The sequence below is a fragment of the Lemur catta genome, chromosome 19 (genome assembly GCF_020740605.2).
Source record: "Lemur catta isolate mLemCat1 chromosome 19, mLemCat1.pri, whole genome shotgun sequence".
Lineage (NCBI taxonomy): Eukaryota > Metazoa > Chordata > Mammalia > Primates > Lemuridae > Lemur > Lemur catta.
Window position 1 is genome coordinate 16,278,145 of NC_059146.1, and position 60,810 is coordinate 16,338,954.

At 39.7% G+C, this 60,810-nt stretch overlaps 3 protein-coding genes and 2 non-coding genes across 6 annotated transcripts; 2 read left to right on the forward strand and 3 right to left on the reverse strand.

Annotated features, from left to right (window-relative positions):
* Positions 1-3,810: 3,810 nt before the first annotated feature.
* Positions 3,811-22,706, reverse strand: RCHY1 (ring finger and CHY zinc finger domain containing 1). The gene is made up of 9 exons (XM_045532825.1): positions 22,218-22,706; positions 17,196-17,315; positions 16,831-16,946; positions 14,441-14,519; positions 7,629-7,673; positions 7,468-7,526; positions 7,348-7,374; positions 6,298-6,418; positions 3,811-4,491 (listed from the first exon to the last, which is right to left on the reverse strand). Exons 1-9 carry the CDS (start codon positions 22,305-22,307, stop codon positions 4,363-4,365), a joined length of 786 nt encoding a protein of 261 aa, XP_045388781.1. The 5' UTR covers positions 22,308-22,706; the 3' UTR covers positions 3,811-4,362.
* On the reverse strand, positions 18,630-18,731 carry LOC123624949. The gene has a single exon (XR_006730304.1). It is a non-coding gene; the product is annotated as a U6 spliceosomal RNA (small nuclear RNA).
* Positions 22,455-34,407, forward strand: THAP6 (THAP domain containing 6). 2 transcript variants are annotated; one of them, XM_045532827.1, is made up of 5 exons: positions 22,455-22,541; positions 23,401-23,503; positions 24,725-24,932; positions 28,314-28,439; positions 31,789-34,407. In XM_045532827.1, exons 2-5 carry the CDS (start codon positions 23,424-23,426, stop codon positions 32,041-32,043), a joined length of 669 nt encoding a protein of 222 aa, XP_045388783.1. In that variant the 5' UTR covers positions 22,455-22,541; positions 23,401-23,423; the 3' UTR covers positions 32,044-34,407. The 2 variants fall into 2 exon arrangements, with proteins under 2 accessions (XP_045388783.1, XP_045388782.1); XM_045532826.1 differs by lacking the exon at positions 22,455-22,541 and adding an exon at positions 22,766-22,963.
* A 4,675-nt stretch (positions 34,408-39,082) lies between these two features.
* LOC123624945 lies at positions 39,083-39,189 on the reverse strand. Its single transcript, XR_006730300.1, has one exon. It is a non-coding gene; the product is annotated as a U6 spliceosomal RNA (small nuclear RNA).
* A 6,985-nt stretch (positions 39,190-46,174) lies between these two features.
* ODAPH (odontogenesis associated phosphoprotein) lies at positions 46,175-52,437 on the forward strand. Its single transcript, XM_045532829.1, has 2 exons — positions 46,175-46,269; positions 51,858-52,437. Exons 1-2 carry the CDS (start codon positions 46,203-46,205, stop codon positions 52,187-52,189), a joined length of 399 nt encoding a protein of 132 aa, XP_045388785.1. The 5' UTR covers positions 46,175-46,202; the 3' UTR covers positions 52,190-52,437.
* Positions 52,438-60,810: the final 8,373 nt, after the last annotated feature.

A 60,810-nucleotide genomic window follows, 5' to 3' on the forward strand; every position in this document is an offset into this window, starting at 1 on the left:
ATAAACCCACACACCTATAGTTAATTGATTTTTGACAAAGGTGCCAAGAACACATGATGGAAAAAGGTCTCTTCAATAAATGGTGTTGGGAAAACCAGATATACACATGCAGAAGAATGAAATTGGCTCCTTATCTCACACCATATGCAAAACCAACTCAAATGGATTAAAGACTTAATTGCAAGACCTGAAACTGTAAAACTGCTAAAAGGAAATGGGAAATTCTCCATGACATGGGTCTGGGCAAAGATTTCTTGAATATGACTCCCAAAGCATAAGCGACAAAAAAATAAACAAATGGGATTCCTTCAAACTAAAAAGCTCTACACAAAAAAACGAAATAACAGAGTGAAGAGACAACACACGGGTTGGGAGAAAATAGCTGCAAACCATACATCTGATAGGGGGCTAGTATCCAAAATATATAAGGAACTCAACTCAACTGCAAGGAAAAGAACCCAATTAAAAATGGACAAAGGACATAAGTAGACATTTCTCAAAAGAAAATAAATACCCAACAAATTTAGAAAAAAATGCTCGTCATCACTAATCACCAGGAAAATGCAAATTAAATGCAATGAGATATCACTTCACACCTGTTAGAATGAGTATGATCAAAAAAATAGGCAAAGGTTGGTGGGAATGTAAATTAATTCAGCCATTACTGAAAATAGTATGGAGGCTCCTCAGAAAACTGAAAATAGAATTGCCATACAATCCAGCAATCCCACTTCTGGGTATATATCCAAAGGAATTGAAATCAGTATGTCAAAGAGATACCTGTACTACTATGTTCATTACTACATTATTCATGATAGCTGAGATATGAAAGTAACCTGTGTTCCATTCATCATGTGAATGGATAAAGAAAATGCAGTATTCAGTGAAATACTATTCAGCCTTTAAAAAGGAAATTTGTCATTTGCAATAAAACAGATGAACTTGGAAGACAATATGTTAAATGAAATAAGCCAGGCATGAAAACACAAATATAGCATTATCTCATTTATATGTGCAATCTAAATAAAGGTGAACTCACAGAAGTGGAGATTAGAATGGTGTTTATTAGGCTGGGGAAGGAGGGGTGGATGAGGAAAGATGTTGATCAAATGGTACAAAATTTCAGGTCGGAAGAATTTTAGTGATTTATTGCACAGAATGGTGACTATAATAAATAATGCATTTTGTATTTCAAAATTACCAAAAGAGTAGATTTTAAATGTTTTCACCAAAAAATAAATGTGCAGGACTTTATTTGCTTGATTAAATCATTCCAGAATGTAAACATATTTAAAACATCACACTCTACCCCATAAATATATAATATATACAATTATTTGTCATTTAAAATTTTTAAAAATAAAAAAGGAAAAAATAAAGTGGTATAATTTTGAACATTTACCATTTAAAATTAATTTCAAATTAATCTATTCAACTATTGAACACTTATTAAGTGCCAGGCAATAAAATAAGTTGGTTCCTTAGTACTTAGTAAATTTGTTTTGATTCATGACCAAAATAAAAGGAAAATTAAACCAATATACAATATGAAAATAGATTTTAGTGAAGAAATAAAAAATGAATTTGATTTTAAAGTCTATGACACCATAAACTACTACTTCAAACATAAGCTAAAGTTTAATTCATAGGAAGCTCCATGTACTGGTTAAGAAGACATGAGAAACAACAAAAAAAAATTTTTTAAACGAACAACTAACTTCTTTTCTTTTCTGATGCATACTTCTTTAATGATAAAAGAAGGCTGATGAGCTGCTATGCACCAAAACATTCATAAACACATGGAGTTACTGGTCTTTAAAATAATACAAGTAAACTACAGAAACAAATCCTGTGACAGGGCAACCCGACTTATTTTAGGGACAGCCAATTCTAACATACCTGATTTCAGGGACAGACAATTCTACTGTACTTAAGATATGGCTAAGCAGTTAACATTCCTGTAACCTTTTAAAAAGTCTCTATGAACTGGAAAAGAGTGAAGTTATCTGTAAAAATGTTGACTGTACTTATCTCTGGAAGATGGGATTGTTGAGAGTTCTTTACCTTTTCTTACCTCTTTCTCGTACCGGGTATGTTTAAATCAGAAAAAGAAAAAAATTAAGGATAAGACTATGTATTTAAGTATTACATACTGAATGAATGCTACGAGACTTAGATTTTATTCTGATTGTGAATGAAAATTGTTGAAGAATTTGAAGCACTGGATTGACATGTTATAGATAAATCCTTGAAGCAACCTGGGTACAAAAGTTTATAGCGTAAACAACTTGAGGGCATTTGAAAACTGCTTCAAGTACATGACTGAATAGCATAAACAGTGATTGCATACTTATTCTGCATTATTTTAGACAAATTTGAATCCTTAAGTGCAGACACAATCAGATTTTGAAATACAACATTTCTAACAAATGTTAGAAATGCAAGGTCAATCTATCAAATCATGAGCTCTTCAATTATAGATGACTAGCTATCAGGGGTATTTCAGCAAAATGGAAGTTTGGCTCAAAGGCAATGTGGTGAAGTGGGTTTGGAGTAATAGACTTGGATCTGATTCCCAACTCCAACATTTAGTAGCTGTTATTTACTCAAAGCATATGATTTTAACCTCTAAACCTCAGCTTTCTCATCTATAATATGAAGTAAACATCTACCCTGCAGAATTATTGTAATGATTAATGCAAATGCATGACCTGGCCTTGTTATTATCACATACTATTATTTGAAGACCCCAATGATTCTATGATTAAAAGTAATAACATGATTTAAATTAGTATAGCAGGGTAACAGAAATAGGAAGTATCACATCTGGAAAACTAGTCTTTCATTATCTGTATACAGACTGGTAATACCTGGCAACATGTCCTGCTCCTTCCCCAAATCAAGACCAGCACTGCTGCTCTGCCCCGGCCAAAGAAACAGAAAATAAGAAGAGTAGAACACAGAAGACAGTAGAAGGCAGAATAGAATGAACATCTGAGCCCCAAACTGGAAATCAACACTGCTGTGCCATTACTCAGGTAAAGAAATTTCAACAAGAGGAAATAAATGTGTCAGAACTGTTAGGATTTCTAGTTAAGACTATCATCCTTATGCACAGAAGATTCGACTAGTTCAAACTGGTGCTTAAGAAGTACTCATCAACTAATATGTATACATTTTACTTCCTAATCTAATGGTAAGCTGAATACTGAGATACTACTGTAAAAGTTGGCTGGATCATCAAACACGTTTGTTAACTCTGTTCCTGAATTAAGAGGTAAGTTTAATTCCATTATATGAGTATTATGAAATCAGAAATCTTGCCAGGAATATCCCATGCCCCTCCCACTCATCCATCCCCTACTTTCAAGCATTTAGGGAAGAAATAAACCATTCATTTACAACTACTCGCATAAAGAAAACAGTATGCTGATTAAATATGAGGAAGACTAGAATGTACCGCCACGAGGGCAGGGACTTTGGTCTTTATTGTTTACTGTTGTCTCTAGTCTACAGCATCTAGAACCATATCTGGCACACAGTAGTTGCTTAATAAGTACTTGCTGAAAGAATGAATGAATTATTCTTTGAAGAAATAATTTTGGGCAACCTAAACAAAATAATTTTCAACACTGAACTTTTTCTTAAGGTTTTGGAAGCGTCCTGTTATTTTAAATAACATTTTTCCCAGCTACTCTTATGGGAGAATATCTCAAAAGAAAAAAAAATTTCTTTTACATTATAAAATTGACTATAATGCCCTAATTGAGCCAAAAGTAGACAACCTTAGAAAAAACTTTCTATAAAATCCTGTTGCAATATAATTTTATTAGCAGTTATTACATCAAAATTCACATTTAGAGGATCCAAAGGACTGTCTTAGAAAATTCTAAAGCATACGTAATTAGATTTTAACAGTAAGGTGGAACCTATTCTCATCATAGCACAGCCCTTAAAAAGTTAATACTTAATTCCCTACTGAGAATTAAGTGCAGTTTTATCAAGAATTAAAAATGAACTCTGCGTGCAATGTCATTTAAAGCAAAGTTCCATGAAAATGTAACATACTTCTAATGAATGTGAGTATCAGTGGCAAACATCATTGGCTTCCAATCAACTGACAATAAAGGAATGTTCAGTCAAAATCGCAAGTGCAGTGGCTCTCATTCAATATAGAGCTATGATAATTCTATAAGAGACCCTGAATCCCTAAGTACTTATAACATGATTTTATGCTGTGACACCAGTACAAAACACATCAACTCAAATGCATAGACTGTAACGCATTATAACAACACGATACTAAGGAAAGCCTTTTTCTGAATCAGAAAATGCTGTTTTATCCAGTGCAATATAGGTTGGTCATTGCTGATCTGGTGAAATTCTACATCCTCCAGCTTGAGCAGTATTGTAGGAGTCACAAATCTTACACTTCATGCCTAATATATGGAACTGAACTGTGGACCGTCCATTACAGTCATTACAGTGAATCTGAAAAATGAAGTGATAAATTCAAATTAAGTATTTTAAACCTTATAGATATAAGCAGCATTATCTACTCATAACAATCCCTTCAAAATCATATTAAAGATGTGAAAATACGTATGTCTAAACATTTCCATAAATAGAAATATTTTTTATTTTTTCACTGAAAACTCGAAAGAGGCTATTAATGTTGGTTTTGAATTTAGAAAACAAAAATGCAGATTTGAGTAAAAAAGGCTTATTTTAAGCTATTAATAGTTCTCAAATGGTATAAATAGTACAAACAAGAAAATTAACCTAGGCATAATCAGATCAACATCTAATACTTAAAATTCAAAATAACATACATGATTTCATTATTTGTCATTAACACTTAAAAATTTTATCTTACTCAATAAAACTTAAATTTTTATATAAATAATATTTTTACGTATTTTTTAGGTTTAATATATACTAAGTTCACTGTCTCCTATGCCCAAGGAATGAATGAAAGTCCATAAAGAACAGTTCCTTAAATTGAATAAACAGAAAGAGAAGCTCTTGACTCATCCCTAAAATGATAGTAAGATGCCAGTTAAGAATTAATCTCTCCTAGTGCTGAGATCCTGAAAAATGAAAAATGAAAAAGTGTTAACCTGAAAACAAATCAATACATCACTATGCAAGAAAAGCATTAACTTTAGAACAGTCACCGCATCATAAGCAGAAAATTTCCAAATTTGCTCTAAATTATTATTTGGGAAATTATTCCTTTAAAAATATGATCTAAATGCAGAAAGATTAGTGATTGCCTAAGCCAGGGGTGGTGGTGGTGGGAAGTGACTGCTAATGGGAATGGGGTTTCCTTTTGGGGTGATGAACATATTCTAAAACTATGGTGATGTTTGCATAACTACGTGAATGTACTAAAAAGAACTGAATTATATACGTTTAAATGAATGAGTTGCACGTGAATTTTATCTTAATAAAGCTATTTTGTCAAAAAATTATCTACATGGAACATAGCACAACTCAGCTTCTAGTAAAACATCACGATTATCAGTATTACAAAAGTTATCTTTCATTGCCCTAACAATTATCCACATGAATTATGAAACACTCCAGTGTGAATAAAATGAAAAATAATTTTATTTGGCTCTGTTATATAGTTTTCATACTTGTATGTTGAAGTATTTGAAGATGTCCAGAAAATTATAGTATGTCCCAAAATTATTAAAAAGCACCAGAAAGCTAGCTTTCCCAATTCTGATCTATAACTCAATACTGTTTTGAGAAGAGACAGTTAACGTATCTCAATTAATCGAAAGAAGATAATCATTCCCTGTAAGACAAAAGGCATATACCTTAGGCTGTAGGCTAATTAAGACCAAACAAAGTCTAAGATAGAATAAAAAGGGTAATACACATTAAAAACCACAAAGCAATCTTCAAAAACCAGCAAACATGTTCTCTTGAAATAACATTTAAAATAATTAAAAATAAAACATAATTAAAACATGAGACTAGTGAGCCACCTCTAGTCAGTTTAACTATAGTTACTGACTGACTCTTCCTAGCGATGAGTAAATAATTCAGAATCAAGTTTTCGCCTGCCATCTAGTGTTGGGAAAAACTGCTAAGGTATCCTTAGGACCATTTTTTCTTGGTCTGAACTCAACTAAATTTAAACATCATTTTGTCCTTCCCATTAATCATTACATTGGCATCTATGTCAAAGTAGCATTTTTTTAGACAAAATCTGAGCAAAAGAGCAAAAATAAATAAGAATGTCAATAAGGAACCTGAAAAGTTTTAAGCATTGATTCCACTCACATCCACAGTCACGTTCTGATATTCTGATGGCATAGGAGTCTGTGCTACCTCATCATCCAGCTGTCGCCAGTACCTAGTCATATCTAAAGCAGAGTGCATACATAACGGACATCTGTAGCCTCTAGAAGAGACAGAAAGGTTATTTTCCAAACATTAAATGGAGAGTAAATCAACTCAGGTATACAAGAAGATGGCACATAAACCATCCAAGACACGGCATTATCCTTTATTTCAAGACAATCTCTTAGGAACCTGGGAACCTTTACACTATAAAAGTTTTAAAATGAATTCTATATCTTATGGTATTTTTCAAATCTAAGATTTCTTCCTCAGTTCTCCAAAATGGAGAGACATCAGTTCATATTCTTTGTAGAATATACTTCATACATTTTTAAAAACCGATTAAGCTACTCCTTATCTAAACAACCTTAATTTCTTAATACATTCATGTGAAGAAGAGACCGTATTCCCTAAAAATTATTCAGATCATATTATTTCCTTTCTAAACATTTGAAAAAAGTTCCCCTCTATCTGGCTTTCATATGAAATTATAATTTCTGCTCATCATTTTGCAGAACCAAAATACATTTATACAATCTCCTGTTTCCTATTCTCATCTCATTTTTAACAACCTTTCCCACAGTAAAGTCTCCACTTCAGACAATCTTTTTACCAACTTTCTTTGCAGTTCACTGTATTAGGCTAATATGACAACCTAACAAAATTTTGAGCAACATTACTGGGCACTTTTACAACACTGTAACTGCCTCTGGCTGAGACTGTGCTCCCTGGTAAGTATGGCCAGAAAACAAGAGATATCTAATTGTGGGAGGAAATAAGGCTTAATAGAAACACAGGGATAAATGTGTAGTTCTGTATCTACGATGCTTTGCCAATTTCTCACTACACCTACCCTACCCATTTCAGTACAAGTATCTGCCATGCCCAATACAGTGTAAGTAGCAATACTTGCCCACCTCCCCACCCCTACACACAAGAAAACCAGACATCTTACAATTGTAATTTTTTAAAATACCATCAAATACTCACTTTTTCAACATTTCTTCATAACACGTTCTGAAAGAAAATACAACATTATTTTAGTACAACAAAAACTATCTCCACTATTTTTAAACATCTTTGAGGAAAAAACAAAAAAAGTTACTTTACCTATGTAAAAGATGTCCGCATGGCAAGACATGAGCAACAACACGAGATGTGTGAATGTCCTGTAAAGAAAATAAATGTTAGTGCTTACATGAAGACAATAAAATATCCAAGTATTTTAGATTAGAGAGAGATTTCCAAAGTAAGAAATATTTTAAGCTTACCTCCAAACATATTGGACAATTCTGCCGGGAAACATTTTCAATACACTGGTTAAAAGAGAAACTCACATTAACAAAAGTTTAACTAGCTGAAAATGTCAGCTGTAACGGTAGTATTAGTAAAAACAATACAACCAACTTACTAAAAATAATAGTTAACATTAATACATGCTTCCTATACATCACAAAAGAGTTTATCAGTTTTTTAATTATCACAACTATTTCAGGCTTGGCACATTACCTGAAACAATGAAAATGCTCAAAAAACTTTAATTATTCAGATTACCTTCATTTTACGGGTAAGGAAAGTGACCTAGGGGGTCTTGGGATCGGGGACAAGATGGCAGACGAGAAAAACCGCCAGACAGAGTGCTTCTGAAAGAAAGACAGATTTTAGAAGAAAGTGAAAAAAAAATAAACAGGCAGACAAACAGATCAGACGAGGGTCAGAAGGAAGGTGCCTGAAACTACAGGAGACTCCACGGAAAGAGGTTGCAGAGGAGAACTGGAAGGAGAAAGGCCCCCGAGAGGCTTGGAGACCAGTGACAAGGGTAGGTGGAGTGGTTACATTTCCCCTCCCTTGCGTCTCGGACTGTGGGGGGGGGGGGGGGCTCCTGAGCTGCTGGAGAGACCTGCCCACACCAGCCCAGAGACAGCTGCCACCAGTGAGCGGTGAGCCTCTTGCGGACAGGGCACCAGGCTCCCAGCTCCCTCGGGGCACCTCCCGGCCCACAGACCCGAGCTGCTAGGCAGGTGCCATACTGCTTCATTCTCCCCTTTCCCTTCTGTACCCGTAGCTGCCAAGAGACAATTTAGCCACCACCCAGAGGCAATCTGCAGGGAACAGGACCTTTCCTGTTGGGGCCCTACAGCGGACTGAGGGGTACTCAGACTGTGAGCTCCCTACCCACCAGCCCTCCCAGGTGGCACTTGCCTGGACTCCAGGAGAGCAGGGCAAATCCCGACACAGAGAGACATTGATCCAGGCTGGGCACCCGGTCGGTGACTTGAGACCAGCACTCCTCTCCCTGGCAGGGTCAGGGATTGATCTCTGGGGCCCAGGGGACAGGCCTGCAGACCAGATCCTGTGCATTCAGGTCTCGATCGCATTGCCCGGGGGCACAGAAGGGATATTTGTGAGAGCCTACTGAGGTGTGTGTGCCTTCAGGGGCAGATCAGAGTGCTTGAGGGGCAACCCTCCTCCCACAGGAAGGCCGTGCGCCCAGCTCAGGTTGCGTCCTGGGCAGGGAACCTCCTGGCCCCCATCACAGCCAGGGGAGATGCACTGGCTCGAGGTCCTGCCTGCTGGCAGAGGGCCGGGAGAAACTGCGGAATAGAGGAGGGGGGAAAGAAGCGAGGCCCACTCCAGACTGCGGGTCTCAGACAGCCCCACCCCCCACGCGTAGACTTTTTGGCTAAGTGGGGCCATTTCAGTCCCTCCCTGGCAGCTTTGTCCAGAAACAGAGAAGAGACCTTTGACCCTGCTAACAGCATTTGTGGAGCTCGAGGGAAGGCTCACAGAGCCCAGCTCTGCTCTGCCAGAGCTACCTGCCCCTACTGAAGTGGAGAATAAGGACACACCTGGAAGTCCCAGGGCCCCACCCACCACCTGAGGCACTAGAGAGCCTCTCCACAGGAACAAGAGCTGGTTACAGGACCCAAAAACAACACTGCAGCCTGCTCCTCCCAGCAAACGCCACCTACTGACAGGGAGGTCATTCTGCACACCCTTTTACTGCATCTACTGACTCAGCATACAGGGTGTGGTCGAATCTCACCCACAAACACCACCTACTGGCTCAGGGACTAAACAGAGCATGTCATTATCCAGACATAAATCTAAAGGTTAAGAAGCAACAGGCTGATCCAGATGGGAAGGAATCAGTGAAAGAACTCTGGAAGTATGAAGAATCAAACGGAAAGCACACCCCCAAAGCGGAACACCAGCTCTCTAGCAATGGACATCAACCAAACTGAGAACACTAAAATGACAGAAGAATTTCAAAAATGGATTGTAAGAAAATTCAATGATATGCAAGAAAAAAATGGATAACCAACACAAAGAAACCACAAAAAAAATCCAGGACTTGGAAGAAAAATTCACTAAAGAAATTGAAATAATAAAGAAAAACCAAACAGAACTCTTGGAAATGAAGAATTTATTCAAGGAATTACAAAACACAATGGAAAGCCTTAAGAACAGGGTAGAACAAACAGAAGAAAGAATCTTGGGGATTAAAGATAACTCCTTTCAATTAAATCAGTCATAGAGATAGAGCAGAGAAAAAAGAGAAAAGAACAAAGCCTACAAGAAATGTGGGATTATGTGAAGAAGCCTAACGTGAGAATCATAGGCATCCCTGAGGGTGAAGAAGAAAATACACAAGGGTTTGGATAAGCTATTTGAGGATGCAAATGAGGAAAATTTCCCAGGCTTTGCTAAAAATCTAGATATCCAAGTATAAGAAGCTCTGATCTTTGTTATTTCTTTTCTTCTGCTGGGTTTGGGGTCGGTTTGCTCATCCTTTTCCAGTTCTTTGAGAAGATTCATTAGATTGCTTATTTGTGATCTTTCTGACTTTTGGATGTAGGCATTTGTAGATATAAATTTTCCTCTCAGGACTGCTTTAGCTGTGTCCCACAGATTTTGATAACTTGTGTCTCCTTTGTCATTTAGTTCAAAGAATCTTTTGATTTCCATCTTGATTTCCTCCTTAATGAAATAATCGTTCAGCAGAAGGTTGTTCACATACACCAACAACAGTAGAACTGAGAACCAAATCAAAGACTCAATACCCTTCACAATAGCAACAAAGAAAATAAGCTACTTAGGAATATATTTAACTAAGGAGGTAAAAGACCTCTATAGGGAGAACTATGAAACACTGAGCAAGGAAATAGAGGACATAAACAGGTGGAAAACCATACCATGCTCATGGGTCGGCAGAATCAACATTGTTAAAATGGCTATACTACCCAAAGGGATCCACAGATTCAATACAATTCCTATTAAAACACCAATATATTTTTCACAGATCTACAAAAAATAATTCTACACTTCATGTGGAACCAGAGAAGACCCTATATAGCAAAAGCAATCTTAAGCAAAAAGAACAAATTGGGAGGCATCAATTTACCAGGCTTCAAGCTATACTACAAGGCTATAGTAACTAAACAGCACGGTACTGGCACAAGAACAGAGACATAGACCAATGGCTCAGAACTGAGAACCCAGATATAAAACCATCCTCATATAGCCATCTAATCTTTGACAAAGCAGACAAAAACATACACTGGGGAAAAGAATCCTTATTCAATAAATGGTGCTGGGAAAACTGGATAGCCACATGTAGAAGACTGAAACAGGATCTGCACCTTTCACCTCTCACAAAAATCAACTTACAGCAGATAACAGACTTAAACCTAAGGCATGAAACTATAAGAATTCTAGTAGAAAATGTTGGAAAAACTCTTAGATATTGGTCTAGGCAAACAATTTATGAAGAAGACCCCAAAGACAATCACAGCAACAGCAAAAATAAATAAGCAGGACCTGATCAATTTAAAAACCTTCTGCACAGCCAAGGAAACTATCATGAGAGCAAACAGATAACCTACAGAATGAGAGAAAATAATCATGTAACACATCCAATAAAAGGCTGATAATTAGAATCTATATAGAACTCAGGAAAATCAGCAAGAAAAAAAATTAAACAACTTTATCAAAAGGTGGGCAAAGGACATGAACAGAAACTTTTTGAAAGAAGATAAACTAATGGCTAACAAACACATGAAAAAATGCTCAACATCTCTAATCATCAGGGAAATGCAAAGCAAAACCACAATGAGATGTCACTTATCTCCAGTGAGAATGGCCTTTATCAAAAAGTCCCAAAACAACAAATGTTGGCATGGTTGCAGAGAGATAGGAACATTCACACTGCTGGTGGAACTGCAAACTAGTACAACCTCTGTGGAAAGCAATATGGAGATACCGCAAAGAGACAGAAGTAGAACTACCATTTGATCCAGCAATCCCATTACTGGGCATCCACCCACAGGAACAAAAGACATTCTATAAAAAAGACACCTGCACTTGAATGTTTACAGCAGCACACTTCACAATTGCAAAGATGTAGAAACAAGCCAAGTGCCCATCAATACATGCATGAGTGGATTATAAAATGTGGTATATGAATACCATGGAGTTCTACTCGGCCACAAAAAACAATGGTGATATAACACCTCTTGTATTATCCTGGATAGAGCTAGAACCCATTCTACTAAGCGAAATATCACAAGAATGGAAAAACAAGCACCACATGTATTCACCATCAAATTTGTTTTAACTGATCAACACTTAAGTGCACATATAGTAATAACATTCATCGGGTGTCAGGCAGATGGGAGGGGGCGGAGGGGATGGGTATATACACACCTAATGGGTGCGGTGCACCATCTGGGGGATGGACATGCTTGAAGCTTTGACTTGGGTGGGGCAAGGGCAATGTACATAACCTAAACATTTGTACCCCCACAATATGCTGAAATAAAAAAGAAAAGTGACTTAGGGAGTCAAGACATTTACCCATGATTCAAAGATAATAAGATTTTGAACCTTTCTATCTTAAATGTTTTACTCCAAAGCCACTTCCCTAAATTAAGTAGACTAAGTTACTTAATAATAATATTGATGATAATAACAGCTCATATTATTGAGATTTACTACATGCCATGTTCGGTACTGATTAAGATCAATTTTTACAACCCTAGATAAAATAGGTTATGATTATTACCCCATTTTAAGTATTTGAGGCCTAGACAAGCTAAATAATTTCCAAAGTTACACACAGTAAGAGGCAGAATTAAATTTGAGCTCCAGCAGGCTGACTCCAGAGCTTGAGTTCTTAATTTGACAAAATTTAGTGTTTGACTCGATGTGGGGCGGGGTAAGGGAAAAAAACATCATGCCATGGGTGACTCCTAGGTTTTTAATGGAAGCACTTAATAGACAGCAGGGCCATTTACTAATATAGGCAATGAAAGATAACTGAGAAACAACAAAAATATCACAAGAAAAAATATACATATAGTTTAAGGATAACAGAATATAGTGGTGAGAAAAACCCTCAAAATAATAACTTTAATAATAAATTTAAAAATCTGGATTGTAATCTCAGCTCCATTTATTAACCCTTAAGATTCTGGGCAAGCCACCATTTCTTTAGTCTTATTTTCCTTATATATAAAATAAAATACACATTTCATTTGGTTCTAACATACTCTTCACACACACATTTTAACATCTCTCCAATCGTAACACATCTGATAATCAATGGTATCTTCAAGCTGATGAACTGCAAATGCTGAGGTGAGGACGCAATGAACTGGTGTGCAGGAGCCCAGGTGCACACACTACACATTTTCTGGAAACTAGAAAGTACCATAGAAATGGAATCTTTACGAGGCTATGGACTCATGGCCATCTCTACTACCATGTCTTGTCATCAACCCCAAATTCAAGTTTAAAAACCAGACTCAATCTTTTATCTCCAACAAATTCACAAACTACTAATCAAGTACCGTAAGCCAGAGCTGAAAATCTTGAGAGTCATCTTACATAGCCACATTCTTTTTTCATAATACCCTGTTACCAGATCCTGTATGTCCATTATTCATCTCATTTTCCTTACCACTTACTATTTAGGCAAAGTACTCTCTAATAATTTATTTCTTTAATAACTTATCTTTATTTTCTATTGAACCCACTATACTGCTAAGCAAATTATTTCCAACAATCTCTTTCCAATCAATGTCTGTCTTGGTCTCTCTCTCTCAACACTCACACACAATGTTTCTACTTACACTGTTTCTCTTTATCTGGAATTTCCTATACTTGTACAAATATCATTTACATTTCACTCTACACCAATCCCCCATTCTCTAAATTCTTATAGTAGAATCAGTACTATAAGTGTAATACTTTATTAAATTTTTTTTTCTTTTTTTTTTTGACAGAGTGTCACTCTGTTGCCCTGGCTAGAGTGAGTGCCATGGCATCAGCCTAGCTCATAGCAACCTCAAATTCCTGGTATTAAGCGATCCTACTGCCTCAGCCTTCCCAGTAGCTGGGACTACAGGCATGCGCCACCAGGCCCGGCTAATTTTTTCTATATATATATTTTAGTTGGCCAGATAATTTCTTTCTATTTTTTTTAGTAGAGACGGGGTCTCACTCAGGCTGGTCTCGAACTCCTGACCTCGAGCAATCCACCCACCTTGGCCTCCCAGAGTGCTAGGATTACAGGCATGAGCCAATTTTTTTTAAATAATGAAAAAAGAGCCTGGGATTGTGATGTAATTCCTACATTCGGATTAAAAATAATTTGTCTTAATCATGAAAGAAAATATGAAAATATTTTCTGAATTTTCTTGGAATGCAGTGCTAATAAGGTTACACTGCTCAGTTTTTGTTTTAAAGATATCTTAAAAGCAGTACCAGTGATATGAATCCATAAACCAACTTAGAAGTTGTCAACATTATGCTAATAACTGTAACACTATAGAGAAGAAAAGGAATTATATAGATCAGATATTCTGAGGCATACATTTTGGAATATCTACTTCTTAATAATGCTTTTCAAAAAAGCAATACATGGGAGTATAGCTCAGTGGTAGAGTATCTGACTAAAAAAGCAATATAGTTGTACTTGGTAATATCTAAAAATTAGCATGCTTCCAAAATATGTTAGAATTTAAGCCAGTTTTCAAAAACATTGTAATATTTTAAAAATTATGCAAACTGAATTACATACCTTGTGTCTTCCTTGAAGATTCATAGCTAGGCATAAGTTACATTTCAAACAGTGGAAAAAATCTTCCTTTGGACCAATCCTAACAAAACATATGAAAGCCAAAAGATTGCATTATTTTTTACTACAGTGATAATTTGCTCATTATATAAAGTATAATCTCACGATTAAAAAAAAAATACAAGCCACACTGAAGAATATGGGGTAAACCACCATCTCCCCAACATCCTTCTCTCTCCCTCTCCTCAGCCCTCACTATTCCCTAAGACACAAAAACACTGAAATTAAGCCAATTAATAGTCCTACAATGGCTTCTAAGTGTTCATGTGAAAGAAAGAGTTGCACATCTCTCACTTTCAATCAAAAGGAAGAAATGCAGAGTTTGAGGCCAGCCAGGGCAACATAGCAAAACCAGGTTTCTAAGAAAAAAATAAAGAAATAAAATTGAAAAAAAAAGAAGCACAAATATATCATAACTATATTAACAATAAATGGACTTAATACTCCAATAAAAAGACAGTCTTTATCCACCTGAATAAAAAAATAAAACTCACCTATATGTTGCCCACAAGACACATGCTTTAAATGTTAAGTATAATATACAAAATATCCAGAAATAAAAGAATAAGATATATATATATATAAACTCATCAAAAGAAAGTTGATATAGATACAATAGATCTTAAGGCAGGAAACATTACTAAAGACATTATATAATAATAATAAATAGGTAAATCATAGAGGAAAATATACCAACTCTAAGTATGTGAGCAGCTAATACATGGCCTTAAAATAAATAAAACACAAAAAAGCACGTGTTGCATGATTCCATTTATAAAAACTTCAGAAAGTCAGCACAGTGGTTACCTCTGGGGGAGTGTATTAACTTGGGGGAGCACAAGGGAGGCTACAAAGGTGCTAGGTCACAAGTGTGTTCACTTTGTTAAAATTCATAAAGTTATTTGGTTATGATGTCTGCATCTTTTGGTATGTTTGTTAGCCTTCCTTAAAAACAAACCATATAAAAGGAAAGCCTGAAAGTCATTTAAAATATTCAAGACGGTGATTATGTCCAGTGGGGGCGAGAAGAAAGGATTGAACATGGGACACCTTGAGCTTCAACAGTATTGTAATATTCATTTCTTACATTGGGTGGCTTGTGCATGTATTATTATACTTTGTAACACACATTACACATATGCTTTTGTATATATCAAATACTTCAGAATTTTTAGAAAGAAAAAAATTCCTTGTATATTGTTGAGGCTCAGGAACCAATGCCCAAAATACAATGCTTTGTATATACTAAATGAAAAAGGAACCTCAAGGTCTCTCTGACCCCTCTGCTACAACCCTGCACCATCTCTCCCAAAGCATGGGATACAGTTATTCTCTGAATTCCCTTTTTTGCCTAAAGTCTGGACCTAACAAAGACGAAAATAATTACCTATGATCCCCTTCCCTAAGTTTTCCTTAACTGAAACCATATCGCAGAAAGGAAGACTAAATTCTGTCAAAAAACCTGGACAGAGTTTTATCACAAACCACTGCCTCCTCTGCACGGCCAACAGATTTTGCCCCACACCACACTGTATGTTATCCAAGCCCACTGAATTCTCCCTCATAATCATTTATTGGCCCTCAACAGAATTCCTCTTCTCCCCTCTCCCATCCTGTTTTGCCAGGATCCAAGCCCCCATTCATTCTGTAACCTCAAGATGGCATATAAGCTTCCACATCCCACTTGAGGGGTTTGGTCTTCATTCTGAAGGCTCTCATGTATATACATGAAATAAATTTGTATGCCTGTTCTCCAATTAATCTGCCCTTTGCAAGTTGATTTTTCAGGAAATCTTCAAAGGGCCAAGGAGAACGTTTTGGCCCCTAGACCACCAACACGTCAACAGTAGTTTGTCAATGGATGGTCAGACTGTAGGTTATTTTATTTCTATTATTTCTACTTCCCTGTACGTTTCAATTTTTATAAAATCTGCCAGTATTTCTTGATAATTTTTTAAATACTTATTTTTAAAAAGGAAAAATGCTCCCTAATATTCTACCTTAGTTGCCTACAGAGCACTTCATATAAAATATATTTTATATACCAAAGGTAAAATTTAAAATAGCCACATAATAGTTGACTGGCAAATTAAACCATACTGCAAAAAGAGGTATGAAGACACTTTTTAGAATAATGGACATGTTCTACATCTTGACTGTGTTAATAGTATTAACAACATAGATATATGTATTTATCAAAACTCATTGAATGAGACACTTAAAATAAATGCATTTTATCAGATGTAAATAGATCCCAATAAAGTTGATTTTTAAAACTATTACTGCCCAGATACATTAGAAGTAATTAGAAAACAACATTTTACATACAGTACCTACAAATTCCACAGTTTTCACAATGATACTGCTTCTTATCCTTGTCAAACAGATGGCATATATTACAATAATATTCTCCAAACAATGTGCTACACTCTTCACAAGTCTGTTGGGCCTAAAATAGACACATAATTAAAAACTGGAATAAATTAACCATGACATTTTGAGTTACTATTTGAATATCTAGAATTTATGTTAAAGTATATGCAGTTTTATTTTTACAAGTTTTAAAACATCTAAATCAAAGACATTGCTTACTGTAAGAGTTAAGTCTTATTTGCAATACTTTTGATTAAATTTTTTCAAACCACCTTAATAAAGCTTTTAAAAAGAAAGAAAATAGAAGTATGTCATAAAATCTTACATGCTGAATTTTTTCACAGTTTACACACTGCACTTCCTTTACTTTAAAGCGATCTAGTTGATGATCTTCACTGTTATCGTGACACAAGCGGCAAGGATAAAGCTTGTCACAGCAAGGCGCCTAACACCCAGGAGAGAAAAAGAGATATGATAGGAAGTAAGAGGAGACAAGTTTGCAATGCAAAAAGAAAATTTCTTCTTCCCCCTCCTGGAACTCAATGATTACAGCCAATGGATCAGTTGCTAACCTGATCTTAAACATACATTTCACTGTTTCTTGGCATATTTTACGTTAACTCTTCCCTTCAACATCTATATGTCTGTATGAAGTTGAACACAACCTTAATACAAAAGAATTATGAAGGATGGAAATCCCTGAACTGAAAACTAATCCCACAACACCCTAATTTCATTCTACACAGCAGATAGGCAACCTCTACTTAGACATTTCCAGATAAGTTTATTTATATACTTCAATCCCTACACAAATATTATTATACTTTTATTTCACTAGTCTTTATTGATCAACTATACACCTAATATTACAGAGGTGCAACAAATCTAAGAAATAGCCCTTGTTTTCAAGAATGGCAAAGACTGCCACTTATCCACCAAAATCTAGTCTCTCCTTCCTGGGCACGTGATTGCCCAGCTATACCAGAGTTGGATCATGCAGATGCCCACATGCCCTAAAACATAACAAAATAATACAACAGAAAAAATCTGTCCCTGGAGTGACCACATGGAACAAAGCTTCATCACCAATCTGGATCACTCAACTTAGAACTGTTAAAGGGGAAGAAATAAACACTGTTTTCTTAAAACCACATTACTGCTGGGTCTTTTCATTATAGCAACTTTACCTTACCCTTACTCGTATATCAGAGATTTCCAGGCCAGTGACCTAACCCAGTACTTTCCAGTGCACTGTGACCTTGCAGATCCACTGATCTGTGAAGGTTTTCTGTGCCATGCCTTACCATAACACAGTTCATTCTTTAAAGACTTTAACACTTAAGTGGCTTCCTTTCTCTCCAACACTACTCTTATCCTAAATCTTAGTGATCTGTATACCCACAATGATAATCCTTCCAATAACCTGAACTCTCAGTTCCTTGACCTTCTCACTTCCAATGGCCTTGTCCTCCAATATTCCTCAGCCACATACTCACAGTCATACCACAGAACAGTGGTTCTGAAACAGTTTGGTCTCAAGACCCATTTACACTCTTCAAAATTACTGAGGATCCCAAAGAGTTTACATTTGTGTGGATTTTATCTATTGACATATACCACATCACAAATTAAAACTAATAGAATTTTTTTATAGGAGGAGTTAGAGATGAGGCTTGATGGCAGAAGAGCCCTCAACTGGGTAAGTCACTTCATTTATTGGAGCCTCAGTTTCTCCATCATGAACATTAGAAAAAGAAAACAAAATATCAAATGCTTCATGAATTTGCATGTCATCCTTGCCCAGGGGCCATGCTAATCTCTGTATTGTTTCAATTTTAGTATATACGTTGCCAAAGCAAGCACTAAAATGATAGGTTTTTCAAATATTACTTCTTTTTAAAATAAAAGTAACAAACCCATTACATGTTAACATGAACATATTTTAATGAAAAATAACTATATTTTCCCCAAAAATGGCTGGGTTCTCATTTGCTTCTGCATTCAATCAGTTGTGGTTGAAGTACATGAAGAAACTGGCCTCATACAAATATGTACAATAGAAAAAGGAGGAATATTTTAACAGCTTTTTCAGAGAATTATGGATGTTATTCTCTGAATAATCAATACTACACCAAAACTCAACTCTTCAAGGGTGATTGCAACATGGAATCTGAAATCACATCAATAAACTTTTCTTCCTCTGTTACGTAAAAATCCACTGATCTATCTTGTACTCCAAAAGGATCTTTTACCCACGCATTGGTCATGCGGAAAATATCAGTTTACTAAGTTACGTAGGTCTTCCAAATGTTCACACATTTGACATATAATATCAAAAAATCACATTTGTTAAAAGTTTTTAGGTATCACAGGAAGAAAATCTCATCCAAAAAGTCTTTGAAAAAGCTTCCAAGCTCACAAAAGCTAATAAAAATTTTCCAAAATTCCAATTTTGCATGAAATCTTGAATTTTATCACTGGCAACAAATATTGTCAGTTGTTTTCACTGTAATGAGTCTTGCTTTTCTCCTGTTTGAGAAAATGTCTGCCAAATACTCAAGTCTGAATAACCATCATTCTTTCAAGTAAAAAAGTGTTCCACGAAAAAGGTTTAACTGTGAATCCAACTGCACAAGAACTTTTCCTCAAAACAACCATCTAATCAGTTTGCAGAAGGGCTTAATGAAAACTTACTATTTCATCAGAGCATTAAAAAGACATGTATATATTCAAGGGTTGAGATTTGATAAAAATGATTTTACTGCTTTATCAATGACATTTTTAAATAAAACTGACTTTTAAAATTATAGGTATAGTATAGTTTAGTGCTATCTTGAAGGTGTTAGCAGTTTTAAATAGTGCTTTTCCAATATCAGTGCAAATGTCAACAGACTGAAAAAGACAAATAATATCTTAGTATTGGTAGAAAATAGTTTTGACCTTGCAGACCCCCTAAAAGGGCCTCAGGGATCCCCAAGAGTCCATTCACTACACACTGAGAACCACTGCTCCAGAACAAGAACTGCACCTTCTTTATATCTCAATTTCAAGCATGAAATTCTCTAACCACTACCTTCTCTCTTTTCAACTCATTCTAAACAAGTCTTCCCTTGCATACACCCTAATTCCCTCCACTCTTCCTCTACATACTCACCTATCAAAATCCCAACCGTGGTTAAATCCAACTCTCTCCTACTCAACCTGTATCAGGAGCAGCTGAATATGGCTAGATAAAAAGTACTGCCATACTGCCTGGCCTCACCTTTAAGTAATAACCACTCATAAAAAAGTGGGCTCTTACTACCATGTTTCCCTAATCAATTCTCTCATTCTTCTAGAATCTAAGACCTAAGGTCTAGATGATCACTTCATGTCTTCTCCTCTATAAAACTCTAACAGCTCTTCCTCCTCCTTTGTACTCTGCTGATGACCTTCTTATTTCACTACAAAAATGGAAGTAACCAAAAGAGAACATCCACCTACAAACTCTTTAACAACCTACTTGCAAATATACCTCATCCTCTACTTTCCTTTCTTTTACAAAGAATCTACAGTCAATGCTTCTATCTAACGTCAACTTCTCCACTTGTGCAATGGATCTCATCCCCTTTGGCTACTCAAGGACAATGCCCCTACGGTTTTCCCCCTCCCTCCTACATTATAAAATGATCTCTTTCTTTTGGATAATTTCCAAGAATATAAAAACATGCTGCAAAACCTCCTATCTTAGAAGGGGAAAAAATCTCACGATTCCACATCTCCCAGCAACCATGCTTCATTTTTTTGCTCTCCTTTACAGGAAAATTCCAAGAATTATGTATAAGTGCATTTCCACTTCCACTCCTCCCATACTCTCTTGAATCCATTCCAATTAGGCTTTATCACAATCTCCTGGAACTCCTCTTGTCAAGATCACCAGTGATCTCCTCCTTGTCAAATTCAAAGGTCCATTCTCAGTTCTTCTCTTACTCATTTGACCTAACTGATCACTTCCTCCTTGAAATACTTCACCTGGCCTCTGGTATTTAAGAAAGAGAGGGGAGGCAAAAAAGTGTTTGAAATTCAGGGCCAACTATCTCAGTGCTATGACCCATAGATCTAGTTGCATGGTTTCTTTGAGGATTAAACGTTAAATGCCATTTTAGACCTCAAGTTTCAAAGAATAATAGAACATCTCAGTAGGAATGGAATCATAACGATAGCATTCAATTTCATTACACAACACTAGTGAATGACCGACTTTGAAAGAGCTTCATCCAGCGCAGTGGAGCAACGTTCACCAAACCACAGCCTACAGAATGGGTTTAGGTTGTACTTACAAGCCTGAGACTACCACCTGATTCCAATGAATCTGGTTAGTGAGCAAGAAGGCTGACTGGTGAAGTGAGATAACAAAAAAAACCAGTGAGGATGATGATGGTGGTGGTAATGGTAGTCTACATTTCCTACTCATTAACTCCTAGAAATGTGCCCTGCTAAACACTATACATGCACTTTTGTATACAATCCTCATACTTTTTTATGAAGCTAGAACTTCTATCATCCCTATTTTACACACAAGACACTTAGAGAGAACCTTGCTCAAAATCACAGTGTTATTAAGCGGCAGAGCTAAGATTTGGAGATAGGGCTGTCAGAATCCAAAGCTTAATTTTTCTAAGCAAAATCGCTGTACTTTTTCTTGCAAGAAAAATCAGGAAACTTCGACTGGACGGGTGCCAATTTTAAGAATTCTACCTTGACTAGGAAGTTTTCTCAAAGCAAAGAGCAAAAGTGACAACACATGCATACAAGGCACTTTCCTATTCATGATTTCCTATTCAATGGCAATTACATGATTGTCTTCCTATTTCACACATACATGTTTTTCTTGGATTCAGACATATGCATGGACTCTAAAACGAAGCTGGTAGGCTGCAAACCTTACTTACTACAGGAGCTGAATCCTATTCTGGTTCTTAACTTGCTTATCCTCCTTCCATTATTTCATCACACACCTGAAGGTGGTCCTGGGGAAAAGCCCTGCAGAGGCCTGGGGCTGCCTCAGTCTATTTCCAACAGCAAAAGACGGATAAACTCATTGGCAAAGAGACCGTTGTGCAAGCCCAAGCTATTCCCAAGCAAGAACGGCTTTGCTTGCAAAGCGTAAAGCAGGGAGAAATCGTGGGGCCCACGGTCGCCTCGCCATAAAACGTTCTCTGCAAGAGGAACTCAGTTCCAGGTGGAGAAGGCATCCTGACAAACAGCTCAGCCTCAAGCTTAAACCCAAGCCGAACCGCCTGCCCACCCTGCCCCCAGCCCTGCCCGACGTCAGTTTGTAGGAGAAGAGCCCCATTGAAATCGTCACCTTCAGGAGACATCCTCTGTCATAGTGCTCGCAGCCCCGCTGCCCTCGCTCTTGGCCGCGGTCGCCATCTTCCCGCGCCGTCGCCGCCATCGCCTCCACCTCCCCTCACACTCCACGGACCCTTCCTCCAGGCTGCAAACCACGCCCAGAGAAACAGCCCCGCTTTAGTACACCCTCTCCCAGCTGCAGACGCCACCAGGGCCAATATGGCGGCTGGGCACGTGACCCGGGGCAGCCGGATTTCCGGTTCCAGGGCTACGGGGCGGAAGCGAAGGAAGGCGCAATCTCCGTGGTCGACGTTAGTCGCCGTCTTCGCCGCTAACGGTAATAACTCTTACGTTGCCTCTTTTCCCCTCGTCGCTACCCGCCCACATCCCGGGGCGTGGTTTGGGGCGAGGAGGACCGCGGCGGCGCGGAGACGCTGGTTGGCCCCGGAGGAAGGGACGCTCCCCGGGCGCATCGGCACCTGTGACAGCGCGGCCCCTCCCTCTCTCCGTCGGGCGGCGGGAACCTCGAGGCGGGGGCGGAGCTCGGCCCGGCCTGGGGACTCCGGGCCGGTCCCCGCGCGCGCGCCGGCGCTCTGAGCTGCTGCTTGCTTCCGTCCTCTTGCCCCTGTACTTGCTCGTCGTTCATTCAAAGTATGTGTTAACATTCACTACGTGCCAGTTGCCAGCTAAGCCGTGCCCTCATGGAACTCAGACTGGTGGAGGAGAAAGACGTTAATCAGCGCAATCACTGCAATAAATGTAAAGTTACAACTTGGAGAAATGTGTGTTCTATGAGAGCTACTATTAGAGAGGATCTGAGTTAACCTGGGGGTTAGGGTAGGTTTCCCCAGGGAAGCTTCATTTCCGCTGAGAGCTGAAGGATGAGTAAGACAATGTGCCAGAATCAGTTGGTGTGAAAAGGTCATGGTGCCTGTGAAAAGGTGGAAGGGAAATGTACAATCAATCCTACAAAACTGAAATCAGACGCCTTAGGTTGCGTAGCTAAATATGCCTCACTTTATTAAAGAGCCAAAGCCTTGGAAAATTTTATGAGCAAAGCTGCAGGTGTTGGAAGAAACTATTTGCCTCTGGCTTTCTAACCCGATTTCTTGTTTCCTAAAACATACTGGAAAAGGTAAGTATGTTCTCCTTCAGCTTTGAAATTGCTAACTCTTACCATTTTAATTTTCTTTCAGTTCTGTTATGAGTCGCTAAAATCATGGTGAAATGCTGCTCGGCCATTGGATGTGCTTCTCGCTGTCTGCCAAATTCCAAGTTAAAAGGACTGACATTTCACGTGTAAGATTGTGCCGTAGTTAAGCCAAGTACTTTTTACGTGTTATAAAAAGCAAAAAGACTGTTCTACTTAAGTCAATTCTGAACCTTAGTTCCCAAGTCCTTTTTAAATAACCTTTTTATTAAATTTGAAGTGACAGTGATGCCTGTACATGTTTATAATTTAGTTGAAAAGTTTTAAGAGACTTGCCAAGGTATCAGAGACTGGTTACAAAAAAATACCATCAGACTCACTTTTGCTAATATTACTACATCGTATTTTAACATGCCTTCAAAGAAACTCCATGTTGTTTACATGTAGTTTACAATCTGAATGAAGGTTCTTTGCTCAAATATATTGTCCTTTCTATTTAGAAATAGGTCAAGCATAGGTTGTAGAGAAAAAATATAAATTACAAGTTCAGATCAAAGGCTCTTTAGCTGTGTTGCAGGCAAATCAAGATGATGCTAGTTTACTCTTCTAGCCATTCTCCTGACAGCCATAGGAGAGAAGGAGTAATAAGATTTCATTATTGTCCATTTGCTAAAGGTTTATTTTACTGCCTTTGTGCCAGGCACTGTGCTATGTGTTACAAAAAGATCTGCTAGCTAGTTTGTTAGATATAAGGAAGTCAGAACTGAGTAAGTATACACTACCTTATTCCAGAAAGAATTTGAACCACCTTGAAGATTGGGAAAGATATGGTTTTTGGCCTTCAGATCTCTCAAAATAGTTCTGCTCTCCAGAACTCCAAACTCTGTAGCTGTTTTGTGCACACATTCGCTAGGCATTTATAGACTTGCTATGTATTAAATGCTGTACTAAGCGATTTTTTGATGCTGACAGAAGAATGAAGTACAAGGAGCCCTATTCATTGGGAATAAATTCTGGATATCACTTCAAATAGGAACAGGCCCAAGTGATACTCTTTATCATCTATAGATGAAGAAAACTTTCAATTGTGAATCTTACTATAACGTTCTAAATACCCATTGAAACTTTCTTCCTTATTATATGAGAAAAATTGAAATGAGGGCCATCTCTCTGCAGCATGATTGGCAGAAAAATCTGAATATTAAAACTGAAAGTTACAAAAGCATGAATTGTGGTTTCCTGAATATTGCAATTCCCAAGAGTAATAACAAACTAAAGGAATCAATTTAGCCATAGTTGTATAAGACAGCTTTAATTCAAGTATATATCAATAGTGTTTAATTTTAAATTTTTTTTGTATTTTTTTCCAGATTCCCCACAGATGAAAACATCAAAAGAGAATGGGTATTAGCAATGAAAAGACTTGATGTGAATGCAGCAGGCATTTGGGAGCCTAAAAAAGGAGATGTATTGTGTTCGAGGCACTTTAAGAAGACAGATTTTGATAGAAGTGCCCCAAATATTAAACTGAAACCTGGAGTCATACCTTCTATCTTTGATTCCCCATATCACTTACAGGTTTGTTTATGAGATATTGCCTACCATCATTACTGACTTTTTATGATACCATTGAAGAACCTTCACCACTCTTCCTAACATTTTTATTGTTTGCCTATTTATTTGAAGTCCATTTTAAAAATTGTAGACTGCAGCTTCAGCTTTTATAATGTGTAGTGGGAATATTTTACCAGTAGCCACTCATAAATATTGGTACATTACTAAGGTTTGGTGAAGTAGACTGACTTTAGGAATTGGCATGACTCAAGGTTTTTGTCTAAAAAATGGAGATTAACATAAGGTTGAACTCAAGTTCCAAGTTGACAGTCCTCAACACTGGAGCGGAAGTCAAGAGCAGAACCACGAATAGAATTAAAGTATGCTTCTGAGCTCCACATACATGCAAGCTTAAAGTCTAGGTAGGACCCAAAGGAAGAAAACCAAAAGGGGGAGATAAGAACAGGAGAAGGAAAGAAGAAAAGAGGTCAGAAAAAGGAAATAGAAGGATTGAATAAATTCTTACTGAATTCTATGTTTTTTCTTAGTGATAGTGCCATCAGTTGGCTGCTTCACCCTCATTGCCTCTCTTGGCTTTGACTTGAAAGTGAATTTGCTTCCAGAAATTATAGACTGATTGATTGATTCCAATGTGAAAATTTTAGGGAGAGCCTCAATTGAAAGGTATCTCTTTCCTGACATGTGGAAACAAGAAATAGCCAGAAGCGCACGTGCTTCGTGCAGTCCCGGTCACTTTCTGCAGTTGATTGTATTGCAGAGCCTGAATGATCAAGTGGAGACTGCCTCACTTTCTTCCATATTAAGAAATGTATAATATCATGAGCAATTTCCTCTAAAAGTTTTTTTTTCCCTACCAGCAAGGTGTCATCTAACTGTAATGTTAAAAAGACCTTAAGAAATATGAACATAATAAATCAAACTAAGTTACTTTCAAACACCTTTTTCCTTATAACAAATTTATTATATGAAATTAGATGATAGAAGTAAAAATAAAAATTAATAATACATAATCCAGAGATACTAATGTGAATACTTTGATGTTTATCTTTCAGCCATTTTTGCATTTTATATAAATTTGTATATATTTTTATAGATAAGAAAATAGAATTACACTGTATATCCTTTCCTTTATTTGCTTTTTTGTTTTCATATATTTATATAGTGCATACTGTGTGCCAGGCACTAGTCTAATCACTTTACATGTATATTAACTCATTTAGTCCTTGAAACAACCATGTTAGGTAAGTACTGTTCTTAATCTCTAGGACTAATAGTACTCTCTAGGAACCTGAGGCCTAGAGAGCTGGAATGCTTTCCCCAGAGTCACAGAGCTAGTATATTAAATTGCAGAGGTTAGGTTTAAACCCAGGTATTTTGGCTCCAGAGTCTACTGTCAACTGCTACTCTCCATGACATTAAATATTTTCCCAACCAACAATTGCTTTCAAACTTTACTTAAAAATTATCCAAGGAGTTTGTTTAAACTGTAGAATCTTATACCTCACTCCCAGAGAATTTGACTCAGTAAGGTTCAGTGGTAGTCCAAGTGTCTGTACTTTTTAGCAAGCACCCCACATGATTGGGCTGTAGATCTATGGATCACATGTTTTAAGAGAAACCTGCATATGCTATCAATTTTTTTAGCTAAACTTTATGTTGAAGTATAACACATATATGGAAAAGTGCCCCCATCATAACTGTACAAATCAGTGAAGTTTCACAAAGTGAATACACTCATGTGACTCCCCCAACCCAAGATACATTATCAGTTCCCCAGAAGTCTCCCTTAGTCTTTTTCCCAGCTATTACATCCCCACCAAAGGTAACTACTATCCTAACTTCTATCACTGTTAATTATATAAATGGATTCCTATCTAGAGTATGTACTTTGGCTTCTTTAGCTCAACATTTGTTGTGTGGTTCATCCACATTGTAACATGGGATAGTAGTCCATTATTTTTCTTTGCTATATACTATTCTATTGTTACAAATCAACTAATTTTTCATTCTGCTGACAAACATTTGGGTTGTTTTCACTTTTGGGCTATTATAAATGGTGCAGCTATAAACATTTTTGTCAATGTCTTTTGGTGCACTTATGTGCACATTTCTGTAGACTGTATATATGCATCTGTTAGGAATTGCCAAGTCCTCGGGTTGTGTGTGTTCAGCCCGAGTAGATATATGCCATGGTTTTCCAAAGTGGTTTTGCAAATTTATAGTCCCACCACACCATTAGCATATAAAAGTTTGTTTGGTTCCACATCCTTGCCAGTACTTGTGGTGTCAGTTTCATAAAACATTTTAATGACTGTATAGTAATTGGTCCTATGTGTGAACAGTAGTTTATATAAGCAGTCCTCACGATTGTGTCTAGATTTATCATCTTAAAGTATTTAAACAGCACCAAAATGACCATAATTGTTCCTTTGAACATCTTTCAAATTCTTCTTTGAACTAAATTCCTGGAAATAAAATTGTTGGATCAAAGATTATGTACATTTTTAAAGCTTTGCGTTTGATGCAGATCTCCCAAAGACTCACCAAAAAGTTTGTGCCAATCTACTCTCCTACTAGCTATGCATGAGAGTATCTGTGTACCCTAATCCTTGGTGTAAGTTGTATTTTTAACCTTTGCTAAAGTTGATAGACAAAAATGGCATCTTAATTGTTACAATTTATCTTTGAATACTAATGAGTGTCTATATTGAGGATATGAATCATTTAACTGCAATCTATGTTGCAGTTTTTGTTTGTCTTTAGTTCTAATTATGGCATTGGTTTTATTTTATTTTTTGAAATTCAGAAAATATTTCAACTATTTTCTCTTGTGTTATATGACGTTACCCTTCCCCACCTTAAGATTATATAAATATTCCTTATATTTTTTCTAGTTCCTTGTGGTTTTCTTTTTCATGTAAATTTTCCGCCTATAGAATTTAGTTGTGGTTTACTATACGTAAAGGACATAACTGCTTTTTTAATTAGTTGATTTTTTTACTATGTGATTTATAGCCTTTCTCCACTTATTTAGAATGCCACTTTTATCCTAAAGGCATTTATCTACTTGATCTATTCCTAGGTTTTTCTGTCTAGTCCTAAGAAATTAGCATGCTATTTTAAGTATTATTGCTGTGTACTATATTTTTAATAGTTGGTAAGGCATACCCTCCTTCTTTATCACTCTTTATTAGGAAAATTTGTGTTTCCAAGTGAGATTTAGAGTTGTTATCAGGAAGTTCTTTTAAAATAATCTGAGTGGAATTTACTGACTTTTAAAAGCAATTTTCATGAAAAGAAATGTGGTATTTTACTACACAAAGTTAAGAAGATATAAAAACTTAAGAAGTATCTCAATGATTGTTGTATAACTATTCTTAACAGGGGAAAAGAGAAAAGCTTCACTGTAGGAAAAACTTCACCCTCAAAACCCTTCCAGTCACAAACCACAATCACCAGCTCGTTGGTACTTCCTCGTGTATTGAAGAATTCCAATCCCAGTTCATTTTTGTAAGTAAAATTACTTACTGAGCTAATGTTTTAAGATGAATATGTCCTCTCCATTAGGGTCAAACTTTTTAGAATCTTAGCAAAAAACTAGGGGTTTAGGTGTTTGAGGTTTTTTTTCTTTAATATTTAATATCCACAAATAATATTGCTTCCCATTATCCTTATAATTTATATGTTTACAGTAACAATATAGAGGTAGTTAATTCTTTGGTTACATATTTAGTTCAAAGAATGCATTTGCAAGCTTATTTCTACCAAGAAAATAATTAATTCTTCCCTTTACTATATTTTCCATATGGAAATATCTAATTAAAGAATAGCTATTTCATTAGTTTTTCTTGAAAAACAATCATATAATACAACGTGTTGAAGCTTGCATTTATTTATTCATCTGATTGCCTGTTCATGTTAGAGCCAGGCCTACAATCTTGATTACTATAGCTTTATAATAATTCTTAAAATCAGGCAGTGTTAGTCTTCCAACTTTGTTCTTTTTGAAGGTTGTTTTAGCTGTTCTAGGTTCTTTGCATTTTTACGGGAATTTGAGAATCACTTTATAAATTTCTACCCAAAAAAACCTGCCAGAATTTTGACTGGTTTTGTGTTGAATCTACAGATCCATTTGGGAAAAATTGACATCTTAATAATAGTAAGTCTTTCAACACATGAGCTCAATATATCTCCATTTATTTAGGACTTTAACTTTTCTCAGCATTGTTTTATAGTTTCCAGTATACAGGTCTTTCACTTTGTCAAGATTTATCCCTTAGTATTTTAAATGTTTGGATGCTATTGTAAATGATATTATTTTGTTTGCTGCTAATATATGGAGATATAATTGATTTTTGTATATTAATCTTATATCGCAAACTTGATAAACTCATACTCATTATAGCAGTTTTTTTGTAGAAGCTATCAGATTATCTATGCAAATAATCATGTTCTTTAGAAACAGTTTTAATTCTTCCTTTCCAGTGTGAATACCCTTCATTTGTTTTTGTTGCTTTATTATACTGCCTTGAACCCCCAGGGCTATGCTGAATGGAAGTACTGAGAGCTGATATCCATGTCTTGGTCCTGATTTTAGGAGGAAAGCATTCAGTCTTTATTAAATATGTTAGCTATAGGTTTTTCATAAATGCTCTTTATCAGGTTTATAAAGTGGCCCTCTCTTCCTAGTTTGCTAAGAATTTTTATCAGAAACGGATGTTAGTTCTGTCAAATATTTTTATGTTTCTGTTGAGAGATTGTGATTTTTTTAGTTTATTAATATTATAAGTTATATTGATTGATTTTCGAATGTTAAACCAACTTGTTTGTATTCCTAGAATAAATCTTACTTCTTTATTATATATTATCCCTTTTATATGTTGTTAGATTAGATTTGTTAAATTTTTGTTCAATCTTTCCTTTTCTGTTCAAGAGGAATATTTGGCCTGGGGGGGGTCTTTCTCAGTCTGGTTTCAATATTACGATAATGCTGACCTCAAAGAATGAGTTGGAAAAATATTGCCAACTTTTTTAATCTTCTGGAAGAGTTTGTATAGAAATGGTATTATTTCTTCTGTAACTATTTGGTAGAATTCCCCAGTGAAGCTATCTGGACTTGTAGTTTTCTTTGTGGGAAGGTTTTTTGGTAATTTGTGTCTTCCGAGGAATTTGTCCATTTCATTGCTATTGTCAAAATTTATTGAAGTTGTTCCTAACATTTCCTTATTCTTTCAATATCTGTAGAATCTATGTTGTTATAGCTCTCATTTCTGATACTGGTAATCTGTTTCTGTTTACTGATCAGTCTACCTAGAGATTTATCAATTTTATTGATTTTGTCAAAGAACTAGTTTTCATTGAGTTTCTTGTACTTTTTGTATGTTTTGTACTTCACTGATTTCCACTCATCTTTATTATTTCCTTTCTTCTACTTAGTAAAATTTGCTCATGTTTTTCGAGTTTCTTGAGGTGGAAGCTGAGGTCATCATTTGAGGCTTCTTTCTAGTATAGGCATTTAGCGGTATTAATTCCTCCGTAAGTATTGCTTTAGCAGCATTCCACAAATTAAATGTGTTGTGTTTTCATCTTCATTCCATTTAACGTATTGTCAAATGTCATTTTGATTTGTTCTTTGACCCATAGATTATTCAGAAGTGTGTTATATGGTTTCTAAATATTGAGAGATTTTCTAAATATCTATTATTAATTTCTGATTTAAGTCTGTTGTGGTCAGAGAATATACATTGTATAGCTTGAATCCTTCTAAATTTATCGAGATTTATTTGATAGCCCAGAATATGGCATCTCTTGGTAAATGCTCTGTGTACATTTGCAAAGAATGTGCAGTTCTCTCACTTCAGCCTCCCAAAGCACTATGATTGCACACGTGAGCCACCAAGCCCAGCCCCAGTTTTTATCTCTAGGTAAAGACTCTTTAGAGTCTTTTTATTTCATGCCTCTGCTTAACCTTTCAAATATATGGAATGTGGTTTTAATAACTTTCTTAATTCCTTTGTCTGCTAAGTCTAACATTTGTGTCAGTTCTGGTTTGGTTTCCATTGATTGATTTCTCTCTCATTATGGTTAATATTTTCCTGCTTATTTACCTTCCTGGTAATTTTTGCATGCCACACATTGTGGATTTTAATTTGCTGGATGCTAGATATTTTTGTATCCTGTTTTCTTGAGCATTATTCTGGTGTATAATTATTCAGAAACAGTTGAGCTTTTCAGATTTTGCTTTCTTTGGCAGGACTAGGATAGTGCTCGGTCTAGGGCTATTTATTATCCACTACTGAGGCAAGACCCTTTTGTATACTGAGTACACCATGAATCTTGATGATGTTTAGTCTCGGTTTTAGGAACAGTGCCTATGGCCTACGACCGCAGGTCACTCCTAATCTTTCCTGATTGTTCTTTCCTTGGTCTTGAGTAGTTTCCTCACATGCATGTGCTGATCTTACTCAGTGGAATGCTCCAGGGGGATCCTCTGAAGATCTCAAGAGTTTTCCCTCTGTGCAGCTCTTCTCTCTTCTCTAGTACCTTGTCCTGTGAACTGTGGCCGCCTTGGTCTCCCTGGACATTAGCACTATCTCCTCAACTCAGTCCGCCCAGCTCTGCATGGGTCTGCCCTCTTTGCACTGAGGCCTAGACACTCTCTCAAGGCAGTAAGCTGAGGCAATCGTAGGGCTCACTTCTTTGCCTCCCATATCTCCTTGAACTCCTGGTCTCTAAACATCGCCCACTTAAAGATGATCTCTAAGCATTACAAATGAAGAAACAGCTGAGGCCTAGTTATAAGCTTTTATTTAACTGCTTGTTTTGTCTGGTTTAATAACTTGGTTTTTTATGTTTTTAGGAACATAGCTACAGTGTAATGGACAGTCCAAAGAAACTGAAGCATAAATTAGATCATGTGATCAGCGAGCTAGAGGATGCCAAGGAAAGTCTACGGAATGTTTTAGAGCGAGAACAACGTTTCCAAAAATCATTGAGGAAGACAATCAGGGAATTAAAGGATGAATGTCTGATCAGCCAAGAAACAGCAAAGAGACTGGATGCTTTCTGTTGGGAGTGTTGTCAGGAGAGCATAGAACAAAACTATATTTTATAAAATAATTTCATGTCATGTTCTACCTAAAATTGACATTGGTACAGCTTTTTAGAAAATAATTCTCCCTTACCATTGCTAAATAATATCTGTCATTTTAAGTGCTTCTTGGAATCCTCTGGAGCATTATGCATTGTAGTTGCCATCCAAAGATTTTTCTGCAGATGTGCAGACATTTGTGGCAATTATCATGTTTTGGGGTGGCTTGTGACAATTATGTTTTTATAGACCTATGCTACTACCAGGTCACTATTGTAAGATGTTAAGATCTCAAGAAGATTCCACAGGACTAAAGAAATGATATAAAAATAGCCACATTAAGCTATATTAGAAGGAGCATCAGATTTTTGGCTTCAAAGGAGTACCTACACTTATATGTGCTTTATGGTAAGTATGTTGAATTTTACTGTAAATTTATTTTACTGTAAAACAGAATTCATCTATAACACATATCCATCTTGGATCCAATCCAAGGTACTTTAGTTATCAATAATACCTAGTGGTCTTTTCAAAGCATCCCATAGTATTGACCCTGAGAATAACACATGATGAAGATCTGTTGGCTTTTCAAATTGTTCAGAGCCAGCTTAAGAAGATTCCTCATAGGTCTCAGTTTTTCATTACAGTGCATCATTCCTCCTCACTAGGAGCACTTTGATGTAAACCAGAATAGATTTCAAAACAAAAAAAAAGGGTCATAAATCTGATTTTTAAATGGTTGGTTGCTCTGACAGGTCTGAACATTTTGCTTCATGATTATCATTTCATTATAAAGGTCTGTCTTCAAAATCTGAATGCTAGGACTAGCTGAATATTTTTAATGCGGCTTTGTGTTTTATGGAAAGTAATATTGCTGGCATTTTTAAAAATATAAAATATAGAAGAAACCATTAAAAATTAATAATTGTGGCTTTTTCAGTTGAAATAGGAATTGGAGAAAGAATCAGAAAATTTTTCTTTACTTAGGAGAGTAGATTATTATCTAAGGGCTTTTATTTAGAGAAAGACAACTGAAATGAGTCATAAATACTGTGGATTTAGCCAAAGCCACACTCTACATAGAAGCACCTGTACATATTATGAACCTCATTCAGAAGTCCATGCTATAATAGTTAGAATTTGAGTATCAATTATTTCATTGTATTAACAAGAAATGAATTGCATTTTGTGCTAATCTGTTCATTGTACCTTTATTTGTGTTACGTTAATATCAGTAAGGATATGGTGACTTGAATTTTTTTGTATTTAAGAATTTTCAATGTTTCAGTGCATGTTATATTTTTATGTAGGATTCTAAACCTTCTATCTCAATGGGATGTTACCCACCAGTATTATGCTAAGAGAAAATCACTGAGGCCATATCTTTTTACTACCTTAAAAAAACAAAAACACCCTTTCATTAGCTACCTGTTGTTTTAGTTATGTAATTTTGAATTCATAATGAATACGTTAATGGAAAGTTTGGGTATGAACTTAGGTTTTATAGAGAAATTTTGATAAAGATGAAGACTTTTTCCCTTTTTCCCTCACCCTATTTGTGAGTGTATAAATTAAAGTAAGCCAATGGACAGTGGAGAAAAGAAAGAGGATAGATCCAAACATGGTATGTCTAAATTCTAACACTCTGTTGGCTGCTTAGAATAAATCAAGGCTGGAAGATCTTCCCAAAAGTAAAATCCCACATTCTGCCACTATCACAATTGCCACAGTCACTTTTACTACTTGTATTCATAGTGAACTCAGTCCTTGTTGTCTTTCTCATTGGATCTAGTATCGCTGAGAAATAAGTAACTGTGGGCAAAATATTGGTATCATTAAGGACCCGGAGCTGCCCATTTGCTCTTTGTTCTTATGGAGAAATGGTTACCAATAGAAATCTGACATAAAAAATAGGGTCCTCCCCACCCGCAGTCCCAGACAAAGGCCTGAACACAGTATATACCTCAGTTGTCTGTTCCCAGCGATTCCAGCCTACCCCAGGAAAGAACTGTCCTGTATAAAGCAAAGCCAAGTCATCTCTCCCACCCAGAAATTCCTCTGGCAGCCAAGGCTGACCTAAAGGTTCCACTCTGCTTTAAAGGAGTGGCTTCTGGATCGTGGAACACACTGATACACCAAGTTCAACCTCAGCACCAAGTCAGGTACGAAGGACTTGTCATGTAGCATTTTCTCCATATCAAGTTTAAATTTCTGGAAATGAACTTTGTTTGCTAAAGATAATTACAGTTATACCATAGTCTTTAATTTGTGAAAAGTTGAAATGTATTGAATATTTATTTAGTTTTAATAAAAAGATAAAATTATTACAGAAATAATTGAGGGATAAAAGAAAGTCCATTATTTATTTGAAAAATAAAATATTTTCTCCAGTAATGTGTTTTGTGGCTTTTATACATTTGGTTATGCAATAAAATGGACAGAGAAAAATGAACGGTAAATACACAGGGGTTTTGTTTTAATTTCTTGTGCATCTTTTCTCTCCACCAATAACTCCAACGTGGTGTCTGTTAGGTTGGGCGGCCCAAGTGGCAGACCAGATTTCACCACAATATGGACCTGCCATAGAGCCCTTTGCTGCTTTGGTCATCACTCAAAACTGGGATCCTTTTGTGCCACCTGGTATGTAAGGGAGAGCGGTATTCCTAGGTGTGAAACATGTTGCCCTCAGAACCTAAAGAGGCCTTTCAGGTATTGTGCTTTCTTCTTTATAATGGGATGTGCAAGTTGTAATAATTTTTTTTTTTTTTTTTTTTTTTTGAGACAGAGTCTCGCTGTGTTGCCCGAGCTAGAGTGAGTGCTGTGGCGTCAGCCTAGCTCACAGCAACCTCAAACTCCTGGACTTAAGCAATCCTACTGCCTCAGCCTCCCCAGTAGCTGGGACTATAGCCACCATGCCCAGCTAATTTTTTCTATATATATATATTTTAGTTGGCCAGATAATTTCTATTTTTAGTAGAGATGGGGTCTCACTCTTGCTGAGGCTGGTCTCGAACTCCTGACCTCGAGCAATCCACCCGCCTCAGCCTCCCAGAGTGCTAGGATTACAGGCGTGAGCCACCGCGCCCGGCCAAGTTGTAATAATTTGTTTTTTACTTTAGAGGGGATGTCTTGGCATGCCCCAGATCACTGGACACTCCGCCCCTCAAATTTTACTGATCCTTGTAAGCTCCTGAATTTCATAGGTTTTATCTTACCCTCTGGCACACATATGCTATGTCAAGGCCTTCAGTTTACTAGTTACTTGTTCATCCCATTGGATTAACATAATCCATCAATATCATGAACTAAGTGATTTTCTATAGAATGTCTATCTGGTCTAGGAAGCAAGAGCATTAACACAGCCTTGAGCCAAGACTGTAGATGTATACTTTATTCACTGTGAGCTGTTCTGGTCCTTCTTTCTGATAGGGGTGGGACAGTATGCACCCACCAGGTCAATGGTTGCATAGCCTGTACCCAAAGCCATGTTAATCTGCACTAACAAAGATGTCACCTCTGGCACAGCAGCTATAGTCAGGCTATTAATAATACTTGGTTGAATTTGCATTAGTCCACTGTCATCTTGCAGTATCTGTCTAAATTTTGTGAGGGCCAGAATGGTGAATTAAATGGAGATACGGTGGGGGCCTCCGCTCCTGTATCTTGCAGGTCTGTGAAGGTGGCACCTTAACCAACCCCCACAGAAAACTCTGAAACTGGGGTAGTGTGCAAAAATGAGCTAACATAGGCATGGGATTGCTATCCTTAGACAGGCCTGCAAGGTTGCAAGTTGGTCCTTGGCCGTCATCTGGGAACTTGGGCGTAGGGAGGGTTCCCACCATTCCCTCACTGATGAGAGTAGCTCACCATGCCAAACTGTACAAATAATGTGGTTTATGCTGAACACCTTTCCTTCTGAGAGTCTAGAAGGTGGAAATGTGTTAGGCAAAGGGTGCCTATGTGACCAGCCCTGAAGAAAATCTTCAGCACTGAATCTTTAATGAGCTTCCCTGGTAAACAACATTACATACATCTTGTTCACAATTCAGTGCTACAGGAATTAAGTATGTCCCGTGTAACTACACTGAGAAAGGACTCTTGGAAGTTTACACCTGGTTTCCTCCAGACTTTGTGCCATGTGCCTTTTCCCTTTGCTGATTTTGCTTTCTCTTTGTATCGTTTTGCTGTAATCAAAAGGATACATGAGTACAGCTATATGTTGCCTCTGTGAGTCCTCCTAGTGAATCATCACACTTGAAGGTGCTCTCTTGTGGACCTCCACACAGATGGCCTTCCAGAATTGTCCTGAGTTAGAGCAAAGAAGCTTTATACCCCTGCATCAGGTATCGAATGTGGTTCCCAGAGCAGTGTACGCGTTAAGGAGTTTGCACCAGAATGTAGATCAACGACATCATGAAGCACGCTGTTCAGCTCCATCAGCATTTTTTCCAGAGCAAGACTTTCTCCATGAATGAAGCATTATGCTGGTTTACAATCTGAAATAAGTGGCTGATCTCATTCTGGACCAGTCAGAAAGCGTTCACAGGCTAGCTGCTTGGAGTAGCACTGTCTCAGGGTATCAAGTCACTAAACAATCTTTGAACTAACCTGAGTTCTGTGGTTTGTGGTCAGTCAACAGCAGAGAAGTTCCTGAAGGATTTGTGTCAGATAATAAACTTCCCGAATCCTTGTTGGCAGAGCTTGTGCAGTTGAAAGGTAACATCATATCTGACTTAGCAGATTTGGGCCTTGTGCTTTTTAAAACAGAAACATTCCATTAAATGAAGAGAGTGAGGTGTACGTGCCGTGCAGGCTGCCAACCGCAAATACTAGTGGTGAGTACCATGTGGAGACAGGCATTCAGCTACAGACTCGCCAGTAGAGTGGACTCAACATACAATTTCGATAAAATGTAGGGTACTGGTGCTTATTAAAAAGGTAGTTTTTGTAGTGCCACAAAATGTTGCCAGGCTACCCAGCTGAAAGAAATTACCTCTGATATCCTGAGGATTCTTAAAAATGTTTTGGTTGCCACTTTTACTATGACACTTGTAGATGGGTCTTAAATGTAGGGAGAGGGGCTGGGTGCAGGGGCTCATGCCTGTAATCCCAGCACTCTGGGAGTCTGAGATGGGAGGACTGCTTGAGCCCAAGAGTTTGAGACCAGCCTGCCCTTGAAACCCTGGGCAAACACAGTGAGACCCCATCTCCACAAAAAATAAGAAAAACTTAGCTGGGCATGGTGGTGCACACCTGTAGTCCCAGCTACTCAGGAGGCTGAGGTGGGAGGATCGCTTGAGCCTGGGAGTTCAAGGATGCAATGAGCTATGATCACGCCACTGTACTCCAGCCTGGGCAACAGAGTGAGAGCCCATCTCTAAAAAAAAATGAAAAGAAAGAAAAGAAAAAGAAAATTATAATAAGAGCATTCTATAGATTTAAATTAAAACCATTAAACCATTTCATCTCTGGAAAATCTAGGGGTTGCTTGTTAACCAGTGCTTTTATTTTCTCGCTGGGATACTGGCTAAAGTTGGAGCCAAGTCTTGAATTACTGCTATTTCCTGTGACACCTAGATATTTCAAAGAAATCTCCCAAACCCAGCTTAACTAATGAGACTTAAAGAAATCACTGTCTGAGTAGGTGTGGGTACAAGATTTTAGTTAGCTTTGCTGTGACTGGTCACCTAGCAGAACCCTAAAAATAAGCCCCTGTTGAGATCCTTCAAATATAGCTTTCCAGCTGACTCGGTACCTCAGAATACTAAAGAACATGACGTCCAAGTACCAATATCTGAGAAGTGTTGCCCACTCTCACAGAGATGATTACAATTTGCATAAATCCTCACATTTCTAGCCTTTTTGTTTTTTTAGGATATTCATTTTCAAGAGGAAATGTTTGTTTCAGGCAGAAAACTATTAGTGTTCAGTAATAATGATAGCTAACATTTGCCAGGTGCCAGTCTCTATTCAAAGTGCTTAAATTTTATTAACTCAAATTTAACTTCAAAACAACCCTACAAGGTAGGTACTATTATTATTCTCATTTTACAGATGACGAAATTAAATGGAGAAAAGGTCTCACAGCTGGTATAATGGTAAGTATTATCATTATTCAGAGTCACAGTGTTCTCAATTCTGATCTACAATGCCAGACCCAGAGATTTTGATTCACTAAATGTGGAATTGTTGTTGAACATTCATAACATCTTAAAGGCCAGACTTCAATCATTCCATTCAGAAGCTCCAATTGGTGCATTTAGAGGCTGAAAGATAAAACATGAACTCATCCTGTGTCTGAAGCTGAGGAAAACCCGTAGTTACTCATTACCACAATCTGGATCTGTCTGAAGCTACCATCAAGCATAGACAGGGTAGCTGAGCACTCAGGGTGAAGTCACCTTACCACATACATCCAAGTACCCAAGGGTTTCATCAGCACAGGCGTCTGTCTAGTCACCTGGTTTCTCTTAGCTCTCAGAAAGAATGCATGGAATGATAAAAGATTGGTCCTAATCTCTGTTAAAGATTTACTCAACCACTAGAACTGACATAATTTTCCACTCCATGTCTACATCTATAGTCTGTAATCAAATACAAGAATATAAAAATTAATAGCTCTGCTTTTTCACTTTTTAATACTAGGCTTAAGAATTGTTATCTTATATGTTATTTGCTACTATATTGGTGATATTTCAGTCTATGTGTGTCTTTACGGGTGAAGTTGGTTTCTTGAAGGCAGCATATAATTGGGTCTTGTTTCTTTATCCTTGTGCCTTTTAATTGGAGAATTGAGACCATTTACATTCAGTGCTATTATTGATAAGTAAGAACTTACTACTGCCATTTTGTTGCTTATTTTCTCATTGTTTTGAGGCTCCTCTCTTCCTTTCTTGCTGTCTACCTTTTTAGTTAACTTTAATATCTCTCACAGTATGTTTTAATTTGTTGCGTTTTTATTTTTAGTGAATCTATTACAGATTTTTATGCTGTGGCTACTGTGAGGCTTACAAAAAACATTTTACAGATATAACAAGTTATTTTAAAGAGATGAAAATTTACAAAAATATGGGAACGCTTCACAGATTTGCATGTCATCCTTGCACAGGGGCCATTCTGATCTTCTCTTTATCATTCCAACTTTAGTATATGTGCTGCTGAAGCAGGCACTGTATTCATAATATTTCAGAATCAGTTTCAGCAAACCACATGCAGCATACTATATATGACTTCAGGTATAGCTGGATCCAGGAGCTCAAATGATGTTACCAGAATCTGGAATCTCTCTACTCTGCCTTATCACATAGCCTCTCCCTTTATGTAGGTATGTCTCCTCGCAACTTCAAGTCCAAAAGCAAAATTGGGGGCCTCCTTTCCAGTCACCCATACAACAGTTCTAGTGCTAGTTTGGACTGGGCCTGATTGACTTGGCTTCAGTCAAATACCCATCCCTAAAACAATCACTGTGGCCATAGGAATGCTATGCTATGATTGGCATGTGTAGGTTATAGCCCAATCCTGGAGCCAGGAGAGTAGAGAAATGATGGTTTTCCCAGAGGGAACTCAGGGTTAGGTAATCAGAAGAATCAGTATGCGAGCTGGGCTGGGCAAGCAAAAACAATGGCAATAGAGCTGAGAGCAGACTGGGCTCTGAGGTGGGGCAGGGGGCACAGCTGCAGAGTAAAGGCTTATTGTTCGTAAATCTTTTCATGAACATTTGCCCACAAGAATAAGGGGGGACAGTGTAGAAGTATTTTGTCCTTGTTATAATCATTGCAGACAAAGCTGCCTTTAGATGTACGATTTGGTCTACTGAGAAACATACAAAATCATTTTACCGTTATATTTGGCCTATAAATCATACTCCTGATCTTGTGACAGAATGGTTCTCCAACTCACTGTGGACCAAATTCATTCAAATTTGTTCATGCATATGCGTGCATGCACACAGTCTGGAAGAATCTGAGTATCTACCATGTGCAAAGCACCGTGGGTCACCCCCAGATAAATTATACCCTTGGAAGTTGACTCTTCTAAACAGCGTCCCAGCCGCCCTCTACTTGTGGACTGTTGTTCTTCCCACTAGCTGGGAGGTGGATCCAAGGTGCTTTTGACATTTCTCAGAGAGCATAAAGCAAAAATTTATACAGGTGATTTTTAAAAACTTTTTGTAATGAGAAGTTCCAAACAAAAGTACAGAGTATAATAAACTCCAACGTACCCATCACAATTATTAAACAGGGACAATCTTGTTCTGTCCATCCCCCAACTCACTCCCGGCTCTGATTATTTCGAAGCAAATCCTAGACAGCATACAATCTGTAAGTATTTCAGCATATACCTCTAAAAGGTAAGGACTCTATTTTTGTAGATAAAGCTATATATCATTATCTCACCTAAAAGTGTTTAACAATAATCTCTTAATATCACCAAATATCCAGCCAATGTTCACATTTCCCCAGTTGTCTTATTTTATTTTTTACAATTAGTTTATTTGAAACAGAACCCAAATAAAGTCCAAACTCTGTAATTGGTTGATACGTCTCTTAAGTCTCTCTTAGTCTGTTCCCGCTCCATCTCTTTTTATTTATTTGTTTTGCTTTGAGAAAACTTTGCACAAACCAATCTTTTGTCCTGCAGCACCTGGAAGATACTTTCACAGAGCTTTCGCTGCAATAAGGTGACAGCCAGGGTCTCAGAGCACACCTAGCACACCGATTAAAAGCAAGAATCCTACAACCAAATTGCCTGGGTTCGTAGCATGGCTCTGCCACGTATTAGCCACATGACCTAACCTCTCTGGGCCTCAGTTTGCTCGTTTTCTAAATGGAGATGACAATAATAACTACTTCATTGGGCTGCTTTAAGGATTAAGTGCCTTAATGTATGCCTAATGCCTAACAGTGATGCTTACAATATGGTAAATAGTACGCAGATGAGGCGATTGAGAGGCAACAAGGCCGACTGGTCCAAGGCCTCACAGCTAATTGGTGGCAGGAGAGAGGAGAACACTGATTTATCCCAGTAGTTTCGAATACTGTGTTTCAAACCTTTGATAAATGAGGGCTGTGGGTGCAGGGGGCATCACTCTGCCTCTGAGCAGGGTGTTAGTGCCACTGTGTCGTTAAATCACTGCAATGACTTTGGGAACCCTCTTCAGGCCTATGTCTCCCGCTCTGCAAAAGGAAGAAATTGGAGGTGTGGCTAAGATGTCTGAAACCCCTTTTAGGAAAAATCCCAGCATAAGATGCCCTCGCAAGCCTTGTGGCGAAGTCATCCCGGCCACCTTCAAAGCAGAGCCAACAACAGGACAGTTAGATGCCCCAAAGACTCCCTCCAACAGACCACCCCGAGCCAGCCCCGGGCCTCCCCCAGCCTGACTCAGGGGTATCCACCACTCCCCATGCTCCCCGACACACGTCATCCTGACTCACGGTGGCCCTAATGGCAGCTTCCCTAGATTACTCACCGTGGCCCATGAGGGGAATGCCTCTCCCAGGCGGCTTCAGCAGTTTCGGCCGCGGAAGGAGGACTCACCTAATCGGACTTAGGGCAGCTCAGCTTTGCCTTTCCAAGGCCCAACCGCAGGGCAGCGCCTTCTCCCAGCAGGACCTTGGAGATGAGAACAGCTGATCCATCCTCAAATAAACATCCGGTGGGTTCCCAAGGCTGTGAAAACAGCTGTGCAGACTGGCCCTAGAAGCTGCAGAGGGACAGCTGGAACAGTCCAGCCTTTCTGAACATTGCCGACACGAGCTGTTTGGTCTTCGGTGTTTCCCCTCTCAGGCTGCTTCTAGCTTCCATTTCCATTAATACAGAACGACGTTTCCATTGTCTCAATGTAAGTATCCAAAATAAATTACTTGGCCAGGCATGGTGGCTCACGCCTGTAATCCTAGCACTCTGGGAGGCCGAGGCAGGAGGATCGCACAAGGTCAGGAGTTCAAGACCAGCCTGAGCAAGAGCGAGACCCCGTCTCTACTAAAAATAGAAAGAAATGATTTGGACAGCTAAAAATATATATAGAAAAAATTAGCCAGGCATGGTGGCGCATGCCTGTAGTCCCAGCTACTTGGGAGGCTGAGGCAGAAGGATTGCTTAAGCCCAGGAGTTTGAGGTTGCTGTGAGCTACGCTGACACCAGGGCACTCTAGCCAGGACAAAAGAGCGAGACTCTGTCTCAAAAAAAAAAAAAAAAAGTAAATTACTTACCAGAAACCGTTTTCATTGTATCCAAACCCAACAGAGGCTCTAACAGAAAAGATATTTATTTGGAATAGCACATTGCAGTGGGAGTATGCATGGCCTAGTAAACTATGTGCATATTCAGGGAGGCAAAGGAAGACGAAGGTTTTTATTGGAAAAAATGAGGAAGATCACATAAATTGTTTTGGAATAATTATCCTTGGCTACAAAGATCAGTAACAAGGGTGGCCCCACACCAAGGCTGGGCAGGCAGTTGCCGGGCAGACGTCCTTGCAGAAGTATTTTCTTGTATAAGGTTGCAATGGCCTTTTGCAAGGTCATGGGATCTATAGAGTCTTTTTCGTTATCAGCCATGAGAACTGTCTCTTCCTGACCCCCCCCCCCCCCCCGGTCCTACTTGTCAGGGTTTTTTACCATTGGCAACTCCATTTTGATTCTGTAACTTCCACAGGGAGGACGTGCAAACTCCACACAGCCCCAGCTGGGATCCTTTGTTCTTTTCTCATCAGCGTCATAATGAAATGAGGTTGAGTGAAATGACGTTATTCAAGGACCTGCTGTATAAGGGATCCCAGGTGGTAAAACAGGGCAAGCCTGAGAACCCAGAGCCCAGGGAGTCGACAGAGACTGTGCCTCACCTCATCCTTTCTCTCTGCCCTGAGCAGAGACATGAGAAGGGACAGAAGAATCCCCTGCACACTCTCGGGCTGCAAGCCAGACCCACATTACTGCCCAAATATGGAAATCTCACCGTTCCACTTTTGCAATTTCACTACTCCCGCCTTAGCTGCCCTCCACAGACTCTTCCAATACGTTATAAAGTTTCCTAGCATTTACTCATGAAAGTGCCAAGGCATCTTCCAGAACAAGGCATTTTTATTTTCCTAAGTTTTATTTTTAAAATAAACAATATTACGACGACATTATTTTTAAATTCAACCATAATCTCATCACCTGAACACACCCAACCCCAGCAGTCAAATGCTCAGACCAAAAACCATGGTATTATCTATAACTCCCCTGGTCTCTCACGCCCTCTTCCGATTCATCGGGAAATCCTGTCGGCTCTTCTGTCAAACGGTGCCCATCATCTCCCCAAGTCCCACACCTCTACCGCCACCAGCCCAGCCTGAGTCACCATCACCTCCCCACAGGACTGCTGCGATAGTCTGCCCCCAAAATCTATTCTCCACACAGTGGCCCGAGTTGTCCTTTTAAGATGTAACTAAGCTCATGCCACCCCTCTCTGCAGAGCCCTCTAGTGGCTCCCCACGTCCCTCGGATTAGTGATTGGCCCTCCTGTTACCCCTTTGACCTCTTCTCTTGCGACAGCCCCTGACTCACTTTGCCCCAGCCACGATGGCCTCCCTGCTGTCGTGTGTTATAACACAGTCCAGGACTTGGCCATCCTGTCTCATGGCCTGTGCCTGGCTGTCCCCTCTGCCCGACACCGTCTTCCCCCAGGTAGCCACATGGATAACTTCCCTGCCTCCCTCAAGTCCTTGTTCACATGTCATTTTCCAACTAAAACTCGAACACTTCCCTGCATTCCTTACCCTGACCATCTTTTATCTTTCTGTACCACATATCACAGAATATTCTAACATATTAGCTAATTTACTCATGTGTTGTATTTATTGTTTGTTCTCTGTCTCTACCCCACCAGAATGTTAGCTCCACTGGGGCGGGTATTTTGTCTGTATCCTACGCCCCTGGAATAACGTCTGGCACGCAGCGAGCACCCAACACCTGGTTGTTGAATGAAATAAAGTGATGAGAGGGCAAAGTTCACATCCCCAAAGCGACCCTCCCAAGGGCCAGATGCTCTGCTTTCCTGGGCTGCACACCTGGGGAGGGGGACATGAGGGACCTTCCCCTAAAATGTCCAACAAAGCCTTCTTAGCCTGGTGTTCCTTCTGTGACAACACGTGTCCCTCCAGCATGCTAGAAACCTTTTATCAAGGCAGCCTCGATCCAGGCACTGGACAGACTGAAACCAATGAATAATTCCGAGTTGGTTCACATTTGGTTGGGACAAGTTCCCACGCCACGATGTGGCTGAACCACAAGGCCCTTCATCCCCAACAACTATTTCCTGCCATCCTCCCCAGTAGGAAGCACTACGGTGTTAAGTACTGCTGTATTTATGGCAGTCTCAGCCATCGGATAATAAAAAGGTTTTCTTTTTTGTTTTTCCCAGGAACACGGATCGTCCTATGCCCGTTAGCAGGCATTCTAGGTAACACGCACGCTGCAGATCAGATCTCCCACGGGGCTGGGAGGGTCACGGGACACCACAGGCCTCCTAGTCCCAAATCAGGGCAGATCCTCAGCCAGTGGCCTGTCTCTGCCATGGCCCCACTTCTTCTCGTAACTGGCCCCTCCCTCCGATTTCCAGCCACAAGACCCAGCCTTGGCCAACCAGAGATCTGCCCGGGGACTTTTCTAACTGGTGCTAGCAGGAAAGAGCCTCTTCCTCACATCTTGCTAAGCCAGAAGGATACAAAACAAAAAAGTCAATTAAACTAAGACTATAAATCCACGAATGAATTAGTAAGTGAATACATGAATTTTTAAGGCAAAGTGAATACAGTCATGGGTCACTTAATGACAGGGACACATTCTGAGAAATGCATCGGTGATTTCGCGGTTGTGTGACCATGGCAGAAGGCACTCACGCAAACCCAGATGGTACAGCCTACACACGCTAAGCGTGTGGTGCAGCACGTTACTGCACCGAACACTGTGGGCAATGGCAACAGGATGGCAATCACTTGTGTATCTAAACATAGAAAAACTACTGTAACAATAGGACATAAAAGATAAAAAAAATGGTGGGTACAATGTGCATTGCCCCACTGACTCATGCACTGAAGAGCTGGATTTCACCACAATACGATATATCGATGTGGCAAAATTGCACTTGTACTCCATGAATATATACACATAAAAATAAACAAATAAAAACTTTAAAATTTAATCAATTTAAATTAAAAATTTTTTAACCTTTTGACTCTTTCATAATATTACTTAACTTTATAAAACAAACACGTACAGCTGTACAAAAATATTTTATTTCTTTATATCCTTCTTCTATAAGCTTTTTTCTATTTAAAAAATTATCTTTTTACTTCTTAAGCTCTTTTGTTAAAAGCTAAGACACACACACATTAGCCTAGGCCCGCACAGGGCCAGGATCGGAGTTTTTCCGAATTCCAAGGTCCATGCTCTGAATCACCTGTCACTACCCCCTCATTCCTCCAGCAGCTAACAGAGTCCTTCTCTCGGGAAACCAACCGGGCTCAGGTGTACCATGTCCATCCTGTAGTCAATTCGGTGAACCAAGAGGACCCTGGGAGGACAAGGCACTAAATTACTCTCCCAGATTTTTATGTTTGTTTGGACAGTTGCTCTGCTGGCCCCTGGGAAAGGCAGTTTTCTGACTCTGCGGCCCTCGCGTCCTGCACACAAGCAGCGCTGAGAAGCAGCAGCATGAACCTGAGCAGGCCCAGAGAGCAGCCCCTTCAAACGCCCGGGGCAGGAAGCCTCTGCAGAATATGCTGTCCTGCTCCACGTGGCTTTTTTAAGTGGGTAAGCGACACAAGGGAAGCAGTGTGGAATATTTCTGGACAACCGCTTTCTCCTGCAGAGGAAGATCCATCCGCACAAGTGAGTAGAAGACACTAACATGGGACAAGATTGGAGGGATGAAAAGGCTGGTGAGGGCATGGTTGTCCATACCCCACTGCAAGGAGAAGTGAACGATATATTCGGCTGTCATTACAGGAAGCTTCTGGTTGACAAATACTGTCTGGTATTCCCCTGCTGGTTTCTTGCCCTCGCACCGCAATCCCTGATCTCTGTGGTCCACACGGCAAATGCAAAATGCAAATTATCTGAATCAGGCTGCGGGTGACTCACCAACTCCCCTTTAAAGCAACCTCGGGTTCCACACGGTGGCTGCTCCGGGTGGCAGCCATGGCTCCCAGACACTGCTTCTCCTCCTGGGTGCTGGTCTGCTGGTTGCTGGCGGCTGTGGCAGAAGGTAAGGGTTTTGTTTTTATTCCACTGTGGTTCCCCTAATTGATGAGTTGTACGAAGAGACAAAATCGCCGCCATGATTACACGTTCCCATCAGTGGGAAATATTGACCTCAGCCTGTGTGGCTAACGAGAAAGGCTGGGTTTTATCGTCCAGAGACTTTGGTCCTGGTCTCAGCACTAGCTCCGGGACTTTAGACACACTTCACCTCTCTGAGCGTCAGAGTCCTCATCTGCGATGTGACAGTGTTCATAATAGTCATCGTTGTGGGAGTGAGGAGGACCAAATGAGCTACCATGTGGGGAACAACTCTGCAGGCTCAAAACACTGTACAAATACTGGTTATTATTGTTCGAAAGCTAACAGTTTCCACCTTGAATTACACCACTGGCCACCTGTTTACAGCTCCAGTAGCTCAGTAATTTGCACATGGTGGGTGTTTCATCTCTGTTCATTGCGTTAATGAATCACACCTAGCAAGCTGTGTCTTGGTGCTACTGAGGTAAGCGCAGGTTTCTTTCTTTAGGATTTTATCAGATGCAACTTCTCCACTGTTCCTCTCTCTTTCCTTCACCCACTACAAAATGTCCCAGTGGCCTGAGCCTGGTTTGCAAACCCCTGGGGAAAGGAAAGAAAAGGACAGGAAAGGGAAGAGGAGGAAAGAAAGGAGAAGGAGACCCCGCGGGGCCTGGGTCTAACTTTATTTTCACAGTTCACCTGCGTTCCAAAACGAGATGTGGTTCAGGGAGGAGAGAAGCAGGGGTCAGAGAGGGCCCTTCACCCGCTCACGTGCAGGAGGCAGGGGGTGGCAGGGGCTCAGCCACACCCTACTTACCCCCCAAAGTTCACGGCAGACTGGAGAGGCGGAGGGACGTCAGAGCTGGTCCAGGGACACCCAGAGATCCCCTTATCCGACCTCCACACAAACTCTGGCAACCAGAGGATGAGGGGCACAGATCATAAACAACTGCCCCCCAAATCCCAAAACAAGCCCCCCCAATCAACACCTGCTGAAAGTGACATCTAAAAGAGGCATCCTAAAACAGAACTAGCCACCTGCCACCTTCCTTCCAGAAAATGAACCACTCTTCAGTAGCTAAACGAGTGACAATGAGATTAGAGATTTCTTCTATTCACATCTAAAGGACACCAATTGAAACGTAAGATTTGATTTCTGAACGGGGCTCACTCTTCCCCACAACCCCTCGAAGTCCGTCAAATGTAGCTTCTTTCCCTCCCGGCAGCCCTGGTTCCAGTCTGTCGCTGCTTGCACACATCTGGGTCTGCCAGGCAAGGTCACGTGTGGCTCTCCAAGCTCGCCCTCTCCTCTCTCTCTGTTCCGTGGCAGCAGCTGTTGCTGCTCCCTCTTCCTGCTTTCGCTTGTGTTTGTTGCAATTCTGCTTCAAGACTCGTTTAAATGTTGCTATGATATTGCCCTCACAAAGTCTTCCTTGAGACACATAATTTTACAATCGCGATCTTTGGTTCTGGCACTTTCTCCTACACAGCCCACTGCACATGCTGCATTCTGCTCCAGATGCAGATCCAGGTAGTGGTCGCAGCTTCCCGCCCCTCCAGCACAGCACTGGGTCTAGCTCATCTCTGCACCCCCTGCGGCACCTGGCACGGTAACCTGTACGTTGCTGAAATGACTTGCCTTACAGCAAAGAATTGAAACAGGCCTGTGTGACAATTTCTAGGCTCCAAATTTTTTATCTGTACAGTTAGCTTTTTGACCATTCTGTGAGTCTACAAAATGAATTTGAGTTGCGGTTATTGTGAGTCAATCAATCACAGGACTTTCTGGTTCAACTCTGAAGCACATGAGAGATTTTCTAAGAGTCCACGTGCCGTGCAAGGAAAGAACTGCATATTTAAATGTCAAGTGTAAAACTTACTTCTCATAAACTCAGTATAGTTCGCTACAAGCCGGCTGTTGTCTGACCAAATAACCACAGACTACAGGTAATTATATAAAAAAAAAAAGGTCTTTCATCATTACCTTTTTTTTTAAAAGTACTTATTTTTAAAGCAGTTGGTATGCTACTAATTTCATGTCTAGACTGTAATAAACCCATTTAAAATTGATATCCAAATTCCAAGCAATATTTTGCCTTCTATTTTCTATTATACTCTAATTTTCAATATAAATTAATCATTGCAAAATTTCTGGGACTAGAATGAAATACTCAGGAAAATATTCAGCACCTGCCTGACCATTCATTCAATCCATCAGGTGTTTACTGAGCACCACTGCCAGCCAGGGACTATTCTAGGTGCCGGGGACACAGCCAGTGACCAACTGATATAGTTTGGCTATTTGTCTCCTCCAAACATCACGTTGAAATTTGGTCCCCAGTGTTGAAGGTAGGGCCTAAGGGAGGTGTTTGAGTCATGGGCGTGGATTCCTCAGGAATGGCTTGTTGACATCCTCGCTCTGAGAAAACTGATGACTAAAAAGAGCCTCGCACCACTTCGCCCCACCTTCCCCTCTGTGTCTCTTGCCCCTTCTCTCGCCATGTGACATGCTGGCTTCCTTTCTCCTTCCGCCATGAGTGGAAGCTCCTGTGGCCCTCAACAAAAGCAGATGTTGGCACCATTGCTTCTTGTACAGTCTGCAGACCCATGAGCCAAATAAACCTCTTTTCTTCATAAATTACACAGCCTCAGGTATTCTTTATAGCAACACAAACAGACTAAGACACCAACAGAGTCAACTGTCCTCATGGAGGTCCTATTCTAACAATATCTGTACCCTTTAGTCCTATCCTTAGTGCACAAATATTGTGTGTAAATGTAACCAGATGGGCCTAAGAAAAGGGGGCTCATGCTAATAGAATCTTCCGTAACGTTTAAAATTAATAACAATAGCTAACACTTACTAAATGCATGCCGTATGTCAGGAAACATATTCTGAGCACTTTACACATTTTATTTCAGCTGAGACTTGCAACAGGCTGATGAAATAGATAATATTATTCTCTCCATCTTACAGTTAAGGAAAATGAGACTGGAAGAGGTTAAGGAATCCATCTACGGTCACACAGTTATTAAGCGGCAGAGCGCAGGGAGCCTGGCTCCAGAACTCCTCCGTGTAAATACTGTGCTGTTCTGCCTCTCACGCTGTTTTGAATCTGCATTTAGATATTGACCCACTTCGGTCCTATTAATATTAAGCTTGCAGAGGAGCGCTCATCGTGGACATTCGGTGCCTCTGGTGGCATGTCAGTACATTACATAAGGGGACATATTTGCTTATTAATATTAATCATCACACTACCCCGAGAGGTAGGCACTTGGTGCCTTTTGCAATTGTAGAAACCGAGGTTTCTCTCAATCAATTCAATCCTGCTGCGGGCACCGTGCTGGGGATGAAGAGACGGCAGTCTACATGATGGTCAGGGGGCTATTTCAGGGGAGCAGGAACGTAACCACTGAATAATAACCACGTTACTGATGAGGATTATGAAAGGGGACTCACAGAGAGCTGGGGAAGCTCGTTGCAAAGGGCCTTCACACAGTCTCTGGGTAGGCAAGGCCTCCCCGAGAAAATGAGACTGGAAATCTAGATAGGAGTTAGCCGGGCAGAGAGGGCAGGGCTCTAGGCATCCAGAACCACCCTGGTCCGCCGCCCAGGACCACTGATGACTTTTGCCAAAGTAACCTTCGGGGACTGGAGGAGGCAGAGGCAGAGTCAAGCGGATTAAATAGGCAGTGGGGGCAGGGGGAGAAGCAGGGTCAGTAAGTGTGTAGGCTTTAAAGAGAGAAAATAGGAACCAAAGAAGTCCATGGCAGATCGCTTCCGTTTTCTTTCTGAAATATGAAGCCAAGTAATCTACTTAGAAAGGTAGAGAGAATTTCAAAGTGAATTCTTCAAGTGAATGAAGAACAGTGAGCATTCTGCAGGGGCTTTGAGGAGAGAGTAAAGGTTTAGAAGACAGCGGGAAGAGGGCAGAACGAGGATAAACAAACCATGAATGGCATCAACCTACTTACTCAGGTGTGGGGCCCTACTTAACTTTGTCAAGTTTTTTGTTTTGTTTTGTTTTTTTACTTTTTACCGTATAACTTTGTAAGATGTGACACGTTCCCAAATCAATCCTTATGGTCCCACATTTTAGAACACTTGTGATCGCCAGCCAGTGACCTGACATAATCCCCATGTGTCTAGTTTGCTGCAAGAATGTGGTTTTACGTGGTCCTATGGTCCTACCCACATTCTTGAGTAGGTGACTGCAGCAAGCTTGTACCTTGATCTTGAGCCCTTGGAAATTCCCAGGAGAAGAGATTACCGAACACTACTGGACATTCCAGAGTCAGAGAAAACCTGCCTAGCAGAAGAGGCTCAGGTTTTAAGAGATGAGATGGACACAAGGAATGAGTGGTTGGTTGGTTTTTAATAGCTGGAGCACAATTAACTGAATGGCAGTGCTCAAGGCCTAGCTCAGCTGATCTGTTAGTAAAATGTCAAGATGGTGTTTTTTTTTTTGAGACAGAAGTCTCACTCTGTTGCCCGGACTAGAGTGCCGTGGCATCAACCTAGCTCACAGCAACCTCAAACTCCTGGGCTCAAGCGATCCTCCTGCCTCAGCCTCCCGAGTAGCTGGGACTACAGACATGTACCACCATGCCCAGCTAATTTTTTTTTATATATATTTTTAGTTGTCCAGCTAATTTCTTTCTATTTTTTAGTAGAGATGGGGTCTCACTCTTGCTCAGGCTGGTCTTGAACTCCTGACCTTGAGCGATCCTCCCTCCTCGGCCTCCCAGAGTGCTAGGATTACAGACGTGAGCCACTGCGCCCAGCCCGGATCAAGATATAGAACATTTCTAAAGAGTTCCCTAGTTGCTCTTTCAACTAAATAACACCTACCCTAACCCTAAGCTGAATATTATCTTGACTTTTTGTATGTACTCTTTTGTGTCTAACTTCTTTTGCTCAACATAACATCTGTGGGATTTGTCATGGTACTGGTGGGTGTGATTTCATTATGCTAATGTATGTTAATGGGGAAAAGGTTACCTTTGGACATGAGCCTCTGGTTTCTGTGCATACTCCTTTCCCGGAAAAGTCCCCAACCTCAAGTTCCTGCTGTTGCAGGTTTGGTTCTAAATGCTCATTGGCCTCCTCATTTTTGCCCCCCTCCTCTTTTCCTGTGGTTAGCGCTGCCAGCCTGCACCTGTCCCTAACAGGCTTCATCCATGTTGTTATCTATTGGTAGCTCTTTTTTGTCATTGCTGAATACTATGTCACTGTATGAATACACAGTTTGTTCATCCATTTACCTACTCATGGACACTTGGGTTGTTCCCAATTTTTTGCTGTTATGAATAAGGCTGGTATGAGCATCCTTGAACTTCCTGTAGACATAAACATTCATTTCTCTTGGGTAAATTTCCCAGAGTGGAAATGCTGGGTCAAAGGTGTGTCTGTGTTTCATTTTATCGAACTTTAGCGATGCTTTCACACACGCTTTGAGACATCTCTCGTTCTCTCTTCCCATTTTTCTTCCCTGCCACCACCCTGAATATCTATCTCCCTTCTGCTTCTGTACCAGGCCTGTTTCCTGACTTGTATTTTCTTCCCCGCAGGACAAGAGGCATTCACCCCTCCTGGAGGCTCACAGAATAACGCAGACCATACGGACTGCCAGATCTTCACACTCACCCCTCCTCCGCCCACCACGAGGAGCCCAATAACAAGGGTCCAGCCCATCACAAGGACACCCAAGTGTCCCTTCCATGTTTTGCCACCGAGAAGACCCAGAATCTACTTTAGGTTTCCAATCAGACCTTTCTTTCCTCCAAGGTGCAACCACCGTTTTCACTTCCAGCCATTTTACTGGCCACACGGTCGCCTTCCTCCTTACAGATACTTCCCCAGAGGGACACTCCGAAGAGGAAGCTCATCTGAGGAAAGCTGAAGAGAAGACAAACCCACACCTACTGAAGCAAAAGAAGCCAATCCCTCAGAGAAGGCAAGAAAAAGATTGATTTTCTCTTTCCAAGCTAAAACTACTTGAAAAATTTGAAGATTAAGTATCCTAAACACCATCAGCTAGAGATATTCTCGTCAGCAGCGAAGATGCTGGATTATAGGCTATTTACAAGGACAAAAGAGGGTGGTAAGCATGTTATTCTTATCCTCAAATTTTTATGGTCATTATTTACGCAAATAAAATCTTTAAATGGGTGGTCCCAATAATTCCTATCCATACTGAGATACCAGAAGAATCAACCTCCGCTTCTAAATTAAAGAGCATTTCAATAAAATGAGATCGTTACAAACCAAATGAAGACACGAAATGACATGCTCTTTTATACTCACTGGAAAACTTAAAGAACAAGGTACATTTACAAAGTGAACTTTTAAAAAAAATTATAAAGCTTAAAGCACAAAAAGTTATGGGAAATCTGGCTATAGATAATACTTGAAAAATATAAACTGAATTATCCAACCCAAATAATTATTTTTTTAACCGTGGTATCTAAACTGACGTTAATGTTAATTTTTTGGACAACCAGTGCAAATTAAGTATCTCGTGATTTCTCCTATTGTCATATAGATGCTGGCTAAAGTGATATACTGCCCCTCAATGTGGTTCCAGGCTGAAAAGCTGGGTTAAAAGGTTACACGGATGTTCTGGTAATTCTGGAACTTTACAGACATAAGTTCATTCAACTATGGGAACTTTGTATTCTCAGGGTGCAAACTGAGAAACAAATCCCACAAACTGCACTCATTGGTTATTTGGCCACTGTAAAAATTCTGCGTCCTATTTATGCCACTCCTCTTGCCTGTCACATAGGGACTTTGGATTTGCATACAGGGTCAGTGGCTTGCACTTGTGCCTCTCAAGAACTATGTGTAAAAATTAGGCCGGGCGCGGTGGCTCACGCCTGTAATCCTAGCTCTGGGAGGCCGAGGCGGGTGGATCGCTCGAGGTCAGGAGTTCGAGACCAGCCTGAGCAAGAGTGAGACCCCGTCTCTACTAAAAATAGAAAGAAATTATCTGGCCAACTAAAAATATATATACAAAAAAAAAATTAGCCGGGCATGGTGGCTCATGCCTGTAGTCCCAGCTACTAGGGAGGCTGAGGCAGTAGGATCGCTTAAGCCCAGGAGTCTGAGGTTGCTGTGAGCTAGGCTGATGCCATGGCACTCACTCTAGCCCGGGCAACAAAGTGAGACTCTGTCTCAAAAAAAAAAAAAAAAAAAAAAAAATTGCTGCTGCTGCTGCTGCTGCTGCTGCTGCTGCTGCTACAAAGAAAGAAAAAATAATAACACAAAGACAAAAGGACTCTGGGAATGGTTGCCTGGGAAAAGGAGAGAGACATGCGATCATTGTGCTGTGATTCCTTCCAATATTAAATAACAAAAAAAAAACCTATTTCTTTCACTTCATAGCAAATATTCATTATAAGAGCAGATATTTGCTTCAAATTTACAGGTGTAAATAAAAACCTTTTTGAAATCTTCATCAACAAACTATATTTTAGCCCTGGCGTGGTGGCTCAACACCTGTAATCGTAGCACTTTGGGAGACTGAAGAGGAGAAGATTGCTTGAGGCCAGGAGTTCAAGACCAGCCTGAGCAAGAGTGAGACCCCGTCTTTACAAAATGTAGAAGAATCAGCCCAGCGTGGCGGCGCACGCATGTAGTCCCAGCTGCTCAGGAGGCTGAGGCAGGAGGATGGCTTGAGCCCAGGACTGTGAGGTTGCAGTGAGCTATGATGATGCCAGTGCACTCTAGTCCAGGCAACAGAGTGGGACCCTGTCTAAAAAAAGAAAAGAAAAGAGACTGTATTTTAAAACAAACCATACCTGCTCTCTGCTTTGGTCAGTAGGGACATACCAGAAAAGGGCCAAGTTTGGGCAAACTTGAAGACAGATTAATGTTTGTATTTAAGACTCACTTTTCTTTCTGACCTCCATGCTTTGTTCTGGCGTGCTCACCGGTCACCTGGGTATTCCGTGTCCTCACAGTGCCCCTGATTGCCCAAAACCAACCTGGCTTTGACTGGGGTTTCTCTTCCCAAACATTAGAATGTTTGCAATTCGAAACTTAACACTTCTGAAATCTAGACCCTTAAGGCCTTGCTAGGTGATATGTAAACATCAGGTAAACCAAGAGAAGCTAATGATGGATTAACAGCTTCAATGCATTCATCACTGCATCTTCCATAGCTGGCCGGCTACATCTCTAGTGTTTCATGTATACTAAGGACGTTTTCAAAATAACTCTAGGCAAAACTGCATCATTCCTCCCCTGGAACATGCACAGAGTTGCCTATATGAGAAGCAGCCCCCATCTGCAATCAAATGTATATGACTTTGTGATTTAAAAAAAAAATTTGCCTCATTCCTTTGGATTAATAAATTTTGCCTTTAAAAATACAAGGTTTCCTAGCAGGTTTATGGAGTCCCTAGCAGGTTTATAGTGTTCCGTCACTAACACCTCAAAGTGAATTCGTTTCTTAAATGAGTTCCTTTTAAGTGAGACTAGCTGCTTTTGAAGCAACAGGAGTGTGGGGACTTTTTTTAGCATTTATTTTAAATGCTAGTCTGCCTGACTCACCCTGAGTCCGGAAATGGCTCCCAAATGTCTAGTACGTTGATGTACTCTACTCTATCTAGTGAAACCTATTCACTTTTCCTCCAGAACAACCCTTGATGCTGGTGCACGGTGACACCAGCCGCATTCTCTGAGCCACACGTTGCTTCCAGAGCTCGTGGACTCATGTCCCAGATACAAGCCCGGGTCAGGGGGCTGCGGGGCAGAGACCCAACCCCAGGGTGGCCCTCGTCCTCTGGGTGGGGCGGTGCTGCCCGTTTGCCACCACGTGCGTGCGGGGGCGTCCCCAAAACACTGGGGGATCTGGGATGCTTGTTAGTGGGAAGCCCTGTGACTCACTGTGATGAGAGAAGTCCCCGCGCAGGGACACCAGTGACTCTGCCGCTGTTATGCGCTGTGCAAGTGGCCAGGGCAGTGCTGGGTTGAGGTTGGTGTAGGAGAGTTAGAGGAAGAATTATAATTAAAAAGAGCTATGAGTACTTCCACCTCTGTGTTAGCGTCTGGTTTGGCGGACAAGTTTGTTTTTTTTTTTTACTTTTTAAATTCCATGGAATCAAGAAAGGCAGATAAGTTGGAAACTCAGGAGGCCGAGTTGGCTCCTTTGCTTTGTGTGGCTGAGAGGGAGAAAGTTGCAAAGCCAGACCCAACAGAATCCATGTAGTAAGAGTCCATCTGTATGAAGTTCAGGGACAGGCAAGACTGATCCATGGTGAGAGAGGTCAGAATAATGACGACCTTTGGCCGGTGGCCGGTTGAGAACTGGCAAGAGGGACACAGTGAGAGCTGGAATTTGTCCGCATCGTGCTTGCTCTGGGAGGTGGTTATGGGGGTGCATACATTGATAAAAATCATCAAGCTATATGCTTAAGATTTATGTATTTTACTGTATGTGAGTTATATATTAATTGAAAAAATGTGAATGCTGCAGTGTGAAGGAAATCAGTAAATGCATGCTAATTACAATCGTACCTTTCATTTATCAAACAAGCATTTGAATATTCTGTCAACTGGTGGTTAGCAAGATTGTGTTAAGCAGGATTTCTCTGAATATTTTTTAGCATGTTCCAGTAAGCATTTGCCTTCCCTAACAAGGCAAATTTAAACCACAAATTTCATAACAGTCTTAAGTGTAACCCTGTATGTCACACAGTTAGCTAGCCCAGGAGCCCCCAAAAGAGATAAAACGCACATACCAAGGAGAAAATACCTCTCTCAGTTTCAACATTGGGAATCTATGGTAAACGTGGATTGGACAGTGGCATTTCAGTGCTTTGTATAGAAGGGACCATCGCAAATAAATGATTACACTTGAAACCGTTGACACAGATGTCCAGGTCTCTAGGGTGGCCTCCATGACCTGGCCTCCCCACCCCAACCCCACCCTTGTCCTCCCTGACCTCATCTCACACTACTCTCTTCCTTTCTCACAGCTACCCCAGACACACTGTCCTCCCTGTGCCTCAAACAAACCAAGCGCACTCCCTCCTCAGGGCCTGTGCCCTTGCTGGTCTCTCTGTGTATTCTGTACATACTCAATATGTATTCTTAGTTATCTTGTTTGTTATTTGCAAACGTGTTTGTCTATTTTGTTTGCTCCTTTACCCCCAGGACTTAGAACAACATCCACCCACAGTAGGGAACTCAATAAATATCTGTCAAATAAATGAATTTTAAACCTCCTGATATTGAACCCTATTTGCCTTCAAACCAATTCACACATACCAGGGGCAGTGTTGAGATTTTAAAATCTCCACCCAGGAAAAAAAAGAACTGTTGATGAGAGAAAGATAAGGCACACACATCCCTCGTGGCCACTGGTGCATGCTTTCAATCTCCTTTCTGAAATGTTAAAATGAATCTCTGTTTTATTTATTTATTTATTTATTTTTATTTATTTTTTTTTTTTGAGACAGAGTCTCGCTCTGTTGCCCAGGCTAGAGTGAGTGCCGTGGTGTCAGCCTAGCTCACAGCAACCTCAAACTCCTGGGCTCAGGTGATCCTTCTGTCTCAGCCTCCCGAGTAGCTGGGACTACAGGCATGCACCACCATGCCCGGCTAATTTTTTGTATATATTTTCGTTGTTTGGCTAATTTCTTTCTATTTTTAGTAGAGACGGGGTCTCGCTCTTGCTCAGGCTGGTCTCGAACTCCTGAGCTCAAACGATCTGCCCACCTTGGCCTCCCAGAGTGCTCGGATTATAGGTGTGAGCCACTGCGCCCGGCCTAAATCTCTGAGTTAAAATGAATTATCTGTTTCACTGCAAACGCAATTTCTCTCTTTCAGTCATTTGTTGAAGAATGGCTTAGAATGGTAACCAGAGAAGAGAACTCTCCAACTTAATTGCTCACTTAATTTTATAATTTTTTTCAGACTTTTATTAACAGAACCTGTCATTCTTTTTTTTTTTTTTATCCGAATCCAATTCTCTTTGCAAAATCCCTCCTCCAAGGCCATGTCAAGACATATAGGTTTCCTGGGAAGACTAATTATTTGAGATGGCTCTTCAAACTGTTGTTTTTCAAATATCAGTTCAATAGGCACAGAGAAACTGATTTTCTGCCAACCAAATTTATTTACTTCCTGGCTTATGTTCTAAATAAAAGGTTTATTACATGTTCTGCACACAGTAAATATTTTAACTTCCTTAGAAATATCTTTCACAATTTCCTTCAGCTGGAAGATTAGATGCCCATCTTCACTCAGGATAGAGGTAGATTTCATACAGACATAGCCATAAAAGTTTGCTCAAAATGTGTTTTAAAGTTCTTCTGTTTCCGTATAGGCAACATATTTTTCCTTTCCCATAGTCCTTCTTCATTTTTCTTTGTGAATTTTTTTCAAATCAGCATGTTGAGAGGCATATTAAGGGTTTAAATTTTAGACACAAAATAGATGATTTATTTCCCCTAAAGAACACAATCCCCTGCACGTTTTCAAATTCAGAATTTCATGGACTGACAGCTGACTTAACACACATCATAGCTGATTGCTGTCAAGGCTGGAAATGTGTCTGGGGTTGCAGCCTGCCACCTCCCTATGCTGCATTCCAAATACAATCAAGAAAGCAAGCCAGTGAGGATCAACTTACATTTCGCTACTTACTTAGACATCACGCTTGAAAACTACGTTTCCAGTTAATTTCAAAGATGTTCAGAGCCCTTATTCGATTGGCATTCTTGCAAGTGGTCTAATCAGACTTCCTGCCACTCTGCCTTTACCCATCTGCCCACATTTCATTTCCTGAGGCAAATTTACTTTTCATCACTCTCCAGCTTCTTTTACTCGTCCCCACCAGCCCCATGCTCCCAGCAGCCTAGACTTCCTCTAGCCACTGGCTCTGCCTTGCTGACCCGAGTCACCAGCCACCTGCTGACAGTAGGGAAGCCCTGATGGAATCGCAGAGACTGCGGCGGTCACGTGCATTGTTGGACCGCTTCTGCTCCCAGTCAGCGTGTTTAACTAACAATGTCCACTAGGGGGAGCCCCACTGCTGTTATAATGCAATTCTCCTTGGCCACTCTTAGGCAGTTCAAATAGATTAAGCACTCCTTAAACACTGTGCCCTTAAAAACGGGAAAAGAAGACTGTTTATTGGATGCATGGACAAAAAGGCACAGATAAGACCTCTCAGGTAAAAAACTGATCACAGATTTTAGCATTTTTCCCCTTGGAATGGAAATGGCTTACAGTGAGTGGGGCTTTACTGCCATCTCCTGGATCATGGCTTGGCAGCGCTGGGCAAGCCTGGCAGGAGCCAAAGGAGTAGGGTGTCAGGATGGTGAAATGGATGCGAGGCCAACTGCAGCAACGCCAGACCTCAGATCTTTCATAACGTTTCTTAAATAACTCCTGTCCACCCAGGCAGAACTGGCTTCTCCTTCATCCTTCTACCCTAGGATGGAGAAGTACTTGTCTTTCACTGGCTTATTTCCTCCCAAGATCCAATAAGAGAAAGGGGACCTGACCACCTACTTAAGACAAGTGTAATTAAAAAAATACATTCTTCTGGCTGGGTTGCCTTTCCCCAAAATAATTTTTGATCTACAATATATTTTGAGCCAAACCATATTATCTGAATTGGGTGTTTGCCTTTGTTTTCAGGGGTAGGAAAAAAACATCTACAAAGAACAATCTCCAATACTCAAGCTAAAATCTGCTTTACCTTTTTTTTTTAACACCTTCATATCTTTCATTCACAAAAGGAATTCAAATGGCTAAAACAAACACAGAAAAATAAAAAAAGATATGAAAATATGTGTAACCTCAGTAGGTATCAAGAAAACGTAAACCAAAGCAAGATAATTTTCACCCATCAAACTGGCCAAAATGGAAATTTAATATTATCTAATATACTGTTGGTGGGAATATAAATTGGTACAGTCTTTTTGGAAGACAATCTGGCAGAATCAATCAAAATCTGAAATGAAGACTACCTTTTGCAGTTTCAAAACAGCCACCTCTGGTGAGCACTGTGATGTTTTCTCCAGTGTCCACTCTGGGCCCTCACTGCTTTGTAGGAGCCGTGCGGTTCCACGCACAGGCTGCTATTGGCCTAAACCATCAGCATAACCCCGCTTCCCTTGGCTCCCATTATTACTTCAGGCAAGGGAACTTAACAGAGGCCCAAGGCCCAAGCTCGTCAGTGCCTGCCATTCTCCTGGCTATGGTGATTGATTCAGGGATGGGCAGTATCTACATTAGGCTCAATTAGGCCGGGTGCGGTGGCTCGGCCTGTAATCCTAGCACTCTGGGAGGCCGAGGCGGGAGGATCGCTCAAGGTCAGGAGTTCGAGACCAGCCTGAGCAAGAGCGAGACCCCCATCTCTACTAAAAAAAATAGAAAGCAATTATCTGGACAACTAAAAATATATATAGAAAAAAATTAGCCAGGCATGGTGGCGCATGACTGTAGTCCCAGCTACTCGGGAGGCTGAGGCAGGAGGATTGCTGGAGCCCAGGAGTTTGAGGTTGCTGTGAGCTAGGCTGAAGCCACGGCACTTTAGCCCAGGCAACAGAGCAAGACTCTTTCTCAAAAACATACATACATACATACGACAAGACTCTGTCTCAAAAACATACATACATACATACATACATAAATAAATAAAAATAAATTAGGCTCAGTTAGAGTACAGTGAAGTTTGGTTTAATGTCCGGGAAACTCCCGGCCTTCTCCTCTGGAAGTGAATGAGGAAGCATGTAGCCCCAGGGTTTAAGCTCCCAAAATTTATGGTATACAAATTTTTTTAAATTAATTCCAGATCTAAGTAATTGTGACCACATATTTATGTAAACACTCATTGTTCTATCATTGATTGACACTGAGTAAATTCCTCAAACTTTGTAAGCCTATTACCTTGCCTATAAAATATGAATAACTTTCTTACTTTCATAGTTATTATTACTGTTGTCACATAGAAATCACTATGCTAGACAAAGTGGAACAAAAATAGATTAATAAGATGTGGTTTCCAATCTTTAGAGACACTGAAAATTTAGTGAGGCTGTGGCATCAGGTATTGTTCTTACCCATGTGCCTCCAGAATTTGGCCCTAACTCTTCTCAAGGGTCTAGGAGCAACTTAACACCTTTCAATAAATGACTTTTCTACTTAAAAAAAAATAAATAGTGAGGGAGAGAAGTATACATGTAAACAAAAGGAGTGATGATCCAAGGAAGACAGCTAAAAACAAGTTGAGGAGGGAAGCAACCGATTGAAGCATTATTATTATTGGATCAAGGGATAGTTTCGAATTCTAGCAGCAAGATTAATGTAGGTAGGATAGCTGAGTGCAGGTCAACTGACATAAAATCCTGCTCTCCTGACTGATACAAGAGCCTATCCTAGTCTAAGGACAGAAAACATGCTGAATTGAGATATGTTGTTTTCATTTCCCTGATCCTTTCTTATATTAATTCATGTTAACTGACAATACATTTTCTAAAATTTTACTGGAACCTTCCTCACTTC

Excerpts from the sequence above, each read along its gene's own strand:
- THAP6 (XM_045532827.1), top strand. The coding sequence starts at position 23,424 with ATGGTGAAATGCTGCTCGGCCATTGGATGTGCTTCTCGCTGTCTGCCA. Across the intron at positions 24,933-28,313 it reads ATTCCCCATATCACTTACAG|GGGAAAAGAGAAAAGCTTCA; the intron begins GTTTGTTTATGA and ends TATTCTTAACAG. Across the intron at positions 28,440-31,788 it reads TCCAATCCCAGTTCATTTTT|GAACATAGCTACAGTGTAAT; the intron begins GTAAGTAAAATT and ends TTATGTTTTTAG.
- ODAPH (XM_045532829.1), top strand. The coding sequence starts at position 46,203 with ATGGCTCCCAGACACTGCTTCTCCTCCTGGGTGCTGGTCTGCTGGTTG. Across the intron at positions 46,270-51,857 it reads GCTGGCGGCTGTGGCAGAAG|GACAAGAGGCATTCACCCCT; the intron begins GTAAGGGTTTTG and ends TCTTCCCCGCAG.
- RCHY1 (XM_045532825.1), bottom strand. The coding sequence starts at position 22,307 with ATGGCGGCGACGGCGCGGGAAGATGGCGACCGCGGCCAAGAGCGAGGG. Across the intron at positions 7,375-7,467 it reads TGCGGACATCTTTTACATAG|AACGTGTTATGAAGAAATGT; the intron begins GTAAAGTAACTT and ends ATTTTCTTTCAG. Across the intron at positions 4,492-6,297 it reads ATCAGAACGTGACTGTGGAT|ATTCACTGTAATGACTGTAA; the intron begins GTGAGTGGAATC and ends TTCATTTTTCAG.